This window comes from Sparus aurata, unplaced genomic scaffold, assembly GCF_900880675.1.
Source record: "Sparus aurata unplaced genomic scaffold, fSpaAur1.1, whole genome shotgun sequence".
NCBI lineage: Eukaryota > Metazoa > Chordata > Actinopteri > Spariformes > Sparidae > Sparus > Sparus aurata.
In genome coordinates this window covers 335,325-407,413 of record NW_022045100.1, presented here as the reverse complement: position 1 = coordinate 407,413, position 72,089 = coordinate 335,325, and the positions used below count along the sequence as shown (strand labels likewise).

At 41.4% G+C, this 72,089-nt stretch overlaps 1 protein-coding gene and 4 long non-coding RNA genes across 9 annotated transcripts; all 5 read right to left on the bottom strand.

Moving 5' to 3' along the window:
• Positions 1–325: 325 nt before the first annotated feature.
• On the bottom strand, positions 326–2,978 carry LOC115577520 (uncharacterized). Its single transcript, XR_003983172.1, has 2 exons — positions 2,910–2,978; positions 326–508 (listed from the first exon to the last, which is right to left on the bottom strand). It is a non-coding gene; the product is annotated as an uncharacterized LOC115577520 (long non-coding RNA).
• An 8,382-nt stretch (positions 2,979–11,360) lies between these two features.
• On the bottom strand, positions 11,361–15,650 carry LOC115577532 (uncharacterized). Of its 2 annotated transcripts, none has more exons than XR_003983182.1 (3): positions 15,594–15,650; positions 13,540–13,731; positions 11,361–11,401 (listed from the first exon to the last, which is right to left on the bottom strand). It is a non-coding gene; the product is annotated as an uncharacterized LOC115577532 (long non-coding RNA). The 2 variants fall into 2 exon arrangements; XR_003983183.1 differs by having other exon boundaries at positions 13,540–13,727.
• Positions 15,651–24,574: 8,924 nt separating this feature from the next.
• LOC115577524 (NACHT, LRR and PYD domains-containing protein 4E-like) lies at positions 24,575–39,230 on the bottom strand (the record flags this gene model as incomplete). Its single annotated transcript, XM_030410421.1, has 7 exons — positions 24,575–25,119; positions 25,246–25,292; positions 35,798–35,971; positions 36,585–36,758; positions 36,853–38,629; positions 38,788–39,016; positions 39,156–39,230. Coding segments are annotated over 7 exons (3,021 nt in total), but the record flags the coding sequence as incomplete, so codon positions are not given.
• Positions 39,231–41,857: 2,627 nt separating this feature from the next.
• Positions 41,858–45,610, bottom strand: LOC115577525 (uncharacterized). 2 transcript variants are annotated; one of them, XR_003983174.1, is made up of 4 exons: positions 45,002–45,592; positions 44,588–44,916; positions 43,588–43,771; positions 41,858–43,253 (listed from the first exon to the last, which is right to left on the bottom strand). It is a non-coding gene; the product is annotated as an uncharacterized LOC115577525 (long non-coding RNA). The 2 variants fall into 2 exon arrangements; XR_003983173.1 differs by lacking the exons at positions 41,858–43,253; positions 43,588–43,771 and having other exon boundaries at positions 44,434–44,718; positions 44,793–44,916; positions 45,002–45,610.
• Positions 45,611–64,186: 18,576 nt separating this feature from the next.
• On the bottom strand, positions 64,187–65,827 carry LOC115577526 (uncharacterized). 3 transcript variants are annotated; one of them, XR_003983177.1, is made up of 5 exons: positions 65,546–65,827; positions 65,061–65,265; positions 64,739–64,857; positions 64,462–64,589; positions 64,187–64,349 (listed from the first exon to the last, which is right to left on the bottom strand). It is a non-coding gene; the product is annotated as an uncharacterized LOC115577526 (long non-coding RNA). The 3 variants fall into 3 exon arrangements; XR_003983176.1 differs by lacking the exon at positions 65,061–65,265 and having other exon boundaries at positions 65,546–65,564; XR_003983175.1 differs by lacking the exons at positions 65,061–65,265; positions 65,546–65,827 and having other exon boundaries at positions 64,739–64,892.
• Positions 65,828–72,089: the final 6,262 nt, after the last annotated feature.

Sequence of the window (72,089 nt, the reverse complement as noted above, 5' to 3'; positions counted from 1 at the left end):
TTTAATATAGCATGAAAACAATATTAATTATTTGCAATTTCACCTGGACACATATTAGAAGATTTCTAAAAAAATACAGGAATTCATTTGAGGACTAATTGTAGTAAAAGTACTCGATTACTTTCCACCAGCGCACTGACAGAGACAGCATGATGATGATACAAGTAGAATTTTATATTCAGCTACTTTAGCAGAGGAGAAACATTTCAGTGATCGTGTGTCGTGTTTTTCAATTATCTCATCTGATCTGATCTGATGTGTGCTGATCTAATAACAAATCAATACATTCATACGTGTTGAAGAAACAGGTTTGCTGAAGTTGTGCTGTTGTACTGACTACTTTAACTGTGTGGCAGCTCTTTATTTACTGCAGCAAAGGATTGTGGGTATTTCTACCCCTGTTTATTCTTAACAAACAGATTTGGGCCTGAATAAGTTTGTCCCTTTTTTATTCTTGTGGACATCAGGTTTAAAATCAGTTGAACTACCCAGGGATTGAACCCACAACCTCCAGACTTCACAGAGTATTGTAAACCAGACCTCTATCAGCCTGAGCTACTGAATGTGACAGATTGCTTGTGTTTCATTCACATTTTACTCTTTTGAATCTCAACACTCAAAAAATCTGTCAAGAATTGAACCCACAATCTCAAAACTTACAGTCCTAGTACCACCCTGCTCCCACAACCTCCAGACCAGCTCATCAGATACCTTAACGTCCTGCTTTTGAGTCTTTTATCTCAAGAGCCGTTTTCAAAACTCAGACTGACTCAAGGATCAAACTCACAATCTCAGAATTTCATGACAGTCCTCCAACACACAGAGCTACCTGGACATCAGGTGTCTGAACCTGAACTTCAGTTTGTGTATTATTTTGTGCTTTATGTCTTCAAACTGTGGACGTGCAATTTTGTGTTTGTTCTGTTTTTTCTCTACTTTTTTTTGCTGAACTTTGGGCGTTGGTGCACAGCATTAAATGGTTAAACAGAAACATTTGCCTTGACTTGATTTTCATTATCACACTTTGCTTCCAACTTTATATGTCTGCTGCATGCAATGAACATTATCCAGTCAAACAATATCACAGTTTCTCATTAATGTTTTGATGCATCGTAAGAACCAAAATAACCTGTTTTGGTGATTAATGACCCAAAGTGACCCAGTGTCATTGCTGAAGTAAGTGACATCCCTTAGTTCAGTTGGTAGAGCATGTGTACCATATCTAGAGGTTTGCTGCAGCGGACCTGGGTTTGAGTCTCGGCCTGGGGCCGGTCGCTGCAAGTCTCTCTGTTTACTGTTAAGTCTTCAGCTAATGTATCAATAAAGGCAGAAAAAATACTTTAAAAAATCAAACCTACAGTTACTGAGACGTTCCTGAAACTAAAATGTGTGAAAATGCTTTGTGATGCATTTGCATTTTAAAGGAGAACTTCGGTCGATTTCAACATGCAGCTTTATCACTCAAGCTACCCTTGACTTGCCAGTAGCAAAGACGCGAACACTTTTGGCCAACCGCTTACAGGGCTTCTCGAACGGTGAGTTAGCATTGACAGCTAGCAGCGTGGGGTCAGAACTTTACACTGTGTTTTAAGCATCTTAACATGCTTCAAATCTCACCTCAAAAGTTATGCAACATCAGCAGACACCTTACAACACAGCACTGTAGCGTTTATGACTCAAAATGAATAAAAAAGTGGTTAAAACAGTGTGTTTGTGCAAGCAGCCACATACCATTTTGTTGACATCCCTGTCTTCCGGTAGTCCAAACTAGTTGATCTGTCGAGTGTGCGCTTACTCCCTCACTGGCAGAGACGGAAACTTGAATTTTGCAGACAGAAAGGTATTCCAGCATTTTAGTTTTTCTGTTAACGTAGATGTCCATGTTATAGCCTGTCATGAGCCATGAGCCTTACAATAGCCTGTCATGAGTCTATTCGCTCTGCACTGAGAGGCCGTCCAGACGGAAACGCTCTCTTGTGGAAACGCACATGTATTGCATCGTTTTGGCCGATTGTCCACATGGATCCTGAAAACGCACTTTTTTGAAACCAGGTCTCAGGGTGGTGAAATCTGAAAACGCAGCCCTCCCGTTTTCATGTGGACAGCGAATCCGAGCATACTTTCCAAAACGATGACGCCATCGCCCAACCCCTCGACCTCTTGCCACTGACCTCTGAACCCCGCGATGTCTCATAACAACAACAACAATGGCGGACTACTGCTTGTTTTCTTGCGACTTACTCGCCTTGTAGTTGAGTGTGAGTCGCAGCAGCAGTTTGACCTCATTATCGGTCCACACAAACGATTCTGGTTTCCTTGTACAAGCCATTTTCGTTTTCTTCTTCTTGTGTTCGGTTTCTCCGTCTACTATCTGTTTACAGAGCGCAAGCTTAATGCGCATGCTCCATCTCCGTCTTCTTGCAGAGAAGAGAGCAGAGCTCTCTCGTTCTCTAGTGCAAGTAACTCCTCATCTGCATACTCTGGTCCGAACAAATATGGTCTACCGTCGAATTCAAAAGGTTTGTCGTCGATGTCTTCCACTTCGACATCAGACAAGCTCTCCATCGTGACTATTTCGGAAACAGCTTCGATCGCCACTGACAAGTCCCCTCTCTGTGCGAGCTGTGATCATGCGCGGACAAGCTTGCTCTCAGTGCAGAGCGAATAGACTCATAACTCATGGCTCATGACAGGCTGTAACATGGACATGTATGTTATGAACAGAAAAACTAAAATGCTAGAATACCTTTCTGTCTGCAAAATTCAAGTTTCCTTCTCTGCCAGTGAGGGAGTAAGCGCACGCTCGACGGATCAACTAGTTTGGACTACTGGAAGACACGGATGTCAACAAACCGGTATGTGGCTGCTTGCACAAATCAGCTGAGCTACCCAGGGATTGAACCCACAACCTCCAGACTTCACAGCATCACTTCACCATCCTGAGCTGATGAATCAGTCTCAAATGAATCACTTTCTTTCAGCATTTCACTTCTGTTGACCACAAAATAATTGTGTGAAAACCTCGAGGATTTCGACTCAGAACTTTAACAGTGGAAGTGACGTCATCAGATACTCGTCCTTCCTTTCTTACTGGTTCTGACTCCAGGCTTGAACCCACGACCTCAGAACTTCACAGAACTTCTTCAGCTCACTGAGCCATCGGGTCAGCAGCTTGTCGGTTCTGTGTGGACTATTTGGTCTCCGGCTCTTCGGTCCGTCGCCTGCTGTTGGACTTTAAAACTGGTCTGTAACAAGTGGAGCCACCGGCTCAGACAGAGAAAGACTTTTCTCACAGCTGTTTAGTTTCACAGACGAGATTCAAATCCAACAAACGTCCTGAAAATACAGCCAGACTTCAACAGCCACAAAACACTGAGAGAAACACAATGATTGTCATTCAAATGTGTTTTCTTCTCGTATAATAATCACACAGAAATGAACAGATGTTGTGCAGTTTATCACGTCACTACAGACATAATTACATGTGTTAACCAACACCATCAAACTTTTGGTTTCATCATTAGAAACACATGAAACAAGTCAGAGTGTTTCAGGTGGAGTGTCGAGTACATTTGATCATATTTTACTGTCCATTTACAACTTTGTTCACAATGGTTCTTTACAATTAAAGCTACAGATGAGTCAATGTTTTCTGTTTCTTACATTTCACTAATAGTTCTGGATTTTATTGGAACAAGAGCCGGAATTCAAAACAACACATGACAGAAAGTACAAGTCAACGCAATTTACACAATTTACTGGAAGAAGTTTAAAATGTAAATGAAGAATCTTTTCAATCAGTTTGAATCATTTTGTACAAAGTTGACTGATGAATTTATGACAAGAAGCTGAAAGATTGATGTGACTGTGATCCTGTACAGACTCAACTGTTCAGCACTGACAATGTTTCTGTGACAGGAGGAGACTCTGCACACTAAACACCACACAGACACACTGAGGAACCAGAACTGGACCTGAAGAACCCAAATCCAGGATAAAGAGGTTCAGTGAATGTGGTGTTGAAGGTGTGGAGGTGGATCAGTGAGTCAGAGGAGACTCTGTAGAAGGACAGAGTGCCAGCAGGACAGTCCACATACACTGCTACTCTACCAGAGGAGGAGGAGGAGGAGGAAGAGATGAATGTGTGTCTGTTATTGTGCCAGACATAGTAACAACCACCATCAGAGCACTCCAGACTCCAGGACTGATCATTGAATCCAAACACACAGTCTTCACTGCCTCCTTTCCTTCTGATTCTTCTGTAACTCACTGATATAGAAACTCTTTCTCTCCACTCGACCTCCCAGTAACAGCGACCAGTCAGACCAGTTCTACACAGCAGCTGAGGACACAACCTGGACTCAAACCTCTCTGGATGATCAGGATATGACTGAAGCTCCTTCACACATGTCATCTTCCTGTTGTTGTCAGACAGTTTGATGAATCTGTTGACTGTGTTTGTGTCGACTGTGAGCTCACAGGAATCTGATGGAGAGAAAAAGACACAACACAGCTGCAGTTATTAATGTGTCATCAGTGTGATGATGACATCACAGATGTGAATGAGTGATGTCACAGTGTTTTGATGAATGAAAGTAAAAAGACACTCACATCTCCACGGACCTGGTGTCAACCATCGGACTCCAGCAGGCTCCACCCTGAAAGGAGGAGGGGGGTCAGAGCAGCACATCCTCTTTCAGCATGCAAACATGGACATGACATGACTCTCATACACAGAAACACAATCTGTCCATCAGGCTGCTTCTCCCTGTTCTCCCTGAACCTCTTCACCTCTGCCACTCTCCTCACACACTGAGAGTAAGCCACAGGATGTTGGTGTGTGTGAAAGAGGACCACAACATCTGAGAACACACACAAACCTCCTGTTGGATTTATCACTTCATCTTTATTTTATTGGATGTTGTTGCTGTTTCCTGTGGGCGACCTTACGCTTGCTGTTTGATCCAATGTCAACTTGTGCTTATGTTTCTATATTATAGGACTTTTGTATTTGGACGTCAGAACTTTTGAGGTCCGATTCCTGTTTGAAGCTTGGAGGGCTTTTCTGAATCTCAGCTGCACAGTCTGCTTTTTGTTCTTGCTGTGTTTCTGCTGCTTTGTTTTACTGTGCAAAGAAACAAATACAATATATATGTAATAAATCAATCAGAAAACAGTGGACGTTGGTTCCCGACCTCTGCCACAAAACCAAGTGACAGAGACTCCCAGACTGTTTCCCTCCAGAACCTCACAAGTGTCACTGAACCGGTTTGTGATAGAAACAGTTTCATGGTTTCATGTGTTGACATGTTCATGTTACTATAGTTTGGTGCTGGATTGATATCTGATGTATATTACAGCAGTAATAGTTACTGTGAGGAGAACTTCATGTCATGTTTGATGCCATTAAAAGCAGAAACAATGACAGAAAATGTCTCTTAGTCTGAAATCTGCTGTGGTGAACATGATGTGTCCAGATGTGACCAGAGGAACATCTGACTATGAAGCCAGGAATCTGTCTTTCTTTCTGTCTGTCTGTGGTTCACATGTCTCCAGACATGTTAGCTAACGTTAGCTAGCTAGTTAGCTAACGTTAGCTAGCTAGCTAAAAGTTCAAATGAGGAAGGACTCATGTTAGTTAGCTAGCTAACGTTGGGGGCCTTTAGCCAGCTAGCTAACGGTCGCTAACGTTAGCTATCGGGCTAAAGGCCGCTAACGTTTTCGTTCCCGTTTTCATTCTGTCAATCTAAATCCACGAATAGTTTATAATCATATGGATGCTGTTATAATGTGTAGTGATTTAGAGCGAAAGACGTAACTTTGTCACTTTCAAGGATGTTTGGTGGGTCAGGATCTCAATTACATAAGTAAATAATTTCCATCAGTAAACTCGACGCTGTCTGACTCACTAACAGGGACGGAGGCTGTTTTCTGGGGGAAAATTCACTGAAGTCACGTGGATCTGCTGTATTTTCTTGCTCAGCTTTTGTTTGGTCCTGTAACTTTGGTTTGTGGGACATTTCTCTTTACTGAGTTGAGTGAAGGACCTGTGTTGTTATCAGACTGTCAGACCGACACGCCCTCGATATGCACAGCTGGCTTATTCATTCACACTGGTTCAGTCCGTCAATAATGCGCCCCTGATACTACCTCCAGAGGCAGATCAGCGCCGGAGCGAAATTTCACCCCTCACGGCCTCCGAGAAATTCACACAGAGGCGGAGAATTGGCAGTGTGCAGTGTGAATGGAGCTACTGACTGTCTGTGGCTGCAGCAGGACTCTACATACCTGAGAGTGTCCAGTCTCCAGCCTGGATCCTCCAGTCGAGCAGATAGCTGCTTCACTCCTGAGTCTCCTGGATGATTGTAGCTCAGGTCCAGCTCTCTCAGATGGGAGGGGTTGGAGTCCAGAGCTGAGACCAGAGAAGTACATCCTTCCTCTGTGATCAGACAGCCTGACAGCCTGCAGACACACAAAACAACACACATCACAGATCAGCTGAGGGTCCTGATAATTCAGTGCACATCTGTGTTTAAGGGTTTAACATTTATCATATTCATTATCTTAGTTTTCAATAATCAGCACTAAACGTTGAGTATAACTGAAGCCGATGGAAATGCCATTAGTTTTGCAAATATTTGGCCATGAACCAACATATTGTACAGATTAAAATGATGAACTGATGATGGCAAGAAAATAAATTACAGTTCATTCTGAGGGAAGCATATATTTAAATACATATATTATGGTAAGTTGTCAGACTGTGAACATTATCAGAACATCACACTCCTGTCCACACAGATGTCGTCTCACCTCTGTTGAATGAAACTGTTCCTCCATTCCACCTTTGTAACTTTCACACCTACAGTGAGGTGGAATATCGATGCAAGATTCCTGCCTTGAAGAGGCAGTGTTAATGATCTCTCTCTCTCTCTCTCTCAACCCAACCAGTTGAGACAGATGGCGTCTCACTACTTAGTCCGGTTGTGCTTGAGATTTCTGCCTGTTAAAAGTCAGTTTTTTTCATGCCACTGTAACAACCGCTTCCTCATGAGGAAAATGTTGGGTCTCTTAAATTTAATTAATTATATTAGGAGTGTGATCAAGACCTGCTCCAATTGTGAAGTTACATGAACTAATGAAATGAAATAATGAATCCTGACCTGAGAGTTTCAAGGACACAGTGTGGACTCTTCAGTTCAGCAGAAAGTAGCTTCACTCCTGAATCCTGCAGGTTGTTGTTACTCAGGTCCAGCTCTCTCAGACTAGAGGACTGGGAGCTGAGAACTGAGGACAGAGCTTCACAGCTTCTCTCTGAGAGGTTACAGCCACTCAGTCTGGATAAAGAATAATGAGCAGAACAAGACAATTATTTCTATTTGGGTCAATAACAGCACATTTACTGCATTCTAAAGAAACTTCTCCACACTTACAGAGCTTTGTTGGAGGCTTTGACCACTGGCAGCAGCCTCAGAAGAGCCTCCTCTGAAGCAGAGTATTTCTTCAGGTCAAACACGTCCAGATCTTTTTCTGATGACAGTAAGATGAAGACCAGAGCTGACCACTGAGCAGGAGACAGTTTATCTGTGGAGAGACGTCCTGAACTCAGGTACTGTTGGATCTCCTCCACTAGAGAACGATCGTTCAGTTCATTCAGACAGTGGAACAGATTGATGCTTCTCTCAGGAGACAGATTCTCACTGATCTTGTTCTTTATATACTCCACTATATTCTGGTTGTTCTGTGAGATACTTCCTGTCTGTGTCTGCAGACCTCGCAGGAGAGTCTGATTGGTCTTCAGTGAAAGACCGAGTAGGAAGCGGAGGAACAAGTCCAGATGTCCATTTGGACTCTGTAAGGCCTTGTCCACAGCACTCTGGAGGTACTGTGTCAATGCAACTAACTTTTTTCTTGCTACAGACTTCTGGAAGTTGATGGGATGTGTTGGTTTGTCTTTGAATAGTTTAGACCACCAGGATGTCGACTGCTTTTCTTCTGACAGCAGATTGACTCTAGAGTTCATGAACGTCAGATGGACATGAAGAGCAGCCAGAAACTCCTGAACACTCAGATGGATGAAGCAGAACACCTTGTCCTGGTACAGTCCTCTCTCCTCTATAAAGATCTGTGTGAACACTCCTGAGTACACTGAGGCTGCTGTGATATCGATGCCACACTCTATCAGGTCTGATTCATAGAAGATCGGGTTTCCTTTCTGCAGCTGATCAAAAGCCAGTTTTCCCAGAGACTCAATCATCTTCCTGCTCTCTGGAGTCCAGTGTGGATCTGTCTCAGTTCCACCATCATACTTGACTTTCTTCACTTTGGCCTGAACCACCAGGAGGTGGATGTACATCTCAGTCAGGGTCTTGGGCAGCTCTCCTCCTTCTCTGGTCTTCAACACATCCTCCAGAACTGTAGCAGTGATCCAGCAGAAGACTGGGATGTGGCACATGATGTGGAGGCTTCTTGATGTCTTGATGTGGGAGATGATTCTGCTGGCCTGCTCCTCATCTCTGAATCTCTTCCTGAAGTACTCCTCCTTCTGTGGGTCAGTGAACCCTCTGACCTCTGTCACCATGTCAACACACCCAGGAGGGATCTGATTGGCTGCTGCAGGTCGTGAGGTTATCCAGAGGCGAGCAGAGGGAAGCAGTTTCCCCCTGATGAGGTTTGTCAGCAGCACATCCACTGAGGTGGACTCTGTAACATCAGTCAGGATCTCAGTGTTGTGGAAGTCCAGAGGAAGTCGACACTCATCCAGACCATCAAAGATGAAAACAACCTGGAACTCTTCAAAGCTGCAGATTTCTTTGGTTTCAGTGAAGAAGTGATGAACAAGTTCCACCAAGCTGAACTTTTTCTCTTTCAGCACATTCAGCTCTCTGAAAGTGAATGGTAATGTGAACTGTATGTCCTGGTTGGCTTTGTCTTCAGCCCAGTCCAGAGTGAACTTCTGTGTTAAGACTGTTTTCCCGATGCCAGCCACTCCCTTTGTCATCACTGTTCTGATTGGTTCGTCTCTTCCAGGTGAGGCTTTAAAGATGTCTTCTTGTCTGATTGTTGTTTCTGGTCTGTGTGGTTTCCTGGATGCTGTTTCAATCTGTCTGACCTCATGTTCATCATTGACCTCTGCAGTCCCTCCCTCTGTGATGTAGAGCTCTGTGTAGATCTGATTCAGAAGGGTTGGGTTTCCTGCTTTACCGATCCCCTCAAACACACACTGGAACTTCTTCTGAAGGTTAGATTTAAGTTCACGCTGACAAAGTGCTGCAAGATGTTCTAAATGAACACAGAACAACAAACATCATTAAGTTATTCCTAAATAAAATAAGACAATTTCCTTCCCTTAAAGTATGTCTCATTGATCCATCATGTTAAATCTTTAGAGAAATCCTCTTACTGCTCTGCAGACAGTCAGCCAGCTCCTCCTGCTTCATTCTCCTCAGGAAGTGAAGTGTGATCTTCAGAAATGCCTCTCTGCTGCTCCTCCTCTGCTCTTCATCCTCACCGTCCAACACCTCCTCATCCTCCCTCTGACTCTCTAAGCATTCTGGGTAATCTGAACTCAGAACCTTCCGGACCTTCTTCAGCTCGTTCTTCACAAAAGTCACAATGTTCTCCTCCAGCAGCTGAAACAGAATATTATGTGAATAACAACATTTAACATCAGATCCATGTTGGACAGATTCACCACTGGTCTGTAAAGTGCAGCATGGAGATTATTGTGAACAGACTGGATGTAAAAGTAGTTGTTGTTCATGTACAGACCATAAATATGGAGTCCAGGTGTGTCTGATGCTGCTGGACAGACGGACCTCTGGGAACCTCTGAGCTCTCCTGGTCGACTCTGTGGAGGAATCATGAAGAATCAGTCACATTGTGTCTGTCCACTCAGAGACAAACACAAGCTGAAGGTCATGTGGAAGAAGCCTCAAATCCCTGTTGTAATAAATGAGGAGGGGGTGGAGATGCTTGACACCTCCATGTTTTGTCAGGGTGCAACTGAATAACAAGCTGAACTGGTCAGACAACACTGAAGCCTTCATCAGGAAAGGACAGAGCAGACTGTTCTTTCTGAGGAGGCTCAGGTCCTTCAATGTTTGCACAAGGCTGCTACGGATGTTCTACCAGTCTGTGGTTTAGTGTCATCTGTGTTGTGGTGGATGGGGAGGTGTCATCAGCAGCTGTGGTACAAACAAACTGAATAAGCTGGACAGGAAGGCCAGCTTTGTGGTGGGGATGTTTCATTGCAAGCCGAAGGTCAGTAATCCATCTTCCATATTAAAAAAACAACATCCCAGTGGATCTGATCAGAGAAACATGGACACTCGCTGCAAACAGGTATTTAAATCGAAAGTCTGTGAACTTCAGATCAACTACAGCAGTTGATTTAACAGTTGCGGGCACTTTGAGAAAAGACCGGAGGAGTCGGCTGCTAACACATACTGTCAGAGACTGAGACTGATCTCAGATCAGCTGAATCAAAGTGAGAATAACAACTACAAACTGTTTTACTGCATGTTTCATAAACAAACACTATATGAAGTCAAACATGATGAAGAGGTTAAATCATCAGACAGATGTTAAACTGGACTGAAGAGATGAAGACTAGTTCTACTGGGCAGCTTTCACATGTGAGAATATAAATGTACTAAAGAAGAACGATGATGAAAAAAACAAGTTTAAACAAATTTATCTGAATAAATATAAAACATGAATCAGTCAGATTTTCATGTTATTAACAGCTCACCTCTTTACAGCAGGAGGTTGTTGTCCTTTAAAATGAATAAGATGATCTTTTGACCGGTCACTCTTGAAGGACACACAGCTGGGCTCAGGTCCAGGTCCAGGTTCAGGTTCAGGTCCAGGTCCAGTAGAGGCTGGTCTCCTGTTGGACAGAGAAGAAGACCACCAGAGATGTTAATTCACTTTCTAGTCTTCAGACACAGAAGCTTCTGTCCATAAAATAGTGGAAAACATCAGAAATAAACCTTCAGAGAATATTGGACCAAACTAATTCAATAAAGTGAAATGAAGAGTTGAAGACTGGTTCTATTGGGCAGCTTTCTAAAGTGGGAATATAAATTTAAGTGAAGAAGAACGAAGCTGAAAATAAACATCAGGTTTCAAAAAACATCTTTCTCCACAGTTAAAACATGAATCAGTCACATATTAATGTTATTAACAGCTCACCTCTTTACAGCAGGAGCTGGTTGTTCTTTAAAATGAATGAGAAGACCTTTTGACCGATCACTCTTGAAGGACACACAGCTGGGCTCAGGTCCATGTTCAAGTCCAGGTCCAGGTCCAGGTCCAGGTCCAGTGGTTTTAGAGGGAGGGCCTCCCTCCTCTCTGTCCTCACACTGATTCATGCTGCTCATCTCACACACACTTTCATCTGGAGAGGAAACACAAATCATTCATCTGCACATCAACTGAAATCAGCCTTTGGGTCAGAAACACTCTTGAAGGGCAAAATGTCTGAAAGTCGACTTCCTCTTCTAACATTTAAAGTCAGAGCACATAATTCCAGAACTTACTGACTCTATTAATACATATTTCACTAAATGGCTGCTACAGGACATCAAACCAAAACTAAATCATGTCATTAAATCTGTTTGTATTCTGTTTTTTTACTGTTCTCTAGTAATAAAGTCGCTCCCAGCAGTGACGTGAAATCTGGAGACAAATATGAAAATGTCTTCTGACAGAAAAGAGACAGTGGACTGATCCAGGACCTGTCTTCACAGATCTGCAGGAAGGAAAGTGATGTCATCGGTCTGAGTTTTATTTCAAAATAAAAGACTTTTGTCACACAGTAACACCAGTTACTCATTATATGTTTTATAATATTTACTTTGACTTTTGTTTATGTCATTTCTACGTACACATTGTCACATTTTAAAGGGTATAAAAACAGTCACTGTCCTTCTGTACATGACTGTGGAGACTTTCTGTGGAGCTTGGAGTTTTAAATAACTGATTAAAAACAAATACTGACAAGTTGATTTAACCAAGAGGCAGAAATTGTTCTAATAACCTGTTGTGTTATTATAAAATATGAAAGTCTCAGGTGTGTTCAGGTGTGTTTTGTCTGTAGAGGCTATGACATCTCTCACTGACGTCACGTCTCCTGTCAGAACATCAGCTGCTGGACTTGGATCAGTCCACTAGATGACGTCATGGCGCTGTGGTGGAGTCAACACACACGTTTCTCTGATATCTTTTAATCTAAAAGAGTCAATCTGGTCATCTGTTGTTCATTTAAAACATTTATCTGCAAAGTAAAAATTAGAATCTCTTCCTCTGAGAAGTAATCAGGAGCAGAAATACTCAAGTAACGTAACGGGCACTTTAAGTACTAACACTGAGAGCCGACGTGTTCCTGCTGACTGTTGCTCAGTGATGAAGTTATATTTGTATTAATTAAATAAAGCTTCAGACTCCTGGATGTCCTCTTACTGCCTCCTCATCAGTGCTGGACTGTAAATACAACCACAGATTATTCACCGACACCAACAGCTGCTCTCCAGCCGCGTTTAGTGCGTCACACAGCGGGAGAGCGGCGGCTCGTCTCGGCCTCCTCCACAGGCTGATTCAGGCAGGAGAAGCTGCCTTCAGTCATCAGTAAGTGGAGCTACACAGTGACAACCACTCTGTGTTCAAACACTGACCAACTAACTCCACTTCTACTCTCATTTGACCGGCTACACTCCCACAGTGATCTAATAACGACGCTGCATTCTGACTATTCAAGTTGTGTTGGGCCCCAGTAATGATGCAACACGTCTTCCCCTCGTGTGAATGAAGGTGTAATTGTATAAAACTATGATGGAGGTTTTGCTTCGTCCTCTAATCTCATCAGGAACATCTGAAGAGGAAGAAGCACCATGACAGTGAGCAGTAAACATTAGTTCATGTTCCAGCCTGCAGCTTCTCTCTCGTCAGTCTATCCTGCTGAGCCGGACACTGCAGCACCTGATCCTTCTGTCCTGCACTGCAACTTTATTCTTCCACATTTTGGAGGTAAATATTCTACTTTTTACTCAACTACATCTGTGTGATAACTTAAGTTACATTACAGATTAAATGCTGCATCAGAGCAGACAGGCAGAGGAAGAAGAGTAGAGGAGGCTACGTTCAACAACACCGCCTCAAACCAGCAGCTGGCAGCACACAGAGACTGAAAACTGGTTTTCCTGCATTTCACACCTGATGACAAGTTAACAAACCTTCATCTGAACAAACAGGTCAGGTTGGTTTGTTGGCATGAGTTCAGTTTTAACTTAAGTTGTTTTCACAGTGATGGTAGACTCAAATTACACGAGGAAAAACTGATTCAATCACAGTAAACATGGAGAGGCTCAGTCTGACAGAAAAGTCACAGATCATAGAAGAGTTAGTGAATGAACTCATGAACATACAGATGTACAAACAGGAAGTAACAGTGTGGAAAGATTGAATCACTGCTGTCATCGAGTATAAAATGGAGCTCCATGACAGCAGAGTTTCTTCATCAAAGGTGTGTCCTGTTACCTGTCAGGGTTCTGACCCGTTCAAGTCCAGATGAGCTCAAACAGGATGTGTCCCTTCTTCTGCAGACACTGACAGATGCTGCTGGTGTCTGTTGATCCCACTGACAGCCGTCACATCCTCAGAACTTTAAGTCCAAATGGAGACGGGTCAGAACCAGGTGACAGCAGACAGGCAGGGTGAGCTGGAGTCTAACTGGACAAACAGATGTGCATCAATCCTGCTCTGGTTCAATGATTGTGTCAGTGCAGTGATCATCTCTGATCTATTCACAGTGTTGTGTTACTGTACAACAACATGACAACAGTCTTTATACTGTACGTACCATCACAGTTAAACCTATTTAGAGACAAAACAAACCTACAGTGACTGTGACAATAAAACAGCAGCTCAGTTTTTATACAGGTGAATATGTGACATGATGACCTCATGAAGACACAAGTATTTAGATGTTGCTGTTTAAATCCATCACACCAGAGTCTAAATGATGCTGTCACATATTTATATGACAGCTGTGAGTAAAGTTTGGATGGAAAGAATCAGTTTTCATGAGAAAGAACCTTTGTGGAGTTTAAACAAAATGGCATCCTGTTTTCAGTTTGTGTTTGAGTGAAGGAAGTGTTTAAACAAAGAGGAGAGGCTGGAATAGTTTTCAGTTCTCTGCCCTCCACATCTGATGACAAGTTAACAAACAGGTCGACTTGGTTTGTTGGCACGACTTCACTTCACATTTAACAGTGACGGTCGACTCAAAGACTCAAAAACAACACTGTTGTTTCTTCACTTGTTTCTTGGATTTTAATGAAAAAAGAAAATACAAGTAAAAACTAGAATTAAACTGAAGGAGCCTGTAAAATCCTACAGCTACACTGCAAATACTCTGTGAGTTTGGAGTTTTTTAACTAGAAATCTACCAGAATTAATGTTCTTTTTACATTCTGAAGGTATTCAATAATTCCACAAACGGGGGGAGAAAAAAATGCAAATAATAATAAATAAAACATTTTACCAGTGCTATTACTACTATTATTTTGAAATATGATGTAACCCACAGCAACAAAACGTCATAGCAGAGCCTATTAATTTATGGACAGATGTTTTTTCTGGGTTCCTGCCCTCTGTGAGGGGGTCGAGAGGCGAGCTGACCCCAAGACCAACAGAGAGATTTATTGATACTGTAGTGGAATCACAAGGTCATAAACACTGAAACCATCGTAGTTACCGTTGTTGGAGCAGAGTGTTAACTTGCTAGCTTACTTTGGACGATGGTAGCATTGTTTAATAATCAGTATATAGCTCGAGTCGACATTAGTTAATTTGACTCCATCTTAAATTCATCAGAGACATTTGGAAAGTTAACGTCAGGCCTGTTCAGGTGTTATTTTAACCTGTTGGCTGTTTTCCTGCTTTTATGTCAGTTAAAATGCTATTAGTTTTCCATCCCCTTTATAAGTAATAGGGTAGTTGTAAACATTATAAATATATACATTTCACTGTACTTTACTGCTTTTTGCACTCTGGTTAGTCTGAATTTTATTACAATGACAATAAAGTTGAATGGATCTCATCATATTTTCATTATTAGTCTACGTTAGTCTTATGAATAGCACACATCAAGCATCTGTTTTTGTTATTAAAATGTAACATGCAGTGGTCACATATACTTCTCTGTTCAGATGCAGATTGTTTTCGCATTCACTGTTTTTATTTTGTATGTAAATAGAATATTCTGTAACATGTTTGTACAATACCTCATTTATATTGTATTTTTAATTCATCACTTTCTTTCTTCAGTTTTTATTTGGTGTGATATTTTTGACTTAAAAGAAATACAATTTTGGATACGTACATGCAGTTTGTGTGTAAGTGTATGAAAACTGATTGTGAAATTGACTGCGATGAAACAGGGCGGCAGCTAAAATCTTGCCTGGAGCACCAAAGTGGTCAGGGCCGGCTCTCCAACAACTTGTTTTACATGTTATTAAAGAACACCTGAATGAGTCACCAGGCAGGAGAATGAAACAGATCAAGAGACGACACAAAACAAAACTTGTTACCTTGGTTTGTTGGCACGACTTCACTTCTGACTTCAGTTGTTTTCACAGTGCTGTGTACATGCTGCATGGAGGGAAGACAAGCCTCCAAATGTTACTGACTTAAGAACAAAACAGAGAGGGGGCTACCTGCATTTACAACAGTCAACCTGAGGTTTGGGTTGATCATGTCTTTCCCAGGACAGTGACCCTGTTATTAGGACAGTAAACGTCATCTTATCTACCTTCCTGTAACACCTCATGTAGAGAGAAATGCCCGTCATGTGACTTTATGGCACTCCACCAAAACAGGGTTCTCCCCTCCTCCTCTCACATCCTGCTCCTGTTCTTCACAGCACATTGAATGGAAAATTATGTAATTTCTCACCAGATTTACGTTCACTTGACCCTTTAAACCAAATTAACAACATGTCCAAACAGCTCATCTGTCATTTTACATCCAATCCTATAAAGTCACAGTCAAAGTTATATGTAAACAGTGTTCATCAGCTAACAACACATGGAGCTGTGCTGTTGATCCACATCAGCTCTTCATCAAACACACAGTAAAGTCACATGTTAGTGTTTGTGACTGTGATTCAGTTCAGGTCCAGTTTGAATGAAGTGTGTCTGACGACGAGTTAACAAGCAGATTAAACTGATCTCAGTTCAGTCAGAGACAGAAAACTGAGTTCAAACTGTGGATTTTTCTGTTTATAATGAAAATAGGAGTCAAAATATTTCCTTTCTTGACATTTAGTGAGTTTATGTTGTTGACTTATTAGACTCAGTAGTGAACTGGCTGCTTTTCCATCTCCAGCTGAAGCTACAGGCTGTCAGACTGTCACCTCTGAGCTACAGAGTGCTGTTAGGAGACAGGACGGACACACAGAGACGTCTTTGACAGGACGTCAACACTGTTGTTCTTCAGTCTGCTCACAATGTTAGCTGGTTAGCTGAATGTTTGCTGGTTAGCTGAATGTTATTGTAAAGTTAAATCATATCTTACCTTTAAAGGACTGAAAGCAGCAGGTGAGAGTAAACACAGTCCGTCCTCAGCTGCTGACGGTCTTCCAGGTGTGCTTCATCACAGGAGGAGGAGCCCAGGTGAGCTCTCACACTCTGTGTACACGCCCTGATGCCTGCTGGGTCCTAGTGCTCAACCCTGTGCTGCCTTCCCCTCCACATCAATAACAGTCCTGACTGTTGTGAAACACATCAGACCTCAGATCAGACTGAACTCACCTTCTTATCACAGTGTCATCATTCAAAGCACCAGGACAAACCACAGCTTCTCTCTGCCTGCTCACACAGGCAGCCATCTTGGCTCAAAGACCAGGCAGTTTCCCAGCTGATGTTTGTGTGTGAAAGCAGTTCAGGCCTTAAAGCAACTTCATGTCACTGCTTTACCTTCAGATAACAGCTTCAAAACCACTGTGATGCTACACTGACTTATAACAGGGTGAACCCTCTGGGATTGTAAACAGTCTGTGTTTGGTTTCTATTACAAAATGAATAAATAATATTGAGACTTTATTTATGTTTTCCTGATTTTAAACAGCAACCTGCCTTCTTCTGTCTGGTTTCAGGACAAAAACTCATTCTGAGGAGATTTTTGAAACAAATGTTGATTTTACACTAAACTGGTCAGAATCTCACGGCTTCTACGTGTTTTCATTTGTTTTCAGAAAATGTTTGTGTCGCTCAATAACAGGCATAAATGAGTCCATTCAATGTGTTTCTGATTTATAGAACTACAGTGTCAACATGTGAAGTTACTGAGAAACACTTCTAATCCTTTAATGACTGTTTTGATTTATCATTTGGGAAACAACGAGTCATATATACAATATTTATCATTTATTGTTCATTTGTGTTGAAACTGAAGTGAAACAGTGAAGATAAAGCAGCAGTCTGATGAAAAACAGCAGGTGGAGGAAACTGGCCGTCCTTTCCTTTGCAGGGATAGCAGCTCGGTGCTAACTTGTTCTTTGGATTGTGTAGTTAGCTGGTCAGCTCTGCGTCGCAGCTCTGCCGCTGACTGATCTGGAATACTAGCAGGATCTTGCATCGCTGCTGTGAGGAGAAGTTCTCTGAGGTTTGACGACCTGGTCAGTCACATTTTTGAAATCCACAAATCCCCCCTCAGGTCTCAGGATGTTGCTTCACATGTGATCCTGAGAGCACAAATCTACTTGTATAATCCAGAGTTTTAAGGAGTTCATCTGTCAGTTCATTAATATTGGTAACATCTGGACAGTTCAGTAACCAGCTGGGCATCGGCTTAGTCTCCATCTTGGCTCAGCAAGAATCATGAACAGAACATCAAGATCAGAAGTTACACAAAGAAAAGGAAAACCCAGATAAACACTATAGTTATGACATTGAATTCACTAAATACCTGTTTCTCAGTTAATCTCTGGGTTAGTGAGAACAGGAAAGTTAGTGATATCAGTTTGTTAGGGTGAGATGCAGAGAGTGGCACCTACAATGATAGAGTCATTTCTGGAGTGTCCAACAGTGTTTGTGTTCACTCCTTGGATTACAATGCTCATTAAGTGGTAGTCAGACTTATTTTGGCAGATTTAAAATTTGGTCCTTCAGGCAGGTTTTGCTGCTGAAGGGCGTCACAAATGTGTCAGGGGCAGGACAGCTGTTATCACTGTCATGGAGGTGCAGAGAGGAGGCGGGGCACTCCTGGACTGATCTGGTCTCCCTTTCAGAGGGATGGCCACTGATGAAGGTGTCATGCATCAGAGACTGGGAACAGTGGCCAGAATATCTTCTGGGGAAAAACTACCTGTGACCTCACTGTGTGTTTCAGAAAGATGGAAGTCATGTAACTTATCTCTGTGTCTGGATGGAGGTTGAGGAGCTGACTTCATTCCCAAGGACTAAGGAGGTCAGTCAGGAAGTGTTCACATGGTCTGAGTGGAGAGGGAGTTAACCTTCCATCAAGGGAGGAGTGTGAACCAGAGGAACCAGAATCACATCGGCTCAACGACTGTGGTGGGGAAAGACGTTCTGACCCAAAGCCTTAACAACTCCTTTATGTGTGTATTAGAGTCCATTTTGAAATCCACAATGAACGACTTCATCTGCTGGTCCCAACACTGCTCTGAATCTTTTAATCTGCTCTTCATTTCTGTGATGTGATGTCGTCGTCTTATCGTCCTTTATTGATCTCATTCTTTTATTCATCTCTTTATTTGCATCACCTTTTTCTGTTCAGTGTTTATTCTGTAATGTTCTTGATTCTGCTTGATTGTCAGAGCACTTTGTAAACTCTGTGTTTAAAGCTGCTGTATAAATAAAGTTTATTGTGGTAAAAATCATATATTTGTGTGAAGCCTCAGCTTTAAGTATTTCTTTTAAGTATTCTGGAGAACTTTGGCACCTTTTCAGGTTATAAATTAAATTTGAGGAAAAGTGAGTGTTTTCCCATTAATACTGCAGCACGTCATCTTCAACAGTCAGTTTCACCTTTTTAATTTAGTCCATCAGGGTTTAAATACTGAGGTATTAACGTGACTCGTTCTTTATCGAGCCCTGCATCTGCTAATTTCACTCCCCTTATCTCAAAGATTACATCTGATATTCAAAGATGGGGTAACCTCCCCTTTCATTAATTGGCAAGATCGATGTTGTTAAAATGAATATTTTACCAACATTTCTATTTTTATTCCAGTCAGTTCCTCTTTTTCTGACAAAATATTTCTTTGACTCACTTGATAAGATCATATGTTCTTTTATTTGTGGTGGGAAATCACCGAGGGTTTGTTAAACTTTACTGCAGAGATGCAGACTTAGTGGAGGACTTGCATTACCTCATTTTCTAACTTACTATTGGGCTGCTCACATCCATAAACTTTGCTACTGGTTCAAATCTCCTGAATCCTCTTGGTGTAAATTGGAGCTATCATCCTGTAGGGGATCTTCTATACCTGCTCTACTTTATTCCTCTTTACCTACAAAACCCTCTATATACTGATAATCAAGTGGTTCTTAACACACTCAAGATCTGGTATCAATTTAGACGGCAGTTTAAATTTGTAGCTGCATCTTCCTTGGGTCCTTTAAATAACAACCATTTATTTCCTCCATCACTTTTGTGCTCTACTTTTTCAGTGTGGTATGACACAATTCAAACATTTGTATGTAGATGGAGTCTTTGATAGTTTTGACAATTTGTCACCTCACTACAGCCTCCCTGTTACTCATCTGTTTCACTATTTTCAGACTCGCAATTTTCCCCTCTTTACCTCCAGAACAGTGATGGGAAACCACGCTATCATTTGCTCCTCATCACAGAGGAATCATCTCTAAGTTGTATGATATTATCTTGGCTTTTAGCAATCACTCAGATGCTAAACTTAAGTGTACATGGGAAGAGGAACTAGGAATGCAAATACAGGAAGAGTCCTGGGAACAGAACATAGAGAGGATACGATCTACCTCCTCTTGTGCTCGTCTTGGACTTATCCAATTTAAGGTCTTGTACAGGGAGCATTTCTCTAAGTCTAGACTGTCTAAACTGTATCTGGAAGTGGAAGATGGCTCTCCTTGTCACCTTAGCCACATGTTTTTTCTCTTTGTCCTGGTCTGAAAGGTTTCTGGGCGGGTTATTTTACTATCATGTCCACTGTTCTTGGGGTAAATCTCCAACCTTGTCCTCTGATCGCTATATTTGGATTCCTGACGCCTCACTTGCACTTAACTCTACACAAAAGGACATTATAGCTTTCACATCCTTACTAGCAAGACGTTCCTTATTGTTGATTGGAAGTCTGCTAAATATCCTTCTATCTCTCGGTGGCTCAAAGACATCATGTTTTTTTAAAACTTGAGAAAATTAAATACACATTGAGAGGATGTACAGTCAAATTTTTCTACAAATGGCAACCCTTTATTTCCTATTTCACTAATTCAGAGGTATTACCTGATTGAATGTGTGTCTGTTACTGCTGTACCTTTTGTATTGCATAAATAACCAGTAATATGTGTGTTGGTCATGATGAGCTGAGTGGGGGCTTGGGTGGGGGGTTGTTCACTGTTTATTACACTGTACTCTGTAATTTGATTTAATTATTTTCTTCTACATTCTTATCAGAGTGTTTTTGTTTTGCTTTGTTTTGTTTTTTGGTCATTTTTACAGCTGTTGTGTATCCAGTGAGCTCATATCACACTGTTCAGTCTGTATATATCTCAGTCTGTTACATTTCACTGCACAGATTTCACTGTTTGTCATCCTGGAATCAAATGAGGGAAATGTTCAGTGGTGTTCTGAGGCGGCACAATCACTGACATCTTTTAAATCAGCAGGAAGTCTTTTATTAATGCTGCCACCACGCTGTTTTATTTCAACTGCAGTTATTTACTGCTGCAAAGGATTGTGGGTATTTCTACCACTCTTTATTCCGAACAAACAGATGTTGGCCTGAATAAGTTTACCCTTTTTTTATTTTTGTGGACATCAGGTTTAAAATCAGCTGGACTACCCAGGGATTGAACCCACAACCTCCAGACTTCACAGCATCACTTCACCATCCTGAACTGAATGAGTGAAAATAACCTGCTTTGTAATTCATTTGCATTTTAACAACACACTGCTTGTGTGTCAATGGTTGTTTTGTCAATAAAGCTCTTTGAAATGAGTTGAGGCCGTTTGCCCAATCAGAGGTTGAGACGTCACACTTCCGGTCTCTCTCGTATGGACCCAGTCAGCTAGCAGCTCTCTCTGTAGCCTCTTTCACACTGCCGTTAGCATGCGGGGATCCTGCGCCAATTCTCCGCACTCTCCTTTGTGTGAAAGTTTCAGATGCGGAGAGGGGGGAAATTTCGCTCCGGCGCTGATCCGCCTCTGGAGGTAGTATCAGGGCCGCATTAGTGGTGAGCCGTCCCAGTGTGAACGGATAATCTGGAGGCGCGGAGCGAGGACGTATTTGGAACATACCAACTCCAAATTTACACAGAGTGAAGATAGATGATTTAGACCTCGTAAATGAAAAATGTAACAATAAGTTTTTAAGGCAGTACTTGGTAAACACCTTATATGCAAGCAGAACAAAAAGCTCACTCACCCTCAGAGATTATAACAAATCTGAAATATCGACTATTCGAACAAAATACTTAAGATTCCCAATTCCCCCAAAGTGTAAAGAAGTTCATTTTAAACCATAAACTACATCTATCATTCAAATGAATTTATGAAAAGTAGATTTAAATTCATGGTAGAAAACTGTTATATATAAAACGAATCTGGAAACAACAGAGCACCTGTTTTATGAATGTGAGACGGTCCACAATTTGTGGAAATCCCTCCACGACTTCATATCGTCCGCCTCCAGAAACACTGACTTCTGGTCCTTTCAAAATATTCAAATCGGAGTAATCCTCGAAGACAAAAAAACTGAGTTCTTAGTGAATAATCTCATTATTATTACAAAATATTATATACACAAATGTCGGTATGTCAAATCCCTCCCTTCGTGGTTTGCTCTTAAGAATGAATTCTCCTTGTTACAAAACTGTCTGAAACAAATAAATAATCCCCATGACAAATAAACTGCACACACTTATAACAAAATTGAACCTTTCCTAAATCCCTTGTATTAATTAGTACACATTCCTGGGCTATATGTTCTACTTCATTTGTTTTATAATTTACTACCCATTTCCTTTGTTCTTTTTTATTTTTTTATTTTTATTTTGTATATCTACCTTTGCAATGTGATATATACCACAGGTAATTGTCATTTTGGTCTGTGAATTTACTTTAAAACATCATATACTGTTATTTTTATGAGAGAATATCATTTTTCATGTAATGTTATCTGTTTAAATAAAAAAAAAAAACAAAAAAACAACTGTAACTGTCTTTGGCAACTTATATGAGGAAAACAAATACCACGTGGAGAAGCGTCTGTCCTCCTGACTCTTCCTCACATTTCTGCTCGAAAAACAGCGTCTGTCACCCGCAAAAAAACTTTAACTAACCGAGTGTCTGTGACTAAAATTAATCACCGCGACCGTCAGCACTCCGGACCGAGACTTCAGGGAACTTTTCCCCAGAAAACAGCCTCCGTCCCCGCGAGTGTCAGAGTCAGACAGTCCTGTTTACTGATGGTGATTATGTATTTATGTAATTTAGCGCAAAAAACGTAACTCTGTCACTTTCCATGTTTGGTGGGTCAGGATCTCAATCACTACACATTATAACAGCATCCATATGATTATAAACTGTCCGCGGGTTTGGATTAACAGAGGGGAACACCAACGTCATCAACATGACGTGTACCATCACGCCTCTTTAGGAGCCGCAGCGCCGGCTTTCTGTGTGAATAGAGCTCACCAGTGAGGTTCCAGAAGTGAAAATGCCATTCATATTCTGCATATAGATTTTGATTATTGGCCATAATGTCGTAACCATCCAAAGTAGACTCACCACGAGTTATCAGATTATCAAACGATGATATATGATCTTGTAGAAGTCACAAGTCCGTATGATATCAATCTTGTTTTGAGAAAAACATGTTTTATTCGCTATGTCATGGAGAAGTACTACACTACCCACAATCCTATAGTGTAACAGCGACGTCTCTGATTGGTGGAGCTCGCTGTTACCATGGAAATGTTTACCAAACCCACAAATTTCATGTTAGCTAGTTACTGCTAACACTGAACTCTACGATCGTTTACCACAGAGCGACCATGATTTCACTTTCTGACCTGCTGCGATCATTTAGTGATGAGGAGAAGAGTTTATTAAGGGTTCACCTGAACATGAAATTTGCAGGTTCGGTAAACATTTCCATGGTAACAGCAAGCTCCACCAATCAGAGACGTTGCCGTTACATTCGCAATGGTTTATGGGATGAGTAGTTCCTTTACTCTTAAGATAGTTATGTACACAGTCGTGTACCTTTGCTTTTTTCTCCATTTTCCCAAAATGTTTTTGCGCCGAATTAAATGTTTTATGGTCTTTTAAAAGTAAACTAAAAACATATCTTTTTTCGCGAGCTTTTAGTTAAGTTTAAAGAGTGTGTTTTATTTCTGTTTGTTTGCTTTAAGAATTTTTATTATTATTATCATTATCTCCCTTTTTAAATGATGATAATAATACATTCTTGTGTGATTGTATAATGTCCTAAATGTTTTTATTTATGCATGTAATGTTTTTATTTTATTTTTTTTATCCTATATGCTATTTTATGTTCCACAATGTATCTTTGTTTCAATTTCTTGAAGCACACTGAGTTTATGCTTGCCGTATGAAATGTGCTATATAAATAAATTTGACTTGACTTGACTTGTCGGTTCTGTGTGGACTATTTGGTCTCCGGCTCTTCGGTCCGTCGCCTGCTGTTGGACTTTAAAACTGGTCTGTAACAAGTGGAGCCACCGGGTCAGACAGAGAAAGACTTTTCTCACAGCTGTTTAGTTTGACGGACCAGATTCAAATCCAACAAACGTCCTGAAAATACAGCCGGACTTCAACAGCCACAAAACACTGAGAGAAACACAATGATTGTTATTAAAATGTGTTTTCTTCTCATATAATAATCAGACAGAAATGAACTGACACAAGTCAGAGTGTTTCAGGTGGAGTGTCGAGTACATTTGATCAGATTTTACTGTCCATTCACAACTTTGTTCACAATGATTCTTTACAATTAAAGCTGCAGACGAGTCAATGTTTTCTGTTTCTTACATTTCACTAATAGTTCTGGATTTTATTGGAACAAGAGCCAGAATTCAAAACAACACATGACAGAAAGTACAAGTCAACGCAATTTACACAATTTAATGGAAGAAGTTTAAAATGTAAATGAAGAATCTTTTCAATCAGTTTGAATCATTTTGTACAAAGTTGACTGATGAATTTATGACAAGAAGCTGAAAGATTGATGTGACTGTGATCCTGTACAGACTCAACTGTTCAGCACTGACAATGTTTCTGTGACAGGAGGAGACTCTGCACACTAAACACCACACAGACGCAATGAGGAGGAACCAGAACTGGACCACAAGAGTCCAAATCCAGGATAAAGAGGTTCAGTGAATGTGGTGTTGAAGGTGTGGAGGTGGATCAGTGAGTCAGAGGAGACTCTGTAGAAGGACAGAGTGCCAGCAGGACAGTCCACATACACTGCTACTCTACCAGGGGAGGAGGAGGAGGAGGAGGAGGAGGAGGAGGAGGAGGAGATGTCTGTTCCTCTGTTATTGTGCCTGACAGAGTAACGACCACCATCAAAGCACCACAGACTCCAGGACTGATCATTCCATCCAAACACACAGTCTTTACTGTCTCCTTTCCTTCTGATTCTTCTGTAACTCACTGATATAGAAACTCTTCCTCTCCACTTGACCTCCCAGTAACAGCGACCAGTCAGACCAGTTCTACACAGCAACTGAGGCCACATGGACTTAAACCTCTCTGGATGATCAGGATATGACTGAACCTCCTCCACATGTGTCATCTTCCTGTTGTTGTCAGACAGTTTGATCTTTCTGTCGACTGTGTTTGTGTCGACTGTGAGCTCACAGGAATCTGATGGAGAGAAAAAGACACAACACAGCTGCAGTTATTAATGTGTCATCAGTGTGATGATGACATCACAGATGTGAATGAGTGATGTCACAGTGTTTTCATGAATGAAAGTAAAAAGACACTCACACTTCCTCAGACCTGGTGTCAACCATCGGACTCCAGCAGGCTCCACCCTGAAAGGAGAAGGGGGGTCAGAGCAGCACATCCTCTTTCAGCATGCAAACATGGACATGACATGACTCTCATACACAGAAACACAATCTGTCCATCAGGCTGCTTCTCCCTGTTCTCCCTGAACCTCTTCACCTCTGCCACTCTCCTCACACACTGAGAGTGAGCCACAGGATGTTGGTGTGTGTGAAAGAGGACCACAACATCTGAGAACACACACAAACCTCCTGTTGGATTTATCACTTCATCTTTATTTTATTGGATGTTGTTGCTGTTTCCTGTGGGCGACCTTACGCTTGCTGTTTGATCCAATGTCAACTTGTGACCATGTTTCTATATTATAGGACTTTTGTATTTGGACATCAGAACTTTTGAGGTCCGATTCCTGTTTGAAGCTTGGAGGGCTTTTCTGAATCTCAGCTGCACAGTCTGCTTTTTGTTCTTGCTGTGTTTCTGCTGCTTTGTTTTACTGAGCAAAGAAACAAATACAATTTATACGTAATAAATCAATCAGAAAACATTGGACGTTGGTTCCCGACCTCTGCCACAGAACCAAGTGACAGAGACTCCCAGACTGTTTCCCTCCAGAACCTCACAAGTGTCACTGAACCTGTTTGTGATAGAAACAGTTTCATGGTTTCATGTGTTGACATGTTCATGTTACTATAGTTTGGTGCTGGATTGATATCTGATGTATATTACAGCAGTAATAGTTACTGTGAGGAGAACTTCATGTCATGTTTGATGCCATTAAAAGCAGAAACAATGACAGAAATGTCTCTCAGTCTGAAATCTGCTGTGGTGAACATGATGTGTCCAGATGTGACCAGAGGAACATCTGACTATGAAGCCAGGAATCTGTCTTTCTTTCTGTCTGTCTGTGGTTCACATGTCTCCAGAACTGTTCATCCAATCTACTTTATACTTGGCAGGTTTGTTGCTGAGGACTCAAAGAAGTTCAGTGTTCAATTTGAATTCAATAGTAGAAGTTTTTAGGGGTTGCAACAACAAAAGTTTGGACAGGATGAACTTTTGGACCTGGATACATTACAGGTTTCAATGTAATAAATCAACGTTAAAGACAGAAACAGCTTCCGTCTGTGCTCTCAGGTCTGTGATGGATCAGTGTCGCCCCCTGGTGGGTGATTAGCTGAAGTATGCTCAGAGACACTGGAGTACATCAGAGAAGGTTTCATAGTATTTCATGTCGTAAGAGATCGTCTGAAGTGAAGTCTTTATTTCTTCATATAGAAACTTGAGCACATCTGTTCTGTTAAAATATATATTACATGTCCTTTTTATTCTCAGTGCATGGCTCAGGCTGCATTCACAGTGTACATTTATCTTTTTATTTCATTTTCTAAATTCAAATCCAAATTCTTTATTGGCACTATATAACACAAACATGTGGCCAAAGCAAGAAAAGAAGAAGAACATTGTAGTGTAAAGACTAGTGCAGTAGATGAAAACACAACATAGATATAAGTGTAACCAAAGCTGACAATAACAGCACAACACTAAATAATAAGTGTCATCACATATAAGATGAACAACTGTCAGCTGACTGTCACTCACTGTCCCTCAGTTTGTGGCAGCAGAACATAGACTGCTGCTGGATCACAGCTCTTTGGGTTCTCCCCTAGTAGGACTGTTCATGTTTCTGCATCTACTGGCTCAACAAACCCTTTGTAATCTATTACATGTTTAACATGTAATCTATTACATGTTTAACATGTGTTTCTCTGATATGTTTCTACTTTTCACATGTTGTGAGGAAGTGCTGCTCTGTTGTTGTTGTGTTTTATTGTACAGGCCTGATCTGTATTTGCTCTTTACATCAGCAGATATGAACTAAAACAACAAGGTGTGTACTGAGTTCACTGAGCTTCATGTGAATTGTGCTACTATGCAAACTGATATTATATAATATTGTGTCTGTCACTTGACAAAGAAACGAGTCAACATGGTGACTACATTGTGAGGAAGGACGCCCCATGACACCACAGCCAGCAGCTGTTCTGACTGATGGTATCCTCAGTATGCTGCTAACACACATGAGGCCACTATCAATGGTGGAGGATGAAGGAGTGCTATGTGCACTTTAGAAAACAAACTTCAGTCATTATTTAGTTTACTGCATTCTTCATGTAACAAACATTTTAGAGGTGTGAATCTTCAGCGGCCTCACGATTCCATTACAATTCAGCTGTCAACGATTCTCGATGCATCTCAGTGTTCGTCATCCTCAATGATCTATATCACTGCACACGGCTACTGTTCATCGTTTACATTCCCCTTTTATTCTGAAAGTCCTTACAATAATCAGACTACAGCAGTCTGCAAAATAAAAGCTGCATCTTTTCCATCATCAAACAAAACCTGTATCCATCCTGCAGCGTCTTTCACGTTTGTCTACAATAATCTAGTTTTCACATGGCAGCTTTAAGATCCAACATTTACTGTCTCTGCTGCAGACACCTCTCTCAGAGTTGGACAGCAGAGTTGACAGCACCTCCTCAGATCTCGGCTGATTAGCTGCTGTAACAGTTATTATTTATGGCTGCAGACGTTAGCTTCAGGAGGAAATGACCAACGTGATCAGTGATTGTTGTGAGGCAGAAGTCTCGTCCAGTTTGAGCTTTACAGCAAGTTCATAAGATCTATTACGTTGCTGCAGTCACAGTAAAGTGCTGCTGTTATTAGTCGGCCATAAAGTGTGTGGATAGACTCAGTTAGTGACTGAAACCATGTGTTGTTTGCTGCCACAGAAGAGAAATTAAAAGTCCACTCATGCAATGTTGTCTTGGCATCTTCCTGCATTTAACACTTCCTATAAACTATTCACAACAAAAGTCTTGCATGATGCAGTTATTTTAAACTTTTATTTTAACAAAAAATCATCGTGAAATATTGGATTTCCACCAGCAGCACCTTGACAGACTCCAGAACAGCTGAGAGTGAAACTGAGTCAGCAGCTACGAGCCAGGCTGAAGTAAATTACAACAGCATTAAACCAGAAGTCCACCAACTACTGTAGAGAGCTGCAGCTCTGCACAGGTCACATAGCATGTTAATCAATGGAGCAGATGATTGATCACTGAATGTTTTCTTTTCTTTTGTCATTTGATTTTGCTAGAAGTGCAAAACCCTGTAACTTTCCTGCCCCTGCAGGCTGTTATAATGATAACTACCCAAAACAGCCCAAACTCAGCTGGAGCAGCAGTTTCCTCATGACAGGAGCCAAGACGGCACCACTGAGCCCATCTTAAATTCATCTATGCACTGCTGCTGTTATGGTAATGTGACAGGGAATGTTCCAACTCGTGTCATTGTTGTTATTGGACTGTTTTATATCTTCTGTTCACTTTAAACTGATGCCACAGACAGTTGTTACAGTCTGTAAATCGTTTTGTCAGTGATGATCTAGAATATAATTACTCCAGTGTTGATACAGATCCATGTCAGAACCACTTTAAGTTCAAAGTCAAGCACTTTGGCTAAAACACTGATTACAGATTCTATTCGTTAAGTGATTAAAATAAGTTATGTGTCATAGAAATCTTATGAATTTGAGGTTCAGTATTTTCTAATCCGACATCTGACACAGAGGGTCTATTGTTATTACTAATATCACAACACAGCAGTGATGTTGTGGAAAGTAGATTTAATGTGAATATTTTGATAACCCTATTTATTTTCATTATCTTCCTCTCTTCAATCAAAACTCTTGGCTTCAAGCTATGCTGCCTTTTCTCCTGAACTGAACTGAACAACTGGAGGTGGAGTAAACGAAGCAGACTTTCCGACACTGAACCATCTACAATCGAGATACAGAGTCTCACACTAGCCCCTTTCACTCAGAGAAGACGCATTAACGCCACAGCAGCGGTTCACCAACTCTCTGCTGTTGGTTGTTCACAGAGAGTAAAGCAGCTCCACCTTAAAGACGAACTGACGTGTAATTCACACAGAAAGTTGACGCTGCGGCTTCTAAAAAGGCGTGACGCAACACATCATGATGACTGTTACGACCCTAGAGGTCAAATGTTTCTGTCTTTTAATAACCCTCTTTTTACCTGAGTGAGAGTGTGTGTGTGATTGGGTGCAGGTGTGTTTGAGTGGTTGCAGGTTGCCCTGGGAGCTGATTGGTTCCTGCCTGACAATAAGAGTTTAAAGGCAGGCTCTGCCCAGTTCCTGTGGACTCTCCTCCATTGACCCAGACTGCCAGCATGCATGCTTGTTGAGAATGTGTTTGTTTTGAATAAAACTTTGTTAAAACGTTCGCTGCTGGTGGTGTTTGGGGAACAGGAAGAGGGGAGTCTCAATTTCTTGTTGCGCCAGGGTTTCCCCTAGGCCCTGGCCGTAACAACTGGGGGCTCGTCCGGGATCTGAATGTCCATGAGGTGAGGTAGACTTGGTTTGGTTTAGTTTGTTTGTGTAAGTGGCCTTTAGTTAAGTGTAGTGGTCATCTTTTTTGTTAAGTTGTTATTGCTGCATGTTGTGTTTCTGACTGAGCACCCTAACCAGAAAGCTGCTGGGCATTTTCACGGATTTGCCATGTTTGTTATTTTGCCTTTCTTATTTTTGGTGGTAATCCTGGGTGGGGGTACGCTTCAGTGATTCGCAGTTGACTAGATTCCTGGTCTTCGGTGATTCACTGAGTTCAGCGTTTAAAGACGCCTCGAGCTCGGCAAGCCACTGAAGACTAGCTAGGTGAGTTAGCGACGTTTTATAGGCAGGTAAAGTTGGGGTGTCTCTGCAGTTTGTTTCCCTTCGTTTATACTTTGCACAGCAACGTAGTTTTGTGTGAGATGGCTGCTTTTGTGTTGGTCACGTTGTGAATTGTGGCCCTAATTAATACTTGTGTGCAGTAACTTTTTGCGACCTTTTGGTTGTGGAACTGGACTCCGCTTTTGTTGGATCACTTGTGGTCGCAGCTTAAGAGTAAGCTTGCAACATTTGTGTAGTGGTGACTACAGAGTGATGCCTTTTGTGTGTGGTTGTTGCAGTCCACTTTTGGTTTGGTCATGTAGGTGTTGCTGCTTTAGTGTATTAATTAGTGTGATTGGGATGGCGTCACTCCCCAGATCAGTGGATCTTGAGTGGTGGGTATGTCTTCCCAGTTTGTCCGGTCACTCTTGTCTCTTTTTGTTACCCTCCTTTTACAGTAACGTGTGGTTGGAGATCAAATGGTGTCCATTTTGGGTGTGGTAGTGGCAGTTCACTTTTGTTGGGTCACTTGTGGTTGCAGCTTAGGTGTAGGCTGGCAACATTTGTGTGTAGTGTTGACTATACAGTGATGCCTTTTGAGTGGTGGCTGTTGCACTCCACTGTGTTGGGCACCTGTTGCGGTTTTTGGTGTGTGTCTGTTACCAGTGGCGCCGCCAGCCGGAATCCTGTACGCACTGTGCGTACTTTTTTTGAAGGTGAAAAAAAAAAATAATTAAAAATTAAAGCAATTAGTATTCAGTGTAATTTCTCCCTCCCTCTGCTTAGCGGGAAAGCGGGGACTTGGAATCACTTTTTCATTGTGTATCCCTCTCTGCACAGAGATGCATTTATTTATAGGAACAACAGAGGCTAGTGAGCACCATGCATATGTCTTCTCAGTAGCGTAACATCATGGTGATAGGCCCCGGTGCAAATATTTTTTTTGTGCCCCTAAACACAGGCGCGGGCTTGGACTCACGCACAGCCACTCTAGAGAACTGCTAATGCAGGGCTGGACTGGCTGTACCGGGATCAATAATGGGCCGATGGACGGCCGTTTTTTATTTTATCTATTTATTTATTTATTCTGCTGCTCCTAGATGTTTCTCTGTCGACCCGTGAGAGATCGGCGAAAAATCAAACGGAGCTTCAGCGTCTGTCCGAGGAGGACAGCAACAGGGCCAGGCTGCCTGCTGGAGGGAGGAAGAAGGCTAGCGAGGATCCTGAGATAAACATGCGGGGATGGGTTATCAGCAAACGGGCACGCCACGAGAGAGTGTCCCGAATGATGATCAGGGCGATGGAGAAACAAATGTCCGCCACCGTGAGTGACAGCAGAGATGAGGAGTTTGCAGCGAGTGCTGGTTGGCTGAATCATTTCCTCCACCGCAACAACTTCACCTGCAGAAGACAACTGTTGCCCAGCAGGATGCCAGAGATTTCACCGAGAAGCTGGAGAAGTTTGTGACATTTTCATCCCGGATTTTTGAGAGGGAGGAATTAAACGCCTGTCCCAAACTGCCGCCTGGTCCCCAAATAAACGCCTGGTCTGTTCAGTGATTGAAACAAATAAACGCCCTGACTATTATTTGGTATTTTACGGTATGATAACTCTCCCGGCCGGGGAGAGAGACACATCACAGTGCTCAGCTGCAGACACAGCAGAGAGGTGACGAGACGCGACTCATCATGACTGACAGGCATCAAGGCCACTCAGCGTTACCTTACCGACCCGCCCCCAGATATTTCATTCACAAAAACAGGGCCTGTGGCAATTCTGGACAGCTATTTTTTTTTTTCTTTCTTTCTTCCTTCATGGGACCTGACGGCGTCTGGGCCCCAGTGCAGCTGCACCGGTTGCACCGCCGATACTTACGCCACTTCTACAAATCCCGACTACGTTTGCAAAGTTTGGATGAAAACAAATGCAGCAGGTCTGCAGTGCACTGTCCAGGGTGCTGAACCGGGACGGATTGGAAGGTTCGGTGGGCTAGATATTTAAATTATGCAAATCAGCGGGTGACACCAAACAACGTCTGCACAAGCAAGTCAGAGCTTTCTTTCTCTCACACAGTGACCTGGAGAGACGCAGCCGCATCTCAGAGGACGATCGCGCGTGTGTGCGCAGTTGCGCATAGCGTGTGTTGCCCCTTCTCTACTACACAATACAGCTCAGCTCTACTCCACTCAGTTTAGGTGCTTTTCCATCACAGCTGAGTTCTTCATAGTTCCTCATCAGCGGGGGCGACGTCGTCGTATCATGGCGGCTTCATATCGTTCTCTTTTCTTTTCTCCTCTGGTCAGCTCCAAACTCACTCGTCTGCACCGCGATTACGGACCACAGCGTGGTTTTCCACACAGCAGCTATTTAACTCGTGTCAGAATAACCACAGTCTCACAGATTATGTGGGCGCTGCAATCTGTTATTTTACTGATACCGAAAGCATTAGATTTTGTCTTAAAGTATTTTTCCATTTGTTGTATTTGCCGTTTCTGTGCGTACTTTGAAATTGAATCCTGGCGGCGCCACTGTCTGTTACCACAGTTGGTGCATTTGCTTTTTGTGTTCTCTCCTCATGGTGGTGGCCATTTTGTTTGTGGGGGTGGTACCCACAGACTTGATTTTGGTCCTGTGCAGAAGTGTTTTTATGTAGATTGGTTTTAAGGGGGAACAGACTTATGATTGCTCAAAACCTGACTACATTAACTTGAACATTTCTTTAGGGGAGAAATGTTCACTTTTAAGGGGGGAGGTGTTACGACCCTAGAGGTCAAATGTTTCTGTCTTTTAATAACCCTCTTTTTACCTGAGTGAGAGTCTGTGTGTGATTGGGTGCAGGTGTGTTTGAGTGGTTGCAGGTTGCCCTGGGAGCTGATTGGTTCCTGCCTGACAATAAGAGTTTAAAGGCAGGCTCTGCCCAGTTCCTGTGGACTCTCCTCCATTGACCCAGACTGCCAGCATGCATGCTTGTTGAGAATGTGTTTGTTTTGAATAAAACTTTGTTAAAACGTTCGCTGCTGGTGGTGTTTGGGGAACAGGAAGAGGGGAGTCTCAATTTCTTGTTGCGCCAGGGTTTCCCCTAGGCCCTGGCCGTAACAATGACGTCTGTGTGTTTTCAAGGTGTTTCCACAATGTTCTTCTGTCAATCTAAACCCACGGATAGCTTGTAATCATATGGGTGCTGTTATAATGTGTAGTGATTGAGATCATGACCCATCAAACTTCCTTGAAAGTGACAAAGTTAAGTTTTCCGCTCTAAAGTAAATAATTAGGTAATTACCATCAGTCAACTCAACGCTGCCAGACTCTGTCACTAGCAGGGATGTTGGCTGTTTTCTGGGGGAAAGTTCACTTGAGTCTCGGTCTGGAGGGCTGACTGCCGCAGAGACGACGAACGAGAAGACAAACAGGAGGATAACTGCAGTATTTTTTTCCTCATGTAAGCTGCCAAAGACAGTTAGTTACTACGTTACTTTTGTTTGGTCCTGTAACGTTGCTTTGTGGGCATTTCTCTTTATTTAGTTGAATGAATGACCTGAGTTAGTTGAGTGAAGGACCGCTAGGGCTGGGCGATATGGCCTCAAATCAATATCACGATATATTGCCTCGATAACGACAAATGAACAATAAGTAACCCCCCCCCCACATTGTGGTTAAGATTTATATTTATTTAGTAGTTAAGAACAACTGATTAGAGAACTGTTTTTACCATTATTGTCTTTATTGTTATATATCTTTGATAGACACAGACTGTCTCAGAAGTCAGTGGGTCACATGACATGGAAGCTTTTGAGAAAAGAAAAAATCAAGATTTCTGCATATTAATATTCATATAAAATAGAGGAAGCACTAAAGTACAATAAACATAGCTGTGTCTCATTCGTCCAGTTTACTAATACAATCTGCTGCTGGAGTCACTGGGCCCCATGACATGGAAGATATTGAAAGAACTGCAATTATTTTGTATTAATATATTTATGCTAAGTAATTTGATGACAGTCCCTAAATCAGTTTCCAGTGATTCAGTGCAGCTCTGGAAGGTGAGCTAACCATCCTCCTGCTGCTCACACTGGGTGAACCTCATTAAAGTCACAGCTGGACCCAAGTAGAGCTTAGAATCAAGCCCGACCCGAGCCCGGCCCGACACACTGAATGTAATTATGAGCCCGATTTAAACCCGACAACAGTTTAATACGTGGGCTGTTATAACTGACGTTCTCGACTACAATTGCGAGTTGTTTGAACTACAGAAATCTTAATGAATAATGCAACAAAAGTGCCGCATTTAATGCACTCGACAAAGCTGACAAATGTTATCATCACGGTCCACGACTTGTTTAAAATGGGAACACACCTCCAACTTTCCTCCAAACTTGCTCAAAGTTAATTCTACTGTTTTTATTTTTTTCTTTACATCTTCATGCTCCATGTTGCACTTAAGCTACACAATCAGTGATGCCGGTAACGCGTTACTAGTTTTGTCATTTTCCTTAGAAAAAAAAATATATATTTTTGCTTTCTTCTTGCATCACGGGGAGTGACGTCACGTACGCGAGAAGTCACGTTTTCCAGCATGAGGACACTCACGTGTCAGACCACGCAGTGACACAAATGCAAACAACAATGGAGGGAGGAGAGAGATGCGAGTTTTCTAGCTGGAAATACAGTCATTATTTGGAGTGAATAAAAAACAAAACACAAATGTTTGATCAATAGACCGGCCCAGCCGAAGACAGTGGCCTGTTGCAGCCTTTGAACGCAGCATCATTACGCAAACTGTCCGCGACTCTCAGCGAGAGTGGATTCACTTGATTACTAACCTGGCATAGCTGGTGTTGCATCAGCGGGCGGAGTTTGCCATCAAATTAATGTAAAATAAACACATTGGTATACGCCGGGGTAGATTAATCAAGTGGACCTAACATGTCCCCTGTCCCTAGTGGATGTTATGCCTATGACACCGAATATACAATCATGGCCAAAATGACATCGGTTATTGTTGTACATTTCGGTATCGGTAAATTTTCGGTTTATCGCCCAGTCCTAAGGACCGCCACGCGCTGATCAGCACCGGAGCGAAATTTCACCCCTCACCGCCTCCGAAAAATTCTCACAAAGGCGGAGGTGCAGCACTGTGAATGGGGCTACTGACTGTCTGTGGCTGCAGCAGGACTCTTCATACCTGAGAGTGTCCAGTCTCCATCCTGGATCCTCCAGGTGAGCAGATAGCTGCTTCACTCCTGAATCTCCTGGATGATTGTAGCTCAGGTCCAGCTCTCTCAGATGGGAGGGGTTGGAGTCCAGAGCTGAGACCAGAGAAGTACAGCCTTCCTCTGTGATCAGACAGCCTGACAGCCTGCAGACACACAAAACAACACACATCACAGATCAGCTGAGAGTTCTGATAATTCAGTGAACACCTGTGTTTAACGTTTATCACATAATTATAAGAGGCGGAAGGAACTGTTCCCCCATTCCACCTTTGTTACTTTCACACCTACAGTGAGGTGGAATATTGACACAAGATTCCTGCTTTGAAGAGGCAGTGTAGTGGGGCTTCGGTCTCTCTCCCCCAACCCATCCAGTTGAGTCAGATGGCGGCCAACCACTTAGTCTGGTTCTGCTCAAGGTTTCTGTCTGTTAAAAGGCAGTATTTTCTCAACACTGTGTTGACTGCTTGTTCATGGGGGAAATGTCGGGTCTCTTAAATCAATTGAATTATATAAGGAGTATGATCAATACCTGCTCCAATTGTAAAGTTACATAAAATAATGAAATAAAATAATGAATCCTGACCTGATAGTTTCAAGGACACAGTGTGGACTCTTCAGTTCAGCAGAAAGTAACTTCACTCCTGAATCCTGCAGGTTGTTGTTACTCAGGTCCAGTTCTCTCACACTAGAGGACTGGGAGCTGAGAACTGAGGACAGAGCTCCACAGCTTCTCTCTGAGAGGTAACAGTCACTCAGCCTGAAGCATGAACAGTAAAAGAAGACATTAACATTATTAATAATATCATTGTAGCACATGTGAACTTACTTTCTGTTTTGCTCTGATATGTCGGGGATATGAAAAATCAAGACTATATCTGGATTAAACAGACATGAAACAATAATAAGTAGCATGGTTTCAAAACATAAGAGTTCTGATATGAGAGAGAGAATTGAATTCAAACATTAAAGAAATACAAAAATAATTTGAGACCAACTATGAACTATCTGACCTGAGAGTTTCAAGTCTACATTGTGGACTCTCCAGGCCAACAGACAGATGCTTCACTCCTGAATCCTTCAGGTTGTTGTTACTCAGGTCCAGCTCTCTCAGACTAGATGACTGGGAGCTGAGAACTGAGGACAGAGCTTCACAGCTTCTCTCTGAGAGGTGACAGACAGTCAGCCTGGAGCGTGAACAGTGAAAAAAGACATTATGTGATACAGCATTTACAAACCTGGATTAAACAGACATAAAACAATAATAAGTAGTATGGTTTCAAAACAAAATAGTTCTGAGATGAGAGAGAGAATTGAATTCAAACATTAAAGAAATACAAACATAATTTGAGACAAACTGTGAACTACCTGACCTTAGAGTTTCAAGTCTACATTGTGGACTCTCCAGTCCAACAGACAAATGCTTAAATCCTGAATCCTGCAGGTTGTTGTTAGTCAGGTCCAGCTCTCTCAGACTAGAGGACTGGGAGCTGAGAACCGATGACAAAGCTTCACAGCTTCTCTCTGAGAGGTTACAGTCACTTAGTCTGGATAAAGAACAATGAGCAGAACAAGACAATTATTTCTATTTGGGTCAATAACAGCACATTTACTGCATTCTGAAGAAACTTCAACACTTACAGAACTTTATTGGAGGCTTTGACCACTGGCAGCAGCCTCAGAAGAGCCTCCTCTGAAGCAGAGTATTTCTTCAGGTCAAACACGTCCAGATCTTTTTCTGATGACAGTAAGATGAAGACCAGAGCTGACCACTGAGCAGGAGACAGTTTATCTGTGGAGAGATGTCCTGAACTCAGGTACTGTTGGATCTCCTCCACTAGAGAACGATCGTTCAGTTCATTCAGGCAGTGGAACAGATTGATGCTTCTCTCAGGAGACAGAGTCTCTTCAAACTTTTTCTTGATGTAACCGACTGTTTCCTGATTTGTCTGTGAGATACTTCCTGTCTGTGTCAGCAGACCTCGTAGGAGAGACTGATTGGTCTGCAGTGAAAGACCCAGGAGGAAGCGAAGGAACAAGTCCAGATGTCCATTTGAACTCTGTAAGGCCTTGTCCACAGCACTCTGGTAGAAATGTGTCTCTGCAGATTGACGGTATGTTGTTTGTTCCTGTGCCAGCAGATTGACTCCAGATTTGATGAACGTCAGATGGACATGAAGAGCAGCCAGAAACTCCTGAACACTCAGATGGACGAAGCAGAACACCTTGTCCTGGTACAGTCCTCTCTCCTCTTTAAAGATCTGTGTGAACACTCCTGAGTACACTGAGGCTGCTCTGATATCGATGCCACACTCTGTCAGGTCTGATTCATAGAAGATCAGGTTTCCTTTCTGCAGCTGATCAAAAGCCAGTTTTCCCAGAGACTCAATCATCTTCCTGCTCTTTGGAGTCCAGTGTGGATCTGTCTCAGCTCCTCCATCAAACTTGATGTTCTTCACTTTGGACTGGACCACCAGGAAGTGGATGTACATCTCAGTCAGGGTCTTGGGCAGCTCTCCTCCCTCTCTGGTCTTCAACACATCCTCCAGAACTGTAGCAGTGATCCAGCAGAAGACTGGGATGTGGCACATGATGTGGAGGCTTCGTGATGTCTTGACGTGGGAGATGATTCTGCTGGCCTGCTCCTCATCTCTGAATCTCTTCCTGAAGTACTCCTCCTTCTGTGGGTCAGTGAACCCTCTGACCTCTGTCACCATGTCAACACACCCAGGAGGGATCTGATTGGCTGCTGCAGGTCGTGTGGTTATCCAGAGGAGAGCAGAGGGAAGCAGTTTCCCCCTGATGAGGTTTGTCAGCAGCACATCCACTGAGGTGGACTCTCTAACATCAGTCAGGATCTCAGTGTTGTGGAAGTCCAGAGGAAGTCGACACTCATCCAGACCGTCAAAGATGAACACAACCTGGAACTCTTCAAACCTGCAGATTTCTTTGGTTTCAGTGAAGAAGTGATGAACAAGTTCCACCAAGCTGAACTTTTTCTCTTTCAGCACATTCAGCTCTCTGAAAGTGAATGGAAATGTGAACTGTATGTCCTGGTTGTCTTTGTCTTCAGCCCAGTCCAGAGTGAACTTCTGTGTTAAGACTGTTTTCCCGATGCCAGCCACTCCCTTTGTCATCACTGTTCTGATTGGTTCATCTCTTCCAGGTGAGGGTTTAAAGATGTCTTCTTGTCTGACTGTTGTTTCTGGTCTGTGTGGTTTCCTGGATGCTGTTTCAATCTGTCTGACCTCATGTTCATCATTGACCTCTGCAGTCCCTCCCTCTGTGATGTACAGCTCTGTGTAGATCTGATTTAGAAGGGTTGGGTTTCCTGCTTTAGCGATCCCCTCAAACACACACTGGAACTTCCTCTGAAGGTCAGATTTAAGTTTACGTTGACAAATTCCAGAATAACTTCCTAAGTAAACACAACAAAAAAGTTATTTATAGGAAATATGACAATTTCCTTCCCCTTAAGTAGCACATATAAACACATTTTCCATGTTTGTCCTCCATCTGTTGAGAAAAATTTTCTCATTGATCCATCATGTTAAATCTTTAAAGAAATCCTCTTACTGCTCTGCAGACAGTCAGCCAGCTCCTCCTGCTTCATTCTCCTCAGGAAGTGAAGTGTGATCTTCAGAAATGCCTCTCTGCTGCTCCTCCTCTGCTCTTCATCCTCACCATCTAACACCTCCTCATCATCACTTTGACTGTGTAAGTATTCAGAGCAATCTGAACTCAGAACTTTCTGGACCTTCTTCAGCTCGTTCCTCACAAAAGTCACAATGTTCTCCTCCAGCAGCTGAAACAGAATATTATGTGATTGACAACATTTAACATCAGTTCCATGTTGGACAGATTCACCACTGGTCTGTAAAGTGCAGCATGGAGATTATTGTGAACAGACTGGATGTAAAAGTAGTTGTTGTTCATGTACAGACCATAAATATGGAGTCCAGGTGTGTCTGATGCTGCTGGACAGACAGACCTCTGGGAACCTCTGAGCTCTCCTGGTCGACTCTGTGGAGGAATCATGAAGAATCAGTCACATTGTGTCTGCAAAACTTTGAATCTGAGCAACATGACAACAACTTACTGTCTGTCTGAGGAATGTTCTTGTTTGAAATTAATAATAATCTCCTTTGACTGGTCACTCTTGAAGGAAACACAGCTGGGCTCAGGTCCAGGTCCAGGTCCAGGTCCAGGTCCTGGTTCAGGTCCAGGTCCAGGTCCAGTAGAGGCTGGTCTCCTGTTGGACAGAGAAGAAGACCGCCAGAGATGTTAATTCACTTTCTAGTCTTCAGACACAAAAGCTTCTGTCCATAAAATAGTGGAAAACATCAGGAATAAACCTTCAGAGAATATTGGACCAAACTAATTCAATGAAGTGAAATGAAGAGTTGAAGACTGGTTCTATTGGGCAGCTTTCTAAAGTGAGAAGATACATCTAAGTGAAGAAGAACGCAGCTGAAAATAAACATCAGGTTTCAAAAAACATCTTTCTCCACAGTTAAAACATGAATCAGTCACATATTAATGTTATTAACAGCTCACCTCTTTACAGCAGGAGCTGGTTGTCCTTTAAAATCAATGGGACGATATTTTGACCGGTCACTCTTGAAGGACACACAGCTGGGCTCAGGTTCAGGTCCAGGTCCAGGTCCAGTGGTTTTAGAGGGAGGGCCTCCCTCCTCTCTGTCCTCACACTGATTCATGCTGCTCAACTCACACACACTTTCATCTGGAGAGGAAACACAAATCATTCATCTGCACATCAACTGAACATTAATTGACTATTATTCATTTCAACCATGAACATTTAAACATAAAACAATTATTTCACAACAAGAAGTATAAAGTGACCTTTGAAAAAGAGAGAAAGGACAAAATGTTTGAAACATTCAACAAATAAAATGATAACGTTAAAAACTAAGATGAGCTGCAGAATTACACAGCGCAGCTCCTGATTGGTCAAACAGTTTCTGCAGCAGCTGATAATATCTTTTGCCCACAAGTTGATTTATTGAGCTGTAAATGTCAGTAAACAGCATTTTACATGTTGTAATGTTGTGTCTGTGTCAGTAATGTTATCGCTGGTTTAATGGACAAAATTCAAGAGGCGTGAAGCAAAGATTACACAGCAACACACACACACACACACACACACACGCACACCAACAGTGACTAAAGACAAATACAGTCAGCTGACAATTTCTACAAACTGTGGCTGAAAATATTATTCTAAACAACGTTTGGCTCTAAGAAACTGTCAAGTGTTCTCCACAACTTTTGACATCTTGAAGACCAAACGACACAGAGTCTTCACTTGGCAGGACAGGAGGGAGAAACTGAAAACTAACTATGAATTAAGTCTGTCAGACAAATATTTAGATTTAATATGTCGTGTAGTAGAAGTATAAAGTTGCATAAAAAGAAATATCAGAGCCTAAATACAGTATTTGAGTGAATGTACTAAGTTTCAATCCACCTCTGTTGATAATAATCATTTAAAACTCTAATAGTTTCTATTTATTAACATATTAACTGTTGTCTGAGTTTGTTCATAAATATTTCACTTGAATGTATTTAATGTCAGAATTACATCATGAAAAATGAAGACACTGATGTTTTATTATTATTATTATTATTATTGTTATTGTTGATAGACAACCAACACTTTGCTAGTGTGCTTCTGTTATTACATCTAACATGATTTTACCTGCATGTGATAAATTAACTGCATTTGTTTTGAGTTCAGCGAGAAAAATGTCTCGACAACGAGCCTAAAAAATATTTCTTGTTTATGTGAAAATATATTATACATATTTATATATATGTGATCAATAAAATATTAATGCTTGTAAGAAAAGAGTCTGAACTTCCAACATGTTTGTTATGTAGTGAATCTTTTACAGATTCTGCTCGCCATCTTACTCTGATACAAAGAGCAGCGATCTGAGTTTAACCTCATGTGTGACGAGTAAATATGTTACAAGCTAAACAATATAATATAATATATATAATATATAATATAGACCTATTTCACGAACATCACACTTGTTTACTTTATGGTTGCGAGTGTGCTTCACCTGTGTGACGTAACTGAGGTCTGAGGTCACATGACGTAACACACCGCGGAGTAATAATATGAATAATGAGAAGAAGTTAAGCTTCCACAGTGAAACTCTAGATACTCAAAGATGTTTAACCAAGGTAGTTAAACTGTCGTCAGTCTGTGTTGGCTGTGTTTCAGTAAGTAAGCAGGTATCGGCACAAAATGGCGGATGTTCTTATCGGCAGTTGTTTCTCCTCCGTCGTCCCGAGTTTAAACTTAAACGAGTTCGTCGAGAAATAAACAACCGAGCTTCACTTTTTGTGCTGTTTCCGGTGTTACAATGAAAAGTAGAGCTTGTGTTAGCGAGTCGAACATGTCAGATTCATTACATTACCTTCAGCTGGAGGTTCAGACGGAGAAAACTATCTGCAACACAACTGTCAGAGAAAGTGAAACTAAACTGTGAGGAGGAAACAGCCAGAGAGGCGTGTGACTGACTGGGAGTCTTCCTGTTAGACTGAGAGCTGCAGCACGACCCACAACGAGCTAACACATGCCGAATTTACAAGAAGGCCCAAATAATGAAGAATCAGTCACAAACAGCGTTTCAGGAGGTTATAAAGTGTCTCCTAACTCAAAAACTCACTAAATGGAGAGATTTCATAAGGGAGTCTGGGGGTTGACATGTTCAAAATGTTAGTGACGTCGCCACAGAGGCTTTCTGGGTGTTGAAGTTCCAATCAAGAGTAGAATGTGTTGGTCAGAATGTTTTCACAGCTGATGTGGACACGATTCATTATTAAATACGGCACATTTTCAATGAATATCCTTGAATATATTTGTCTGTGTGATGCTGCTGTGATAAAAAACAAATGTGTTTTTATCACACTGGAACAGAAAACCCTCAGACTATACAATCTGTGATGATGCTCACCTGGTTTCCACCTTTTTACATGGCAGCAAAGAAGACGAGATGGAAGCAGAATTCAATTAAAAAAAATGTACACATATTCCTAACTAACTGGACCTACTTGTTAATTCGGCAAGGATTATACACAAATACAATATAACCAGACTCCCTTAACAAATCGTCTGTTTATAAGAGTTGTTGAGTGAGGAGAAACTTTATGAAACAGCTGCGACAAATCCTAAATCATTGGTGCCTTCTTGTAAATTCGGCTTTAAAATGCAAAACATTAGGATGTTTATTTCTTTGTAAAACGTGTCAGTTTCCACCAGCCTACATTAAACAGTAACTACTGTAATATGAGCTACTTCTTAGTCATGTTGAATATAAAAGCAGCTTTGTTATAAGATCAGTTCAGGGCTGGATGAAGTGTCAGAGCTGTCAGACAGAGCGCAGGACACGAGATTCACCACAAGAAGGAGCTAAAGGGCAGCAGAGCAGAGGAGAAGCACCAGAAGACACAAAACATACTTTAATAAATGTCTTTGACCTGTTTCACTGTTTTCTGTCACTTTACTCGTTTATATTTTGTTTTTATGTGTGATTTGATTCGGAAAGTGCTCCATGAATTATCATCAGGGGGGTTGAAAGCTTTAATTTTTCTCCTTTTTGTTCATGTTCTTATTTTTCTGAGTTTAAAATGATCCTCATCTGTATCTACCCAGAGCTGCTGTCAGATATTAAAGGGTAAATTCAACTGAAAATAGGAATTCAGTCCTCGTCTTTTCAACTCCGTGCTGATGGAGAGTCAGGTGAAGTGTCGTAGTCCACAGAACATCTCAGGAGCTCAATTAAACTTTGCCGAATTAGTTATCAGAACTTCCTGTTTGCAGTGTGCCTGTGGATATACACGCTACTGTCACCAGATTACTTTCATACTGATGGAAACTTAAAAATGTGAAGTTTCTGAGGCAAGCAGTTCAAAGATTTCTGAACCATTTGTCTTCCACATTAGTGAAGGGCTGGGAATCCTCAGTAACCATGGTGACCATGCCTCATCCACATCAGTCTTCCCTCCTGATGACAAAAAAAATGCAGTATTCAATCACAGATGTCATTAATTAGTCGCAATTAAAATATGAATCAATGTTGTAGTTGTATGTTTGTATGCCATTGTGGCGGCACGAGGTGCGTGCTCTGGACGGCACTCAGTTATTACGGCATTTCACGCCAAACAACGCCACCCTGGGGGTTTCACCCAGGGACCTTTTTACCTTTTAAAGGACAACTTGTAATGAAAATAAGGCACTCAGGTCCGTTTCACAATGAGGCAGAGACCACATAACTGGGTACAAAACATTTATTTATTTTAGTTCAAATAGTCTTAAAGATGTATTAAGAAGTCACTCACTGGGGCAAAAATGGGGACCAATCAGGGCTGAGACTTAGTGGGGGGAGATGGGTCCAAAACAAAGGGGATCCCAGGAACACCACACGTGAAGTAAATAACAGTGAAGCAAAATCAACCTAAAAAGTGCAAAACACAAGAGGGACACCGCCACCAGGACACCAATCCACCACCATAGGCTCAGCACCTGAATGGGGGAAATCAGAGGACAGCAGGTGAGAACACTAACATTAAATACAATGAATCAAACAAGAAATCCAAGACTTAATCTTACATCTAAGATTTGACACAACTAAAATAGAATTAAGATTTACATCAAATGAAATTCACCTGCAACCTGCAAAGACCAAAATAACCATAAATCTAACAAATCAGAATTACAGGTTGCAGTGAGACCAATTATTACAAAAGAAAATAAAGAAAAGATCATAAACTACTAATCACAAAGAATGGAATAAATTCTCCCACTGTACTCTCTCAAACACACGCACACACACAAAACAAGTGACAGGGTTGACAGTACACGGTTCAGTATGGGATTGCCGAGCAACGATTAGGCCACGGCAACGCTTAAAGAAAGCCTGGACGAAGGCTAACACTTTTAGCCAGCTGTAGTGAGCAGCCAGGAGCCAGACAGACAGCGTTGAAGCCCCGCAACCTCGGATGCAAATAAAAGTCTGTCAGCGCAGTGTGAGGCCAAGCAATGAGTCAAAGCAATAGCTACGTAAAGCAATGCAGCTGTTAGCAGCACGGCAGCTAGCGGTGAGGCAAAGCAGCGAAGCAAAGCAGCGAAGTGAAGCCAAGCAAAGCAAAGCAGCGAAGTGAAGCAAGGCAAAGCAAAGCAGCAGCGAAGTGAAGCAAGGCAAAGCAAAGCAGCAGCGATTTCTTGCAGGTTAGCGGTTGCTATGCCGCTACACAGGTGTCTTTAGCCTACAATAAGAGAACAGATATTAGCAACTTACGAGTGGCTGGAGGAGGAAGCTACAGTCACTGTGCTACATACCAGTCAGGCAATCACGGTCGGCACGGTGTGGAGCAACACGATCCGCTACACAGCAACCAGCAGCGGACATTAAGCAGCACACAACCAGCAGCGAGCAACGTGCGGCCAGCAGCAACACCCAAGCGAGCCTGCTAAAATAAAATGACCACCATGAAAACTGGAGAGACAACGTGAGACCAGACTATAGTCGCAACCGGCAGCCTACCTGCAACCAAGTGAAGGCGGAAGTGAAGGGCGCCAGGAAGTCACGTGACCCAGGCTCTGTCAGGCAAGAGGACAACCAGGTGCCCTATGCCTGCCTTTATAAGGTGCTCCCTCACAGTGATTGGCTGGAAAGAGCCACACAGCTGAAACCCATCAAACGCTCCTTCATACTGCTACACCATCTTATCATTGCATCCTAAAATGGCTTACCTGAGTTTGGTCCACCTTGGTTGGTCTCCTTGTTCTCATGTAAGGCCCCATAATGCCTCAGCATAGAGGAGGTGTTGTTGTATCCAAGTTCTTTGGAACACAGACACTTTACCTTTTAAAATACCAGACATGAGAAGAAAGAAATCAGAACAAGGGATATGCTGTGTTGCCACATTTAGTCATTACTGTGTATACATTATTATGGGAGATCAGCTCAAATTGTTCCCAGACAGGGAAAATCTTTTCTTTCTCGCAGGTTCCATCGTAAAGTCAAATGACACCTGAATAGATCGCAAAGAAAAAACAAACTACACAAAATGTGAGGTAACGGGGGACCTCCATTGCATTTTGTTGCCCCTTAAATTTCGAATTGAACGACAAAACCACGAAACAGTTCCTGAATCAGTCACGTGGTACGGCCGGCTCGTGAGGCTTCGAACAAGCCTCGATACGAGCTTCACAAATATCTTCCTGGACTACTCGACACAGAAGACACATCACTACGAATGTCACACTGAGGAACAAAAGACCGTCTGTGTGGCAGCAGCTCAGCTTTATAGGCTACAGGTGGCTGATCAGGTGCACTGCAGTGGCCCCGCCCCCGGAATGTACCATTTCTGTGGGGGAGTCTGATTCTCTTTGAACAAATCTAGTTCCAATGCCTCAATTCATTGATTCAATCAATCAAAGCTTTTAAAGTTACTAAAATTTCCTCCCAGTAAAAGGTCTGAACCTCACAAAGTCCAGCTTGTGTCTTACAGTCTTCCCCACATTCAATGTTCAACACTTGTACAGTCATCAACCAGATATTTTACCAGAAATAGAAATCATCCCAGGTGAATTAATTTAAGGCCTTTATTTCAAGTTAAAGAAAACAGAGGCCTCAGTATAAAAGCAATAAAAAGTGCAAACAGAATAACATTTTTTATGCTTCAATTAGACATTTCAAGTGAAAACACGTCAACATATTCAGAAAACAGTCAATAAAAAGTGCAAACAGCCTTTTCTCTTTGAATATCTGCTTCTTTTCTTTGACTTGTCTTCCTGAGAGGAATGGGCATGTGATGGTCCTGCCACTGATTTCAATCTTGTCTGAATGGAGTCGCTGCCGTTCTCATGCAGATCTGTAGGTGTTCACCTGTGAGCCTGGAACCAGACTTGTTCTTCATGTTGTTGACGGTGGAAAAAGCCGACTCACAGCCGTCAGCGGGTCCAAACGTGGTCCAGGTGTGCAGTGCTGCTTTGGTTAGACCATGAAAACAGTGTGCAATATAATATTATATTATTATATTATTAATAATATTATTATTATTATATATATTCTGTTTTTGTAATAAAACATCCTGATAAACAACCTGTTTGTACATCCATGTTAATTATGTCACTATAGAAACGATCAGATGAGTTTATGAACACGATCACAGGTTTGTTTGTTTTTCTTCTCATCGTTATAAAAACACATAAAACAACCAGAAGCATCAACATGTGAGTGACACACATCTTGTTAAATAAAGCTTCAGAGACGTTTGATTTTACATCCTGAATGTTTCCTATGGAGGACCAAACCTGACATAAGTATAAATAAATAAATAAATAAATAAATGCGTAAATGCATAAATAAATAAATAGATAAATAAATACATTAATAAATGTATAAATAAATAAATGCATAAATAAATACATGCATAAATAAATGAATAAATAAATAAATGCTGAAATAAATGTATAAATAAATAAATAAAAGTATAAATAAAAGAATAAATGCTTTTTATTTATTTATACATTTCTGTTCACCTACATTTATTTATTTCTGTATTTCTGTTCACCTACATTTATTCATTTCTGTATTTCTGTATTTCTGTTCACCTACATATATTTATTTCTGTATTTCTGTGTCCATATGTAAATGAGGAGGTAGGAGGTCCTAACCTCAGTCAAGAGCATGATTGGTCAAATCGGAGAGCCAGACAAAAGCAAACGATTCCTGATCTCAAGCCTCACTCTCTGTAACGTTATAAAACAGCTCCAGTTAGCTTAATGGCCTCGACCAGTGTGACAGGTTAACTGGCGTTCATTTTAACTTGCGAGGGTCCCAGATGTGCTGGTGGTGTGGTTTGAGAATCCTGTCTGGAGAGCCATGTCCGCTAACCAGGAAAAACATTCTGCTCATCGCTCCAAGTCATGTATACGTGTATTCGTTTTGACGTGGCTTTAACACTTCTATCCACACAGAGAACCCGGGGCTGCGACTTGCAAACCACTGCTAGACGAGCGCTACAGAGCACAAATCGCCCAAAAGTGCATGTTATCGGTCTCATATCTTTGTCTTGAATCTCTGTACTCTTAAACAACTCATGTGTGGAACAGTATTAAGCATTTGTTCACACCGAGCGGCTCGAGAGCGGCGTGGACACCGCTGTTAGCAGTTAGCTGCTAGTTAGCTTTTAGCTGCTCGCTGTAGCGCTAAGAGCGTAGCGTCCAGGTTAACGTGTTACCACCGAGAGTGAGATACATGTCTGGGCTTTCCTATGAACCATTGTCGCTACTGGTGTTTGTATCACAGGTTGATCTGGACGTCTCACGATTTGCCACAGCTGATTGACCTCACGCTGAGCTCGGGCTGGATGTCAACGTACTCTGCAGACTGTTTGACCAGCAGGCTGTATGACAGTGTACAGTTTTCACACTGACTGCTTCAGCTTTATAACGATGTATGCGGCTCGGAACGATGGCTTTAAGCGACCATTTGAACAGTGCGGAATGAAAAATACCCGATGGTAACCGGTGTCACAAGGTAGCCTGGACGCTGCGCTACAGCGAGCAGCTAACAGCTAACATAAGAGCTAACAGGCGTCTCCACGCCGCTCTCGAGCCGCTCGGCGTGAACAAATGCCTCAGCCTGTTCCACCCATGAGTTATTTGAGAGTACAAACATTCACGACAAAGATATGAGACCGACAACATGCACTTTTGGACGATTTGTGCTCTGTAGCGCTCGTCTAGATACACATATACATGACTTGGAGCGATGAGCAGAACGTTTTTCCTGGTTAGCGGACATGGCTGAGGACCCCTCTCTCTCCAGACGGGATTCTCAAACCACACCACCAGCACACCTGGGACCCTCGCAAGTTAAAATGAACGCCAGTCAAATTCATAACTATACGAGAGCTACATGAACAAATGTCAACAAATGCAGCTAACAGTTAGCTGAGCGGGCTTGCTGGTAGCCAGCAACATTCCTGTACAGTGTACAGGAATCAGTGCTGCTAGTAAGGCAGAAGTAGTAGACCTTCATCGAGCACACTCCTGTAACCAATCATGCTCTTGACTGAGGTTAGGACCTCCTACCTCCTCATTTACATATGGACACAGAAATACAGAAATAAATATATGTAGGTGAACAGAAATACAGAAATACAGAAATAAATAAATGTAGGTGAACAGAAATGTATAAATAAATGAAAAGCATTTATTCTTTTATTTATACTTTTATTTATTTATTTATACATTTATTTCAGCATTTATTTATTTATTCATTTATTTATGCATGTATTTATTTATGCATTTATTTATTTATACATTTATTTCAGCATTTATTTATTTATTTATGTATTTATTTATGCATTTATTTATTTATTTATACTTATGTCAGGTTTGGTCCTCCATACAGATTACTTTCATATTGATGGAAACTTAAAAATGTCAAGTTTCTGAGGCAAGCAGTTCAAAGATTTCTGAACCATTTGTCTTCCACATTAGTGAAGGGCTGGGAATCCTCAGTAACCATGGTGACCATGCCTCATCCACACGAGTCTTCCCTCCTGATGACAAAAAATGCAGTATTCAATTACAGATGTCATTAATTAGTCACACTTAAAATATAGATTAATGTTGTAGTTGTATGTTTGTATGCTGTCTCATCATTGCATCCTAAAATGGCTTACCTGAGCTTGGTCCACCTTGGTTGGTCTCCTTGTTCCCATGTAAGGGATCACTCAATAGTGAGTGTGAGGAGCTGAAGAGGACGGACGTGCTCCGTGTTGCTCCGTGTTGAACAAGAAGTAGCCCGTGTTGAACAAGAAGCCAAAGAAGAGCCTGACTGCACGGAAAAGTGAGACAATGCCTCCTAAGTCAGACCTTAAGAATGAGAATGAGAAAAAAGACCAGCTGATAAAGGAGCTGGGAAACAAAGTGGAGGAGCTGGATCAACAGGGAAAGCTCAATGATGTGATTGTGACTGGCCTCATAATCAAGCCTCCAACCTACGCAGCGGCGGCTGCAGCTGGGAATTCAGTCCATGAGCCTGGTGAATCTGAGAGGAAATCTGTGGAGAAGCAGGTGTCTGAGTTCCTGAATGGTAAAGGCATCGAGGTGAATTTCGGCAACGTGGAAGTATGTTACCTCTTACCTCGAAGGAAAGAGTCAGCAACTCGAGCTGTCATCCTGAAATTCATCAACAGAAAATACAAGACTGCACTGCTGAAGCAGGGCAAGAAGCTCAAAGGCTCGAATGTCTACATCAATGAGAATCTCACCAGAAAGAATGCAGACATCGCCAGAACAGCTCGCCAACTGAAAAAGGATGGTAAGATACAACACACCTGGACGGCTAACTGCAGAATCTACATCAAAACAAATGGAGCATCAGCTGAAGAAGTCAAAATAATCCAGATCAGGAGCAAGGATGAGTTGGAGAAATACAATAACTAAGGTATGGCTCACGAACACTCCATAACTACAGCACAGCAAAGTTCAACGGTTCTTACACGGACTGAAAGTATGATGGGAATATCTGAAAGGATTGCTGAGCTAGGAAGTGTGGAGTTCACTACAAATCAACATGTGAATCATACCTTATCTGACCCGAACGAAGGAATTGACCCGGATAATCACTTCTGTTTCAACATGACTGGGAATTGCAAGAATTATACTGAAGTTCAATACAGAGACAGCGCTGAGATGGACGGGAAACTGTCTCTAATTCACTTTAACAGCAGGAGTCTATATACCAACTTCGGCCACATCAAGGAATACCTAAATCACTTCAAAACCCCTTTCACCATCATTGCAGTGTCGGAAACATGGATTAATGAAGACAAAGGCACAGATTTTTTCCTGGATGGATATAATCTTGTAAAAAGTATGTACATTCAATCGTTGATCAGTACAGATCAATACAGGAGGGTTGATAAAGGTCAGAGGCACGAATCAACAGACACTGTGCAGACACTGTGTTGAGGCGGCATGTGAGCATAACAAATACCATTCTGTACCCAAACAATAAGTTGAACCTGAGAAAATTGTATGGTCCAAGGCCAATGCCAGTTGTACATAGCAGGATGTTGTTATAATGTGTATCAACAATGTGAGATAACTTAGGTACGAACACTGTGACACTACTGTGAGTTATCACAAGTTCTTCTGAGCTGTGAAGAACTCAACTAGCCCTGTAAATCGGCACACAACAGTAGACACACATGTAATCTGTATGTACTGTCTAGAGCTTGAATTCAGCTCTGTATGCTACTGCTGTAATATGTTTTGTCAAAGGTCATAACAAAAGAAGTTGAAAAAAAAAAGAAAAAAGAAAAGAAAATGTAAATGCAAATGACAAGAAAAGATCAGGATGAAGACTTTATCCTGTGGGTAATGGGGGCGGGACTTGATAAGCTTTGGCTTCTCCCGCTTTTCCCTTTCGGCCATGTGTATTGTATTATTTGAACAATGATGAAATGTGATGTTTATGAATTGACATGCCCGAAATAAACAACATAAATAAATAAATAAATCCTGTACAGACTCAACTGTTCAGCACTGACAATGTTTCTGTGACAGGAGGAGACTCTGCACACTAAACACCACACAGACACACTGAGGAACCAGGACTGGACCTGTACCAGAGTCCAAATCCAGGATAAAGAGGTTCAGTGAATGTGGTGTTGAAGGTGTGGAGGTGGATCAGTGAGTCAGAGGAGACTCTGTAGAAGGACAGAGTGCCAGCAGGACAGTCCACATACACTGCTACTCTACCAGAGGAGGAGGAGGAGGAGGAGGAGGAGGAGGAGGAGGAGGAGGAGATGTCTGTTTGTCTCTTGTTGTGCCTGACAGAGTAACGACCATCAAAGCACCTCAGACTCCAGGACTGATCATTCAGTCCAAACACACAGTCTTCACTGTCTCCTCTCCATCTGATTCTTCTGTATCTCACTGATATAGAAACACTTCCTCTCCACTCGACCTCCCAGTAACAGCGACCAGTCAGACCAGTTCTACACAGCAGCTGAGGACACCAGTTAAACCTCTCTGGATGATCAGGATATGACTGATCCTCCTCCACATGTGTCATCTTCCTGTTGTTGTCAGACAGTTTGATGTTTCTGCTGACTGTGTTTGTGTCGACTGTGAGCTCACAGGAATCTGATGGAGAGAAAAAGACACAACACAGCTGCAGTTATTAATGTGTCATCAGTGTGATGATGACATCACAGATGTGAATGAGTGATGTCACAGTGTTTTGATGAATGAAAGTAAAAAGACACTCACACTTCCTCAGACCTGGTGTCAACCATCGGACTCCAGCAGGCTCCACCCTGAAAGGAGGAGGGGGGTCAGAGCAGCACATCCTCTTTCAGCATGCAAACATGGACATGACATGACTCTCATACACAGAAACACAATCTGTCCATCAGGCTGCTTCTCCCTGTTCTCCCTGAACCTCTTCACCTCTGCCACTCTCCTCACACACTGAGAGTGAGCCACAGGATGTTGGTGTGTGTGAAAGAGGACCACAACATCTGAGAACACACACAAACCTCCTGTTGGATTTATCACTTCATCTTTATTTTATTGGATGTTGTTGCTGTTTCCTGTGGGCGACCTTACGCTTGCTGTTTGAGCCAATGTCAACTTGTGCTTATGTTTCGATATTATAGGACTTTTGGATTTGGACGTCAGAACTTTTGAGGTCCGATTCCTGTTTGAAGCGTGCTTTGTTTTACTGAGCAAAGAAACAAATACAATTTATACGTAATAAATCAATCAGAAAACATTGGACGTTGGTTCCCGACCTCTGCCACAAAACCAAGTGACAGAGACTCCCAGACTGTTTCCCTCCAGAACCTCACAAGTGTCACTGAACCTGTTTGCGATAGAAACAGTTTCACGGTTTCATGTGTTGACATGTTCATGTTACTATAGTTTGGTGCTGGATTGATATCTGATGTATATTACAGCAGTAATAGTTACTGTGAGGAGAACTTCATGTTATGTTTGATGCCATTAAAAGCAGAAACAATGACAGAAAATGTCTCTCAGTCTGAAATCTGCTGTGGTGAACATGATGTGTCCAGATGTGACCAGAGGAACATCTGACTATGAAGCCAGGAATCTGTCTTTCTTTCTGTCTGTCTGCGGTTCACATGTCTCCGCACATGTTAGCTAACGTTAGCTAGCTAGCTAAAAGGTCAAATGAAGCGGTGCTCGTGTGACTAACGGCTGTTAGCTAACATTAGCGGCCGTAAGCGCGCTAGCTAACGGTCGCTAATGTTAGCTATGTTATTCACGTTTAGCCAGCTAGCTATTGATAGCGACGCTAACGGCCGCTAACGGTAGCTGGCTAGCTAACATGAGTCCTTCTTCATTTGAACTTGTAGCTAGCTAGCTAACGTTAGCGTTAGCTAATGATGCAGGACTCAAGTGACGAATGGCCGTTAGCTAGCTAGCTACTTCAGAACTCCTCACACATTTTGTTACACCTTGAGACACCAAAAATGAGCGGAGGTGTGTTTTCTTCATTTATGTTTGCATATTATGTGTTTACAACTTGTTTGGAGTCCTGTTGTGGTAAAGTCGGTGGGCCATATTTTCCAGAAATTCCATCACTCTTTGCAGCTGTGAAGACCCTCATTTCAGATAAGGTCACAGAGAGCTCAGGCTGTGAAGGTGAAAGTGAATATGAGGCCAGTGTTGCTCTACAATCACCACCTCCTTAACCCACATCTCCCAAACCAACAAAGTACATTTTTGTAATGATCAATTAAAAACATAAAACATTCTGTCACTGGTGATTTTCTTTGTTTTTATTCCTGTGTTTTTTTCCTTCTTACAATTAATTAGGGAATGAGACTCCACCGGAGTGTCTGCTCATTGTTGGGAGACTGCAAAAGCACAACCCACAGTGAAAGGAAAGGCCCGCACCCTTCTGCTGGGCCTGTTCAGCACTGATGCCCTACTGAAGTCCAACCTGACGGGAGGGGTCAACAAGGTCGGTCCATCTGCAGAGAGACGCAGCCTCTGGACCCCAAGAAGCTTAAAGCTTTACTCAGTAAGACAGTAAAAAAATGTTTAATGGATTAATATATTTTGCTACAAGTTATTGTAAATGGTAAAGGGTAACAAACCTCGGGTTATTCACTGCCTGTGTCTACAGACACCAGCGATACAGCCCAAATGTGCATTTTTATTCGGATGATGTTTACAGATATGACTGTAAAAGAGGAGCTGTTAACATTACTGCTCATGAAAGAACACACGTGGTGAGAGGACATTTTTCAGTCATTCAAAAACTTTCAGGAGAAAACCAGCAGCAGCTCCTGGTGTGTAAACTGTGCAGTATTGACAGCTGTTTGTCACCTATGTGCATTACTGCTGTCAATGTTTATGTGCAGCACCAAGGGTTACATTACTCTCTCAATATCAGTTATGCATTGTGTTATATAAAGTATACTCAGTGTATGTATAAATAAAGAGATGTTTTAAATCACCAATTATTTGTATCGGTATCGGCCTTAATCCTCAATGATCTTTTATTCTGAAAGTCCTTCCAATAATCAGACTACAGCAGTCTACATAATAAAAATTGCATCTCTTCAATCAAACCTGTATCCATCTGCAGCGTCTTTCACGTTTGTCTGCAATAATCTAGTTTTCACATGGCAGCTTTAAAATACAACACTGGGGCAGAACAATCAACAATCAACATGAGCTGCAGACTCTTGATGATGCTCTGTCTCTGCATCGTGATGCATCTTATAATGGAGACATTTCATCACCTCTAATACATTTATGTTGCTTTTAAAATTTGTAAGTTGTTTGAAAGTGAACTGAACAAGACTAAAGAGGAAAATGTAACAGCAATGTTTTATTCTTTTAATAAAATGCTGGACATGTAAAAAAAAAACAAAAAAAAACCATCTGCTTTAGTGATTTGATGTGATTAATGGGTTATGAAAATAGTTGTTAGTTGCAGCTCTGTAACTTGTGACAACAAACACTACTCTGTGTTGTGTTGGTAGGGAGTGAGTCTCTCTGGTATGTGACAGAGCTACGAGCACGTTGCTGCAGTCACAGTAAAGTGCTGCTGTTATTACTGTAGTCGGACATAAAGTGTGTGGATAGACTCAGTTAGTGACTGAAACCATGTGTTGTTTGCTGCCACAGAAGACAAATTAAAAGTCCAATCATGCAACGTTGTCACGCCATCTTCCTGCATTCAACACTTCCTATAAATCTTTCAAAATGAAGGTCCTGCATTATGTAGTTATTTAACAGATTTTACTTTGAAGCAGCAAAATCAGGAAACATTGGATTTCCACCAGCTGCACTTTAACAGACTCCAGAACAGCTGAGAGTGAAACTGAGTCAGCAGCTACGAGCCAGGCTGAAGTAAATTACAACAGCATTAAACCAGAAGTCCACCAACTACTGTATAGAGCTGCAGCTCTGCACAGGTCACATATCATGTTAATCAATGGAGCAGATGATTGATCACTGAATGTCTTCTGTCATTTGATTTAGCTGGTGGTGCAAAACACTGAAACTTTCCTGCCCCTGCAGGCTGTTATAATGATAACTACCCAAACGCAGCAGCGGTTCACCAATTCTCTGCCGTTGGTCGCTCGCACAGAGTGAAGCAGCTCCGCCTTGATTACAAACTGACGTGTAATTCACACAGAAAGCCGACGCTGCGGCTCCTATAGAGGCGTGAACTACACATCATGATGATGACGTCTGTGTGTTTTTAAGGTGTTACACCATTTTCATTGTCAATCTAAACCCATGAATAGTTTATAATCATTTATACCATGGTCTGGGGGAATACTCGATTCTGATTGGCTGCAGGGTGTCAATTAACCCCTGATATATGGACACCTACTAAGTAGTTCCAGTCAATTTGACTGTTCACCACTGTAAATTAATGCGCTAGCTGGCGTACCAAATCTGAATATTTTATTTCCAGCACTGAGTGCAGTGTATCAGTCCTTCAGTATCCTCTGAACACCACAGGGTGGCTACTGTAACACACAAGCTGCAGAAAGTACACTTCCCCTTTAAACTTACTGATACGCGAATAATCCCATATCCCGTTCACTGTTCAGCTCTCTGCTCCAGGCTGCGGCCACAGTAATGTTACACACGGCCGTCATTGTTTGTGAAAATCTTGCTATTGATTTGGGGACAATGACATGACTGGTTAGTTAGCTAATCGTGTTAGCTAGCATACTGTGAAATTATATTTACTGTTTGTCAACCGTATGCAATGTTATTGACTTTGAATCTTGCTAGCATAGCATTAGCTTTCTGGCTCATCGCTGAGCGGACTAGAATATCTCCCGTTGCCAAGTCGTATTTATGATCCGTCCTATTTACTGGAGGAGTGAACAATGTCTCCGTTGCATAAGAACCTTACGGGAGAGTAATGACTGTTCCAGGTATTAGTCAAACCCTCAGGCGTTACCAGGGAAACTAAGTTATGGCTTGTGAAAAACTTTATATTTTGATTGTAAAACGCATGAAAATGTAAATTAATGGTCCAAATTTCTTTTCTTTGGCAAGTGACCATGGTATAAGTGGGATAATGCTCTTTGAGGTGTCCATAAACAGGAGTTAATGGGCCTCTGCGTCATCCATTAACTCCTGTTTATGGACGCCTCGTTGGGCATTATCCCTTACATGGATGCTGTTATAATGTGTAGTGATTTAGAGCTAAAAACCTAACTTTGTCACTCTCAAGGATGTTTGGTGGGTCAGGATCTCACTTGCTTAAGTAAATAATTTCCATCAGTAAACTCCACACTGTCTGACTCACTAACAGGGACAGAGGCTGAAGTCACGTGTATCTGCTGTATTTTCTTGCTCAGCTTTTGTTTGGTCCTGTAACTTTGATTTGTGGGACATTTCTCTTTACTTAGTTGAGTGAAGGACCTGTGTTGTTATCAGACTGTCAGACCGACAGTCCCTTGATATGCACAGCTGGCTTATTCATTCACACTGGTTCAGTTCACCAATAAAGCGCCCCTGATACTACCTCCAGAGGCGGATCAGCGTCGGAGCGAAATTTCACCTCTCGCCGCCTCCGAGAAATTCACACAGAGGTGGAGAACTGGCAGTGTGCAGTGTGAATGGGACTACTGACTGTGGCTGCAGCAGGACTCTACATACCTGAGAGTGTCCAGTCTCCAGCCTGGATCCTCCAGTCGAGCAGATAGCTGCTTCACTCCTGAGTCTCCTGGATGATTGTAGCTCAGGTCCAGCTCTCTCAGATGGGAGGGGTTGGAGTCCAGAGCTGAGGCCAGAGAAGTACAGCCTTCCTCTGTGATCAGACAGCCTGACAGCCTGCAGACACACAAAACAACAAACATCGCAGATCAGCTGAGAGTCCTGATAATTAAGTGCACATCTGTGTTTAACGGTTTAACATTTATCATATTCATTATCTTAGTTTTCAATAATCAGCACTAAACGTTGAATATAACTGAAGTCGATGGAAATGCCATTAGTTTTGCAAATATTTGGCCATGAACCAACATATTGTACTGATGATGGCAAGAAAAGAAATTACAGTTCATCCTGAGGAAAGCATATATCTTAATATATATATTATAGTTTTAGGAGGATCAGAGGTGGAATGAAACTGTTCCCCCATTCCACCTTTGTAACTTTCACATCAACAGTAAGATGGAATGAAGAGACAGTGTGAATGGGGCTTCTGTGTCTGTCTCAACCCAACCAGTTGAGACAGATGGCGTTTCACTATTTAGTCCGGTTGAATGAATGAATGAATGAATGAATGAATGAATGCTTTATTTCAAACATGTGAAAAATATATTACACTTAAAGCACTAGTCATTAAAACCCTTTGTATGTTTGAAAAGGAGTAGGAAGAAGCATTAGCTTATTAATTCCTACCCCTTCTCCACTTAGTACCTAGTACTATAGGTTATCTTACTTCCTGTGTATCCTGTTTTTTTTTGTTTTTTTTTAATACTCTCAACAAAAACAATCACCAACAAACAACACAATAACCGCTTGTGTAAAAATAAAATAAATGACAAGTATGGCAAAATGTGAGAACCCTAGTGTTTGTCATACCCCTCTTCTGCCCTGTACCTTGTAAATACCATCTGTTTGTACCGCTGGTTGTGCTTGAGATTTCTGCCTGTTAAAAGTCAGTTTTTTGATTCCACTGTAACAACTGCTTGCTCATGAGGAACATGTTGGGTCTCTTAAATAAATTGAATTATATTAGAAGTATGATCAAGACCTGCTCCAATTGTAAAGTTAAATGAACTAATGACATAAAATAATGAATCCTGACCTGAGAGTTTTAAGGACACAGTGTGGACTCTTCAGTTCAGCAGAAAGTAGCTTCACTCCTGAATCCTGCAGGTTGTTGTTATTCAGGTCCAGCTCTCTCAGACTAGAGGACTGGGAGCTGAGAACTGAGGACAGAGCTTCACAGCTTCTCTCTGAGAGGTCACAGCCACCAAGTCTGGAGCATGAACAGTAAAAAAGACATTTACAGTATTGATAATATCATTGTAGAACATGTGAACTTGCTTTCTGTTTTACTCTAATATGTCAGAGAAATGAGTAATCAACAAAAGGAAATCTGGAACAAACAGACATTTAACAAAAATGAGTAGTATGGTTTCAAAACATAGTTCTAACACGAGGCAGAGAGAGAGAACTGAATTCAAATGTTAAAGAAATGACAAAAGTAGTTTGAGACAAACTATGAACTACCTGACCTTAGAGTTTTAAGTTTACACTGTGGACTCTCCAGTCCAACAGACAGATGCTTCACTCCTGAATCCTGCAGGTTGTTGTTACTCAGGTCCAGCTCTCTCAGACTAGAGGACTGGGAGCTGATAACTGAGGACAGAGCTTCACAGCTTTTCTCTGAGAGGTCACAGCTACTCAGTCTGGAGCGTGAACAGTGAAGAAGACATTAGGCGATGCAGTATTCATAATATCATTGTAGCACATGAAGACTTTCTTTGTGTTTTACGCGAATATGTCAGAGATATGAAAAATCATTAATACTAAATCTGGATTAAACAGACATTAAACTATAATAAGTAACAGGGTTTCTTTCTGAGAGGTTACAGACACTCAGTCTTGACAAAGAATGATGAAGAAAATTAGTTTTTATTTGGGTCAATAACAGCACATTTAAAATAAAATAAAATAATGAATCCTGACCTGAGAGTTTCAAGGACACAGTGTGGACTCTTCCGTTCAACAGAAAGTAGCTTCACTCCTGAATCCTGCAGGTTGTTGTTACTCAGGTCCAGTTCTCTCAGACTAGAGGACTGGGAGCTGAGAACTGAGGACAGAGCTTCACAGCTTCTCTCTGAGAGGTTACAGTCACTCAGTCTGGATAAAGAATAATGAGCAGAATAAGAAAATTATTTGTATTTGGGTCAATAACAGCACATTTACTGCATTATGAAAAAACTTCTCCACACTTACAGAGCTTTCTTGGAGGCTTTGACCACTGGCAGCAGCCTCAGAAGAGCCTCCTCTGAAGCAGAGTATTTCTTCAGGTCAAACATGTCCAGATCTTCTTCTGATGACAGTAAGATGAAGACCAGAGCTGACCACTGAGCAGGAGACAGTTTATCTGTGGAGAGACGTCCTGAACTCAGGTACTGTTGGATCTCCTCCACTAGAGAACGATCGTTCAGTTCATTCAGACAGTGGAACAGATTGATGCTTCTCGCTGGAGACAGATTCTCACTGATCTTCTTCTTCATGTACTCAACTGTTTCCTGATTGGTTTTTGAGCTTCTACCTGTCTCTGTCTGCAGACCTCGGAGGAGATTCTGATTGGTCTTCAGTGAAAGACCGAGGAGGAAGCGGAGGAACAAGTCTAGATGTCCATTTGGACTCTGTAAGGCCTTGTCCACAGCACTCTGGAGGTACTGTGTCAATGCAACTAAGTTTTTTCTTGCTACAGACTTCTGGGAGTTGATGGGATGTGTTGGTTTGTCTTTGAATAGTTTAGACCACCGGGATGTCGACTGCTTTTCTTCTGACAGCAGATTGACTCCAGAGTTAATGAACATCAAATGGACATGAAGAGCAGCCAGAAACTCCTGAACACTCAGATGGATGAAGCAGAACACCTTGTCCTGGTACAGTCCTCTCTCCTCTTTAAAGATCTGTGTGAACACTCCTGAGTACACTGAGGCTGCTCTGATATCGATGCCACACTCTGTCAGGTCTGATTCATAGAAGATCAGGTTTCCTTTCTGCAGCTGATCAAAAGCCAGTTTCAGTCACATTGTGTCTGCAAAACTTTGAATCTGATACCAAAAAACTAAATCACTGGTTTGTTTTTCATACAAACTCTATTCTGAAATTCATTTTGTCTGATTTGTGTTACCTGAAAGTCATTTATTGAATATTTTGTGGGTTGATTTTACGTGATTAACGACAAAACGGCCTAAATACAAAGCAACTAGTAAATTCATCATTTGTAAATATAAGCTATATTCATGTCAACATGACTTGTGGGATGAAAAAATATTTAAAGTCTGAGTTTTAAAATGCTCCATGTAATTTTAGACCTGTTTATATAACTTTATTATTTTTGCGTATTTAATAAATATTGTAAAACAGTAAAATGTTCTGTCTTCAGTTCATATCTTTGTCTCAAGTGTTCAAACTATATTTAAGAGATCAGAAAATAAGTTATTTGTTTTTACATATTTTATATCTAATCAGCGGATATATCAGTTATCAGAGTTTTTTACTCCTTAATATGGGGTTTGGTACCGGCACCATGAAGTCCAGTTGGGTCGGGCCCTTGTAACATCAGATATAACACACAGCCCTTCCTCTCCTCAGCAGTAGGGTCAGATTTCAGCAGGAGGTGAGTCACTGCTGTTTGTCCACAGGAGGAACACTGTCCTGTCAGAGCTGTTTAGGGACGGACATGAAGAAATGTGAACCTGTCCTTTAATACTAATCCTGCTCTGACCTCCATCATCACTCTGAGAACATGAAGACCATCAGGACAACTGGTCAGACTGGATTTAATGAGGACAAACATCAACAGAGAGCAACATGACAACAACTTACTGTCTGTCTGAGGAATGTTCTTGTTTAAAATTAATGACTGCATCCTTTGACCGGTCACTCTTGAGGGAAACACAGCTGGGCTCAGCTCTAGATCCAGGTCCAGGTCCAGGTTCAGATCCAGGTCCAGGTCCAGGTTCAGATCCAGGTCCAGGTCCAGGTTCAGATCCAGGTCCAGGTTCAGATCCAGGTCCAGGTCCAGGTCCAGGTTCAGGTCCAGGTCCAGGTCCAGGTCCAGGTTCAGATCCAGGTCCAGGTCCAGGTTCAGATCCAGGTCCAGGTCCAGGTTCAGATCCAGGTCCAGGTCCAGGTCCAGGTTCAGGTCCAGGTCCAGGTCCAGGTCCAGTGGTTTTAGAGGGAGGGCCTCCCTCCTCTCTGTCCTCACACTGATTCATGCTGCTCATCTCACACACACTTTCATCTGGAGAGGAAACACAAATCATTCATCTGCACATCAACTGAACATTAATTGACTATTATTCATTTCAACCATGAACATTTGAACATAAAACAATTATTTCTCAACAAGAAGTATAAAGTGACCTTTGAAAAAGAGAGAAAGGACAAAATGTTTGACACAGTCAACAAATAAAATGAAAATGTTAAAAACTAAGATGAGCTGCAGAATCACACAGCGCAGCTCCTGATTGGTCAGTGGTTATCAGTGGTTTAATGGACTAAATTCAAGAGGTGTGAAGCAAAGATTACACAGCAACACACACACACCAATGAAATTATTATTCTAAACAACGTTTGGCTCTAAGAAACTGTCAAGTGTTCTCCACAACTTTTGACATCTTAAAGACCAAACGACACAGAGTCTTCACTTGGCAGGACAGCAGGGAGAAACTGAAAACTAACTATGAATTAAAGTCTGTCAGAAAAATATTTGCCTTTAAAATGTCGTGGAGTAGAAATATAAAGTTGCATAAAAACAAATATTAGAGCCTAAATACAGTATTTGAGCAAATGTACTAAGTTTCAATCCACCTCTGTTGATAATAATCATTTAAAACTCTAATAGTTTCTATTTATTAACATATTTACTGTTGTCTGAGTTTGCTCATGAATATTTCATTTGAATGTATTTAATGTCAGAATTACATCAAGAAAAATAAAGACACTGATGTATTATTATTATTATTATTATTATTATTATTGTTAATAGACAACCAACACTTTGCTAGTGTGTTTCTGTTATTACATCTAACATGATTTTACCTGCATGTGATAAATTAACTGCATTCATTTTGAGTTCAGGGAGAAAAATGTCTCGATATCGAGCCTAAAAATTATTTCTTGTTTATGTGAAAATATATTATATATATATATTCATATATATGTGATCAATAAAATATTAATGCTTGTAAGAAAAGAGTTTTCCAACATGTTTTTTATGTAGTGAATCTTTTACAGATTCTGCTCGTCATCTTACTCTGATACCAAGAGCAGCGATCTGAGTTTAACCTCATGTGTGACTACTAAATGTGTTACAAGCTCAACAATATAATATAATATATAATATAGACCTATGTCACGAACATAACACTTGTTTACTTTATGGTTGCGAGTGTGCTTCACCTGTGTGACGTAACTGAGGTCTGAGGTCACATGACGTAACACACAGTGGAGTAATAATATGAATAATGAGAAGAAGTTAAGCTTCTACAGTGAAACTCTAAATACTCAAAGATGTTTAACCAAGGTAGTTAAACTGTCGTCAGTCTGTGTTGGCTGTGTTTCAGTAAGTAAGCAAGTATCGCCACAAAATGGCGGATATTCTTTTCGGCAGTTGTTTCTCCTCCGTCGTCCCGAGTTTAAACTTAAACAAGTTTGTCGAGAAATAAACAACCGAGCTTCACTTTTTGTGCTGTTTCCGGTGTAACAATGAAAAGTAGAGCTTGTGTTAGCGAGTCGAACATGTCAGATTCATTACATTACCTTCAACTGGAGGTTCAGACGGAGAAAACTATCTGCAACACAACTGTCAGAGAAAGTGAAAGTAAACTTTGAGGAGGAAACAGCCAGAGAGGCGTGTGACTGACTGAGAGTCTTCCTGTTAGACTGAGGGGGCTGCAGCACGACCCACAACGAGCTAACACATGCCGAATTTACAAGAAGGCCCAAATAATGAAGAATCATTCACAAACAGCGTTTCTGGAGGTTATAAAGTGTCTCCTAACTCAAAAACTCACTAAATGGAGAGATTTCATGAGGGAGTCTGGGGGTTGACATGTTCACACTGTTAGTGACGTCACCACAGAGGATTTCTGGGTATTGAAGTTCCAATCAAGAGTAGAATGTGTTGGTCAGAGTGTTTTCACAGCTGATGTGGACACCATTCATTATTAAATACGGCACATTTCAATGAATATCCTTGAATATATTTGTCCGTGTGATTTAGCTGCTGTGATAAAAAAACAAATGTGTTTTTATCACACTGGAACAGAAAACCCTCAGACTATACAATCTGTGATGATGCTCACCTGGTTTCCACGTTTTTACATGGCAGCAAAGAAGCACGAGATGGAAGCAGAATTCAATTAAAAAATGTAACAAATGTTTTAAAATGCTTTCTCCACATATTCCTAACTATCTGGACCTACTTGTTAATTCGGCAAGGATTATAAATACAATATAAGCAGACTCCCTTAACAAATCATCTGTTTATAAGAGTTGTTGAGTGAGGAGAAACTTTATAGACTTTGTGAAACAGCTGCGACAAATCCTTAATCATTGGTGCCTTCTTGTAAATTCGGCTTTAAAATGCAAAACATTAGGATGTTTATTTCTCTGTAAAACGTGTCAGTTTGCACCAGCCTACATTAAACAGTAACTACTGTAATATGAGCTACTTCTTAGTCATGTTGAATATAAAAGCAGCTTTGTTATAAGATCAGTTCAGGGCTGGATGAAGAGTCAGAGCTGTCAGACTGAGAGCGCAGGACACGAGATTCACCACAAGAGGGAGCTAAAGGGCAGCAGAGCAGAGGAGAAGCACCACAAGACACAAAAACATACTTTAATAAATGTCTTTGACCTGTTTCACACTGTTTTCTGTCACTTTACTCGTTTACATTTTCTTTTTGTGTGTGATTTTATTTGAAAAGAGCTCCGTGAATTATCATCGGGGGGTTCTTTTTCTCCTTTTTGTTCATGTTCTTATTTTTCTGAGTTTAAAATGATCCTCATCTGTATCTACCCAGAGCTGCTGTTGGATATTAAAGGGTAAATTCAACTGAAAATAGGAATTCAGTCCTTCTCTCTTCAGCTCTGTGCTGATGGAGAGTCAGGTGAAGTGTCGTAGTCCACAGAACATCTCTGGAGCTCAATTAAACTTTGCTGAATTAGTTATCAGAACTTCCTGTTTGCAGTGTGCCTGTGGATATACACACTACTGTCACCAGATTACTTTCATACTGATGGAAACTTAAAAATGTTAAGTTTCTGAGGCAAGTTTGGCACATGATCTTCTTTTAAAAGCATTTCTAAGTGGATTTACAGACTCATCATCCCAAAATGATCATGAAGATGAAGCAGCTGCTTAAAACTTTCATTAAAAAAACAAAACAAAATAAAGTTTGAGGTCTTTTGTCTATGATGTAAAAAAAAAAAAAAGAACATTTAAACCTCAGACACAGGAATTTATCACAGGAATGAACAAATAATTATAAAATCTCTCTTCCTCTTTTGTTACAATGATTTTAAAGTATCTATTAATGCATTTTTAAGTATAACATTGTCGTATACTTAGAAATGCATTAATAGTTGCCATATTGAGAGTGAACATCTTGGTCAGTTCATGTAGAAGACGAGAGGTTCAAACAGCTGAACTACATTTTACTGTGAAAGGCTGCTGTGTTATCTTCTAGACATATTCTACATTTTAAGCATGTTTAAATGTTAGTTTTGTTTTAATGTATATGGAAGTTATTTGGTGTAAAAGACATAACGGTGAGTTCCCTCTCAGGATCTGACGCACCTGGAAGAAGAAGAAACAAAGTTAAAGTTTCCTGTTAGCAACAAGAATCTGACAGATGATAAACTTAGTTCCTCATTACAGGACGGTTTACAAACACCTCGTCTGTTCACACCTGCTACCTTTTCACCAGCGAGTCCTTCAGGCCTCGTCAGCTGGACGGCAGCTGGTTTTAAAGTTCTGGTCCCGGGGTCCACCCCTCTTCTCATCGTGCAGGGCTGTGTTTCTGCTGAACGTCTGAAACTAATCAAATGTAGACAGAATCAGACAGAAACACTACAGGATGTAGAAACTGACACAAACCTTCAAACTGTTTATTTTCTACTTGTTGTAGCTGTTGTCTTTTCATTCTCAGGTGACAGTCAGCCAGCTGAGCCTTGTGTCCCACGTACCTGCTGATGGTTATCGCTGTGCAGCTGCACGCCTGGCAGATCTACTACAGCAAGAAGCTGCTGGACCAGAGGTTCACCAGCACACAGGACCAGAAGAAGAAATCAGCTCATCTGAGGTTCTGTGAGGACAAAGAGGAGCAACTCCCAGAACTGTTGTGCTCCTCTGTCACCTGTTTCTACTTTTATATTAGAATTGTCCCTGGACTGCTGCCGTCTGTCTGTACATTAATCCTCCTGAACATGGAAGTTGTTATTGTGGAAACATTAAAAGTCCATTTAAATCAGACTGGATCATCTGTCAGCTGGTTCTGAAGTCATTTACCCCTCAGCCTGTTGTGTTGTCTCAGAAATGTTGTGACGGAGGATCTGCTGACTTCAGCTCTCCTGAAAAACTGTTGCCTGTGCAGATAAACTAACCACCACAGATGATCTATTAGAATCAAAAGTTCAGGATTTCAGATTCTGTTCAGTTATTTTATTGAAGATCGAGCGTGATGATTTGGAAACAGTTCAGTAGGAGTGGTCTCCTATAAAAAGAAACAAACAGAAATAATTAGTAACAAACTCTCACTGGTGACTTTACAAAGGAAATTCATAATTGTAAATTCTCCTTTGATTTAACCAAAGTGCTCTTCAGCAACACTATAAGTGCATCAGAAGTGACAGTCAACCATAATGATCATTAAATAGAGACCCAGTGGACCAACAGCCCAACACATGTGATCCAGAACCCAACAGCAGCTCCCAGAATGTGTCCAAACCTAAAGTAGCATCACGTCACCAACACCAAGTCATGACATCACTCACCTGAGCAGGTACGCACGCCTAGTGATGGCGAGATGAAGCTTCATGAAGCATTGAAGCTTTCCATCCAGTTGGTTCACACTTGGGCCGAAGCTTCACGGCTTTGGTGCAAGAAGCTTTGACTTGAATTGGGCTTAAATGATAATGCCAATAAATATAATATAGTCATAATGTCTGTTTTTCTGATAGAATGATGGTTGAAGGTATTTTTGGACCTCTGTTGCATCAGCTGTGACGTTTGTGGTCCTCTTCTGCACAACTGTGGCGTCCAACCGATGCCACAGTTTGCTAACGAGGATAGAGAAACAGGCTGTAAGTGACTAAACAGGCCTACAATAACACAATTTGATGACAATGACGGGAATTACTCTGATCCTGACACCCTCTTCTCCTCCGACAGCTCCACTGTGGCATCGTTGAAGCTCTCGGTGCTTTGCCTTCACTCAGCCACCTCACATGGTTGTGCAGCAGCAGCTCGTTGGCGTTTGCCTCAACATCTTCCAGGAACTCTGTCAGGAGGCCATGCTGAAGGAACGAGGACGTCCACAGGAAGCTGATGAGTTTCATCACTGTGTTCATGACTTGAGCACACAGAACAGTGTGATGGATGAGACGGTGGTGAGCTCTGAGATCAGGGTCGTCTTCTCTCTTCCCACCATGGCAGGGGCTCCATCTGTGGTGATGAGACCACCTGGTTCAGATCGACACCTCTCTGTCTCAACATCTCCTTTATTGCTGCATATATGTCCTCTCCTCTCGATGTGTCTCAGTGGTGTTACAGACAACAGCTCCTCACAGAGCTCTTTATCATCTCTGGGAAAAGATGGAAACCTTTTAGAAACAGGTGAGCATCATCAAAGATCATCTAGACGATCTTTGATGATGCTCACCTGTTTCTAAAAGGTGAAACCAGGTGTTTCTACTGACAGAGGAGATCATTCCGGCTCCGTCTACTTCCTGCTAAGACCCTCAGACTATACAATCTTTGACGATGCTCACCTGTTTCTAAAAAGTTTCCACCTCTTTCATTCTTCCATCCTGAGTATTTTCAAAGTAAAAGTGATCAAACTCTGGTTTAACATGTCACATCTGTTGTCAGAACGGTAGAAACACTTAAAACAATAAATAACATGAAGTTAACAGTAGAAAAACACCACGTCAGCACAATGAGACAGTTTAATGAATATATACATAATAATACAGACTTGTTTGTTTTGTATTCTAATCAGCTGTTAATATTCAGTTTTTGTAATAAAACATCCTGATAAACAATCTGTTTTTACATCCATCTGTTTATTATGACACCATGGAAACCATCAGATGAGTTTATGAACACGATCACAGGTTTTTTTTTCTTCTCATCATTATAAAAACACATAAAACAACCAGAAACATCAACATGTGAGTGACACACATCTTGTTAAATAAAGCTTCAGAGACGTTTGATTTTACGTCCTGAATGTTTTTCAGGTTAAAGTGTTTAAATATAAAAACTGAAGTCGTATGGAAAGTATGACACGTGTTATTTTCAGAACATCAGTAAACGACAGAGTAAAATAAGATATTTAGATGTTCTGTAGATACGGGTCGCTCCACACCGACTGACCCAGGACCTGCCAGCTCATGTCACACATTCTTTTTAAAGACATTTATGTTGAAACTTTGGATCAATTCATGACAACTTGTAATATCCAAATAGTTGTTTTGTCTCAAATTTCACCAAAATCCTGAAATTGAGTTTAGAGAGTCAAAGTTCAAAAATCCACAAGTTAAAAAGTATTTGGAGTTCAGCTGCACGATCACATTCAGTTCATTTAAGTTTCTACATGAAGTGTTCTGGAGAAGCGGGAAAAGTTCTTAAGAATATTAAAAATCTGTTTTAAAAAACGTCTTTTATCCTGAAACAAGTCAGAATAATAAAATAAAAAGAGGAGTTTAAGTTGTGCTCGCTGTGCTGCAATCAGACAGAATAATACTTGTTTCAGATATTTTCTAAAATCAAGTCAAAGTTTTTGTTCTTCACTCGATTTCTGATGCCAGGAAAGAAAGTTTAAAGGAGCAGTCTGTAGTTTAGTTGAAGAAACAACAACGAGCAGACAAAGATCTTCATCAGCTGATCAACAAACTAAATAAACTTTATACTGTTTCACTGTGTTTATATGTGGCGGACCCTGCCAGCTCTCTGGCTTCAAACAGTGTTCTGTTGGAAAAATTGTCTTATTACCTCATTAATATTGTACATATTTGATTTTCTTACATTGAGCTACTTTAGCAGAGGAGAAACATTTCAGTGATGCTGTGCGACATCTTTCAGTCTGATTATAAACTCGTCAGCTGATCGTTTCACAAACAAAGTCAGATTTAAACAAAAAGGAACAATTTGTACAAGTTTTGGACTCTTTGCTCTGAACATCAACGTTCAGAAGCATCAAACATGAGCTCAAATCTCTTCAGCACTTGTTTAAAAACGTCATCAGGACAGTTTAGTTTGTGATCTCTGAAAGTGTTTCAGTATTTCATCCGGCTCTCAGACTTCCAAACATCTTCAGCCAACCGGGTCAGACAGAGAAAGACTTTTCTCACAGCTGTTTAGTTTGACGGACCAGATTCAAATCCAACAAACGTCCTGAAAATACAGCCGGACTTCAACAGCCACAAAACACTGAGAGAAACACAATGATTGTCATTAAAATGTGTTTTCTTCTCATATAATAATCACACAGAAATGAACAGATGTTGTGCAGTTTATCACGTCACTACAGACATAATTACATGTGTTAACCAACACCATCAAACTTTTAGTTTCATCATTAGAAACACATGAAACAAGTCAGAGTGTTTCAGGTGGAGTGTCGAGTACATTTGATCAGATTTTACTGTCCATTCACAACTTTGTTCACAATGATTCTTTACAATTAAAGCTGCAGACGACTCAATGTTTTCTGTTTCTTACATTTCACTAATAGTTCTGGATTTTATTGGAACAAGAGCCAGAATTCAAAACAACACATGACAGAAAGTACAAGTCAACGCAATTTACACAATTTAATGGAAGAAGTTTAAAATGTAAATGAAGAAGCTTTTCAATCAGTTTGAATCATTTTGTACAAAGTTGACTGATGAATTTATGACAAGAAGCTGAAAGATTGATGTGACTGTGATCCTGTACAGACTCAACTGTTCAGCACTGACAATGTTTCTGTGACAGGAGGAGACTCTGCACACTAAACACCACACAGACACACTGAGGAACCAAAACTGGGCCACAAGAACCCAAATCCAGGATAAAGAGGTTCAGAGAATGTGGTGTTGAAGGTGTGGAGGAGGATCAGTGAGTCAGAGGAGACTCTGTAGAAGGACAGAGTGCCAGCAGGACAGTCCACATACACTGCTACTCTACCGGAGGAGGAGGAGGAGGAGGAGGAGGAGGAGGAGGAGGAGATGTCTGTTCCTCTGTTATTGTGACAGACATAGTAACGACCATCATCAGAGCACTCCAGACTCCAGGACTGATCATTGTATCCAAACACACAGTCTTTACTGTCTCCTTTCCTTCTGATTCTTCTGTAACTCACTGATATAGAAACATCTCCTCTCCACTCGACCTCCCAGTAACAGCGACCAGTCAGACCAGTTCTACACAGCAGCTGAGGACACCAGGACTCAAACCTCTCTGGATGATCAGGATATGACTGATCCTCCTCCACACGTGTCATCTTCCTGTTGTTGTCAGACAGTTTGATCTTTCTGCTGACTGTGTTTGTGTCGACTGTGAGCTCACAGGAATCTGATGGAGAGAAAAAGACACAACACAGCTGCAGTTATTAATGTGTCATCAGTGTGATGATGACATCACAGATGTGAATGAGTGATGTCACAGTGTTTTCATGAATGACAGTAAAAAGACACTCACATCTCCACGGACCTGGTGTCAACCATCGGACTCCAGCAGGCTCCACCCTGAAAGGAGGAGGGGGGTCAGAGCAGCACATCCTCTTTCAGCATGCAAACATGGACATGACATGACTCTCATACACAGAAACACAATCTGTCCATCAGGCTGCTTCTCCCTGTTCTCCCTGAACCTCTTCACCTCTGCCACTCTCCTCACACACTGAGAGTGAGCCACAGGATGTTGGTGTGTGTGAAAGAGGACCACAACATCTGAGAACACACACAAACCTCCTGTTGGATTTATCACTTCATCTTTATTTTATTGGATGTTGTTGCTGTTTCCTGTGGGCGACCTTACGCTTGCTGTTTGATCCAATGTCAACTTGTGCTTATGTTTCTATATTATAGGACTTTTGGATTTGGACGTCAGAACTTTTGAGGTCCGATTCCTGTTTGAAGCTTGGAGGGCTTTTCTGAATCTCAGCTGCACAGTCTGCTTTTTGTTCTTGCTGTGTTTTTGCTGCTTTGTTTTACTGAGCAAAGAAACAAATACAATTTATACGTAATAAATCAATCAGAAAACATTGGACGTTGGTTACCGACCTCTGCCACAAAACCAAGTGACAGAGACTCCCAGACTGTTTCCCTCCAGAACCTCACAAGTGTCACTGAACATGTTTGTGATAGAAACAGTTTCATGGTTTCATGTGTTGACATGTTCATGTTACTATAGTTTGGTGCTGGATTGATATCTGATGTATATTACAGCAGCAATAGTTACTGTGAGGCAGGGATGCCAACTCTCCCAATTCACGCGGGAGACTCATGATTTTTAACCCCATCTCCGTCGATGCTCCCGGTCAGTAACATCTCCCGTTAATCTCCCAATTTTACAGTGAAGGAAACAAGTAAGATTGTGGGGGATATTTGTCTCAGTATCTGGCAACCCTAGCCTGCCTGCACGGATGAGCAGGGGTGTCATTCTTCCAGATATTTTCGGCAATCTGGCTTTTCAGACCTGAAAATGCCCTTGAGAATCATGCAAATCAGTTGTTTTCAGGTATTGATAAACATAATGTAATTTGATTTTGATGATGATTTTTGTAGGTATAATATTACGGGCGAATGACGAATTTAAGTGGCACACAGTGAAAGCACTACAGTTATCTTGAAACCGATTATTATTGTCATTATTGCTATTTGTGTAATTTCTACAAGTCACCGTTTAAGTTGAGTGACTGAAATCCTCATCATCCTATTCACAAGCTGCAATAGGCGACTCATCGCACCAGGGTGAAGTTAGTTTCAGGTTGGATATTTGGCAGATATTCACTCAGGTCGCAACTTTACTGAGGTTTGCCCAGTGTGAGCAGCAGGAGGACGGTTAGCTCACCTCCAGAGCCTCGCACTGAGCCACTGGAGACTGATTTAGGGACTGTCATTTAATTACTTGGCATAAATATATTAATACAAAACCATTGCAGTTTTTTCAATATCTTCCATGTCATGTGACCCAATGACTCCAAACCAGCAGCAAATTGTATAAGTCAACTTGATGAATGAGACGCAGCTCTTTCTATTGTATTTTAGTGCTTCCTCTGTTTTATCTGAATATTAATATGCAGAAATTATGATTTCTTTCTCAATAGCTTCCGTGTCATGTGACCCACTGACTTCTGAAAAACAATGTTGAAAAAGTTCTCTTATGCTCAAGAGGTTAACATATGTTCCAGCATCAATGTCAGTTTCTACACTATTGTGTCTCATGTCTTAGACTTTGATTCTGAAATTCTGAAAATGAATTTTTTTTTTTAGAAATCTCACCAGTAGGTGAAAGGGTCATTTTTCAAAATTTTCTTCTGGGGGTGGGCTTGCCCCCGGACCCCCCTACTGTTGCTTGGTTACCGACTCAGAGCACCGCTGCTATAAAAAAATGTAGAGGAAACACTGACTGTGTGGTTTAAAATACCAGGCAAGAAATGATGACAACCCAATGTTGGCAAGTACAGTGAGGAGAACTTCATGTCATGTTTGACAGCAGAAACAATGACAGAAAATGTCTCTTAGTCTGAAATCTGCTGTGGTGAACATGATGTGTCCAGATGTGACCAGAGGAACATCTGACTATGAAGCCAGGAATCTGTCTTTCTTTCTGTCTGTCTGTGGTTCACATGTCTCCAGACATGTTAGCTAACGTTAGCTAGCTAGCTAAAATTTCAAATGAAGAAGGACTCAAGTGATTAACGGCTGTTAGCTAGCTAGCTACTTCAGAACCCCTCACACATTTTGTTACACTTTGAGACAACAAAAATGAGCGCAGGTGTATTTTGCTTATTCTTGTTGACATATTATGTGTTTACAACTTGTTTGGAGTCCTGTTGTGGTAAATTCAGTGGGCCACATTTTCCAGAAATTCCATCACTCTTTGCAGCTGTGAAGACCCTCATTTCAGATAAGGTCACAGAGAGCTCAGGCTATGAAGGTGGAAGTGAATATGAGGCCAGTGTTGCTCTACAATCACCACCTCCTCAACCCACATCTCCCAAACCAACATCAGTAAGTACAGTTTTGTAATGATCAATTAAAAACATAAAACATTCTGTCACTGGTGATTTTCTTTGTTTTTATTCCTGTGTTTCTTTACTTCTTACAA